This window comes from Muntiacus reevesi, chromosome 3 (assembly GCF_963930625.1).
Source record: "Muntiacus reevesi chromosome 3, mMunRee1.1, whole genome shotgun sequence".
NCBI classification, from domain to species: domain Eukaryota; kingdom Metazoa; phylum Chordata; class Mammalia; order Artiodactyla; family Cervidae; genus Muntiacus; species Muntiacus reevesi.
In genome coordinates this window covers 105,362,924-105,434,291 of record NC_089251.1, presented here as the reverse complement: position 1 = coordinate 105,434,291, position 71,368 = coordinate 105,362,924, and the positions used below count along the sequence as shown (strand labels likewise).

Below are 71,368 nucleotides of genomic sequence, written 5' to 3'. Positions count from 1 at the left end.
CAGGGAGTCCAGGTTCAATCCCTGGTCAGGGAACTAAGATCCCACATGTCATGCTGTGCAGCCTAAAGAAACCAAGAAAAGGATTAGATTCCTTGAGATATCTAGTTTTATGAACAGTAGCTGTTAATAGATAGTAGTAATAGTAATAAGTGATAGTATTAACTACCTGCTCTTTATCCTGGCTGCCTCCTTGCCTCTTTGGAGTTGTTTTCTCAAGGTTGCTTGAGATGATGCCTTGCGGGCTTGAAGTTCTAAGAATGTCCACTGAATAAAACATAACTCTCAACTTTCAGGTTGTGCTTTTCTTCCCCAGTTGACAGTTGTCACTGTGGCTTGGGGGACCAGGGCCCGCGTGTGGATGACATCAACGGGCACTCTCCCCCCTGTGACAGCAGGCTGACGCTGACACTGCTAACGTGGGTGTGACCCTAGGCAGGACACTTCTCTCTCTGTCTCTCAGTTTCCCACCCAGTAAAATGGGATGTTTGGAGACTGTATTGAATTATGGATCTGAAAACACTTTGAGAAGCATAAAATATTAAAAAGTCTGGCGTGCACAGGAAGACAAATGATATGTGATATCACTTACATTTTGAATCTAAAATACAGTACAAATGAGGTTATTAACAAAAGAGAAGCAGACTCATAGATATAGAAAGCAAACTTATCATCATCACAGGGGAGAGGGATAAATTAGGACTTTGGAATTAACAGATACATGCTATTAAATATAAAAAAGAACAAGGATGTTCTGTATAGCACAAGGAACTGTATTCAATCTCTTGTAATAATCTACATTGGAAAATAATAAAAAGTATATGTATGTATACGCGCACACGCATGCGCACACACACACACACACACACACACACACACACACCCAACTGAACCACTTTGTTGCACACCTGAAACTAACACAGCATTGTGAATCAACTACACTTCAATTTTTTAAAAGGTTCTGGAATGTTCTACATAGAAAGAGAGTCTGCACACTATTTACAGGGGCCAAGACATGGAAGCAACCTAAACGCCCACAGACAGAATAAATGGATAAATAAGAAGTGGTACATATACACAGTAGAACATTATTCAGCCATAAAAAAGAATGGAATAATGCCATTTGCAACAGCATGAATGAACCTAGAGATGATCATACTAAGTGAAGTAAGTCAGACAAAGACAAATATCATGTATCATTTATATGTGGAATCTTTAACAAATGATACAAATGAAATTATTTACAAAACAGAAATAGACTCATAAACATAGAAAAAAAATTATGGTTACCAAAGGGGAAAGGTGGGGAAGAGAGACAAATTAGGAGTTTAGAATGAGCATATAAACACTCCTGTATATAAAACAGGTCATCAACAAAGAACTACTGTACAGTACACGGAACTCGACTCAATAATCTGTAATGACCTATACGGGGGAAGAATCTGAAAAGGAATTAATATACGTATATGTAAACTGAGTTACTTCACATACTTGAAACTAATACAACATTTTAAATCAACTATATTTCATTATAGAATAAAAATGTTTTAAAGAAATTATAATTTAAAAAAAGAAAGGGAGTCTGCAGGCTGAAACATGTCAGAACTTTGGCTGTTCAGTGTGATAGTGCCACTGTCTCTAGATAAAGAGATACTTAGGGAAGATAATAACAGGTTCAAAGTTTACAACCAACGTGTTTGTTTGAAACCTGAGTAATTGCAGCGTCTGCCAGCTAGCTCACTTTAATTTGTAGGAAACCAATTATGCAACATTCCAGATGTATTAAATTGGCTGTTTAGAATGATGACTTGAAGAGTTTTAAACATGAGGACCAGACAATTTTCTGATTCTCTAAATCAGGGATTCTTAGAGCTGCTAAATGGACTGTTTGCCAGTTCCCATAATCTATAGTTTAGGAATTGATGAGTTTGAGATGTGACTTTTCTTTCTACAATATTCATCAGACTTTCTCCCAAGCTCCTTGCTGAAAGAGGAATCAGTTCAGTTCAGTCGCTCAGTCGTGTCCAACTCTTTGCGACCCCATGGACTGAACACACCACGCCTCCATGCCCATCACAAACTCCCGGAGTTTACTCAGACTCATTTCCATTGAGTCGGTGATGCCATCCAACCATCTCATCCTCTGTCATCCCCTTCTCCTCCTGCCTTCAATCTTTCCCAGCATCAGGGTCTTTTTCAGTGAGTTAGTTCTTCCCATGAGGTGGTCAAAGTATTGGAGTTTCAGCTTCAACATCAGTCCTTCCAATGAACATTAAGGATTGATTTCCTTTAGGGTGAACTGGTTGGATCTCCTTGCAGTCCAAGGGACTCTCAATAGTCTTCTCCAACACCACAGTTCAAAAGCATCAATTCTTCTGTGCTCAGCTTTTTTATAGTCCAACTCTCACATCCATACCTGACCACTGGAAAAACCATAGCGTTGACTAGACAGACCTTTGTAGGCAAACTAATGTCTCTGCTTTTTAATATGCTGTCTAGGTTGATCATAACTTTTCTTCCAAGGAGTAAGCATCTTTTTATTTCATAGCTGCAGTCACCATCTGCAGTGATTTTGGAGCCCAAGAAAATAAAGTCTGTCACTGTTTCTACTGTTTCTCCATCTATTTGCCATGAAGTGATGGGACCAGATGCCATGATCTTAGTTTCCTGAATGTGGAGCTTTAAGCCAACTTTTTCACTCTCCTCTTTCACTTTCATCAAGAGGCTCTTTAGTTCTTCTTCACCTTCTGCCATAAGGGTGGTGTCATCTGCATATCTGAGGTTATTGATATTTCTCCCCACAATCTTGATTCCAGTTTGTGCTTCATCCAGCCCAGCGTTTTCTCATGATTTACTCTGCATATAAGTTAATAACCAGGGTGACAACATACAGCTTGACTCACTCCTTTTCCTATTTGGAACCAGTCTGTTGTTCCATGTCCAGTTCTAACTGTTGCTTCCTGACCTGCATACAGATATCTCAAGAGGCAGGTCAGATAGCCTGGTATTCCCATCTCTTGAAGAATTTCCCACAGTTTATTGTGATCCACACAGTCAAAGGTTTTGGCATAGTCAATAAAGCAGAAATAGATGTTTTTCTGGAACTCTCTTGCTTTTTTGATGATCCAGTGGATGTTGGCAATTTGATCTCTGATTTCTCTGCCTTTTCTAAAGCCAGCTTGAACATCTGGAATTTCACAGTTCACATATTGCTGAAGCCTGGCTTGGAGAATTTTGAGCATCACTTTACTAGCGTGTGAGATGAGTGCAACTGTGTGGTACTGCATGAATGCAACTGCATTCTTTGGGATTGCCTGTCTTTGGGATTGGAATGAAAACTGACCTCTTCCAGTCCTGTGGTCATTGCTGAGTTTTCCAAATTTGCTGACATATTGAGTGCAGCAGTTTCACAGCATCACCTTTTAGGATTTGAAAGAGCTCATCTGGAATTCCATCACCTCCACTAGCTTTGTTTGCAGTGATGCTTCCTAAGGCCCATTTGACTTCACATTCCAGGATGTCTGGCTCTAGGTGAATGATCACACCATTATGAATATCTGGGTCATGAAGATCTTTTTTTGTATAGTTCTTCTGTGTATTTTTGCCACCTCTTCTTAATATCTTCTGCTTCTCTTAGGTCCATACCATTTTTGTCCTTTACTGAGCCCATTTTTGCATGAAATGTTCCCTTGGCATCTCTAATTTTCTTGAAGAGATCTCTAGTCTTTCCCATTCTATTGTTCTCCTCTTTGCACTGATCACTGAGGAAGGCTTTCTTATTTCTCCTTGCTATTCTTTGGAACTCTGCCTTCAAATGGGAATATCTTTCCTTTTCTCCTTTGCTTTTCACTTCTCTTGTTTTCACAGCTATTTGTAAGGCCTCCTCAGACAGCCATTTTGCCTTTTTGCATTTCTTTTACTTGGGGATGATCTTGTTCCCTGTCTCCTGTACATGTCATGACCCTCCATCCATAGTTCATCAGGCACTCTGTCTATCAGATCTAGTCACTTAAATCCATTTCTTACTTCCACTTTATAAGCATAAGGGATTTGATTTAGGTCATACCTCAATGGTCTAGTGACTTTCCATACTTTCTTCAATTTCAGTCTGAATTTGGCAATAAGGATGATCTGAGCCATAGTCAGCTCCAGGTCTTGCTTTTGCTGACTGTATAGAGCTTCTCCATCTTTGGCTGCAAAGAATATAATCAATCTGATTTTGGTGTTGATCGTCTGGTGGTGTCCATGTGTAGAGTGTTCCCTTTTGTTGTTGGAAGAGGGTGTTTGCTATGACCAGTGTATTGTCTTGGCAGAATTTTAATAGCCTTTGCCCTGCTCCATTCTGTACTCCAAGGCCAAATTTGCCTGTTACTCCAGGTGTTTCTTGACATCCTACTTTTGTATTCCAGTCCCTTATAATGAAAAGGACACCACCACAGAAAACTAACCAATCTAATCATATGGACCACAGCCTTGTCTAACTCAATGAAGCTATGAGCCATGCCCTGTAGGGCCATGGGTGGGTCATGGTGGAAAGTTCTGACAAAATGTGGTCCACTGGAGAAGGGAATGGCAAACCACTTCAGTATTCCTACCTTGAGAACCTCATGAACAGCATGAAAAGCCAAGAAGATAGGACATTGAAAGATGAACTCCTCAGGTTAGTAGGTGCCCAATATGCTACTGGAGATCAGTGGAAAAATAACTCCAGAAGGAATGAAGGGATGGAGCCAAAGCAAAAACAACAACCAGTTGTGGATGTGACTGGTGACAGATGCTGTAAAGAGCAATATTGCATAGGAACCTGGAATGTTAGGTCCATGCATCAAGGCAAATTGGAAGTGATCAAACAGGAGATGGCAAGAGTGAATGTCAACATTTTTGGAATCAGCGAACTAAAATGGACTGGAATGGGAGAATTTAACTCAGATGACCGTTATATCTACTGTAGGCAAGAATCCCTTAGAAGAAATGGAGTAGCCATCATAATCAACAAAAGAGTCCAAAATGCAGTATTTGGATGCAGTCTCAAAAACAACAGAATGATCTCTGTTTGTTTCCAAGGCAAACCATTCAGTATCAGGGTAATCCAAGTCTATCCCCCGACCAAGTCTATCCCCCTGCTGAAAGAGGAATAGGGCAGCTGAATATGGTGAGAAGGTCAGTGTGGAGGAATTCACACAATAACCAGGAACCTTCCAGAAAAGGATAAGGTCAAAGGATAACCAGAAGTGGACAGTAGTTAAAGCAGAAAAGGCAGGTTCTAACCAGAACCAATTGCAATAGTGTAAAGCAAGCCACCTATAGAACTGGACTCAGTTTAAAAGGTAGCATGGGCAAGTGGGGATTTATAGTCAGGGAGCAGGGTAGGTGTCTGTGTGGATGGATAACTACTAAAAATATCAGAATTAAAGTGGGGGATTGCTAAATGGACTCAACAAGATTCCTGCTGAAGGCAGACCAGGGTGATCAGATATCACCTGAAGAATGGTGGAGGATGAGGAATTTGATTAGATCTCAAGGGTGATCAGAAACTGAGGGGAGGGGTCCTGGCTAAACCTACTTGAGAGGATTTTTACTTTTGAGGATGAAGTCTAGTCAAAAAAAAGTTCTCAGGGGAGCTTGACTAAAGTTTGGTCATGGAAAAGCTTTGTCAATTCTCTGCCTTGTTCAAGGAAAGATGAGATGTTCTTTCCTCTGAAAAATACAAATCCATTTCTTTTTGGTTACCTTTAGCTCATTAAGGATCAGCTAAATCGTCTGTTGAAACTTGGTTGTAGAGGATATTTGCTGGATAGTATGAGCAGTTGGGCATTTAGTGGGAGAATTTCTATGAAAATAAAAGAAAAACAAAGATTACTAGGTGCAAACCCAGGTTCTGAGTCCAGAGGGGGAACCAGTCGAGAATACTTCTAGATGTTGGTTTGGAAGCCTCTTTAGATGATAGACTGAGGACAGAAGTGAAAATATAACAAATTTCTTGGTTTTCAGATTGGGTCTTTGGTGAGGCCCTCAGAGTTCCAGTGAGCTTTCTGAGTAGCCCACCCAGCAACAAGCAGGAAGGTTGCCCACACATAAACTGTTATGATTTCTCTGAAACATATCAAGTCTTCCAGCTTCAGATTGCAGGGCTTTGGGAAAACAGCAGCTTTATTCTCAGTGATGCCATATTGGGAAGGTGGGAGACTAGTTGGAAGCTTAAAGTTGGAAAACTGTAGCCGATATTGGTTCACAATGTGTACTATAGTTTTCCACTGAAATACAAAATTTCTCTCTACAACCATCCCCCTTTTCATCAAAGATCACCAAAGTGAGGTTATTCCTGTTTACAAAGTAGGTCCTGTCTCACTATATTTGGCATGATTGCTTACATAAGAGCAGCAAGAATGGTAACTGATCACACAGACTTTTTTGAACTTGTTTTGCTGGAATCTTTCATAAGACTTTTAGACATTTAAAGCCTCCCAAGGCCGGGAAGCCAAGCCAAGAACTGGACCACCAGATTTTTCTTGCAATACCGATAGATTTGAATAAACTTCTCTCCTCTCAATGTTCCCAAGATGCCCTAAGCTTCCTGGGCCAGCCAGGAGATGACCTTCCCTACCCATCTGTAAAGTTAGAAGTCCTGTAAGCCAAGTACCAGGACAGCTTTTCCGAGAAAATGCTGGAAGTATTGTTTCCATGAAGTGAACCTTAGGTCCTTAAAACTGTCCAGTCATACCTTGATTTTATACCTATCTTGCCAAATATGACATTCCAGCCAAAGTCTTGATAATATAACCAATGTTTCCAATAATTTCCTACTGCAAGAAGGATGGATTTTTACTGAACTTATGCAAATAATGTTGCCATGGAAATAAGAATACTCAATAAAATTTCTGAATTTTGGAGGGTTCAGATAAGAAGTAAATATCATGTGTACAAAAGAATCATCTACCAAAATGTTACAAATACAGATAACTTAAGAGACAAGGGGAAATGTTCCTTATGTCTGGAAAGTAGAACATTAAAGAACTAGCAATGTTCCAAACAAAAAACATAATCATCCTTCATCAGTTCATTCAGCCCCGTGTAATTGATAATTTTTGAACTGTGGTGTTAGAGAAGACTCTTGAGAGTACCTTGGACTGAAAGGAGATCCAACCAGTCCATCCCAAAGGAAATCAGTCCTGAATATTCATTGGAAGAACTGATGCTGAAGCTGAAACTCCAATACTTTGGCCACCTGATGTGAAGAACTGATTCATTAGAAAAGACCCTGATGCTGGGAAAGATTGAAGGCGAGAGGAGAAGGGGATGACAGAGAATGAGATGGTTGGACGGTATCACCGACTCAAAGGATCTGAGTTTGAGTAAGCTCCTGGAGTTGGTGACGGACAAGGAGGCTGGATGTGCTGCAGTCCATGGGGTTGAAAAGAATTGGACACAACTGAGTGACTGAACTGAACTGAACTGAATAAATCATTCTTCTGCTTGACCTTGAGTTGGCAGTTTTATGCGACCTAGTCCAGTTGCATGGACTCAGTTATTTAAATAATACCATCATGAAGAATTCAGGCTTGTGGCTGATTACAAATATTTTCAAAGAAGAATCAGAGTAAAACAAGAATGAAAAAAGGCTTCAAATGGCCATTGTTAAAGAGTTGATAAATTCACTTGACAAGGAAATTTTATTATTTCTGTGGCACCAAACATTTAAAATAACTAAAATTATGACCGATAACATTTAAACAGAGCATATCATGTACAGTCAGGACACTGACAAATTTCTAGGAATTTCATACAGCTTATGAAATAATGTTTTACCCATATAAATATAAACTCAGGAAGGTTAAGTATTCCTTCTTATTTGACAATCCTCCCCATGAAACTTAGCATAGTAAACAAACTAAATTATGTTCAACATTTCTATTTTTACAAGGTGACTGAGCAAATCATTTGAAAATTTTCAAGGGTCCTCTTGGAAATCTCAAGTTCAGATGGAGAAAAAGAAGATTTCATTTAGTATTTGGTTTTGAGAAGGCTAGAATGTCAACAATGTATAAAGCCTTAGCTCTTTTTCTTAAATGAGAAGCCTAATTCTCTTAAATAATCTAGGACTTAATAATAAAGTTAGCATAAACTGTAGGAAATTATTCTGATAAGACAAAATATTGGTTCCTAGGCAGATTACCTTTTGCAATCTCTTATTAAGAACAGATCATAGTGGCTGTACTAGTTTGCATTCCCACCAACAGTGTAAGAGGGTTCCCTTTTCTCCACACCCTCTCCAGCATTTATTGCTTGTAGACTTTTGGATAGCAGCCATCCTGACTGGCGTGTAATGGTATCTCATTGTGGTTTTGATTTGCATTTCTCTAATAATGAGTGACAGCCACTATGGAAAACAGTGTGGAGATTTCTTAAAAAACTGGAAATAGAACTGCCATATGACCCAGCAATACCACTTCTGGGCATACACACCGAGGAAACCAGATCTGAAAGAGACACGTGCACCCAAATGTTCATCGCAGCCAGCACTGTTTATAATAGCCAGGACATGGAAGCAGCCTAGATGCCCATCCGCAGATGAATGGATAAGGAAGCTGTGGTACATATACACCATGGAATATTACTCAGCCGTTAAAAAGAATTCATTTGAATCAGTTCTAATGAGATGGACGAAACTGGAGCCCATTATACAGAGTGAAGTAAGCCAGAAAGATAAAGAACATTATAGCATACTAACACATATATACGGAATTTAGAAAGATGGTGACGATAACCCTATATGCAAAACAGAAAAAGAAACACAGAAGTACAGAACAGACTTTTGAACTCCGTGGGAGAAGGTGAGGGTGGGATGTTTCAAAAGAACAGCATGTATATTATCTATGGTGAATCAGATCACTAGCCCAGGTGGGATGCATGAGACGAGTGCTTGGGCCTGGTGCACTGGGAGGACCCAGAGGAGTCGGGTGGAGAGGGAGGTGGGAGGGGGGATCGGGATGGGGAATACGTGTAACTCAATGGCTGATTCGTGTCAATGTATGACAAAACCCACTGAAATGTTGTGAAGTAATTGGCCTCCAACTAATAAAATAAAATTAAAAAAAAAAAAAAAAAAGAACAGATCATTCTTCCAAGAAATCTTTGTCATTTTTAACACAGAGAAAACCAAAGTCTAATTTTGTATCAGTGTACTTTTGATATCAAAGTTTAAAAAAACACTATAAATAAGTCAATTCAGTTTACCCACTTGACCATGTATAAAAATCTATGTTTTGCAAACCCACAAACTTCTATATCCCTTTAGGTTTTGTCCTTTTTTTTCTCTCTCTTTCTCATTCTGGAACAACCAGTCAACTTACTTTAAGACAAAACTATTCTATCTTTTTTTCTTAAGAAAAACACATTCTTCATACCTTCTATATTTTTCCTTATCAAAATATATCCTGATTCCTTGCATACATTGTTTCCCTTATTATTTCTAGTAGTTTAATTGTCATATTTTTATAACTTTGTTTATTTTTGGCCATACTAGGTCTTCATTGCTGAGTGAGCTTTATTCTAGCTGTGGCAAGCGGGGGCTTCTCTAGTTGCGATGCACGGGCATGCAGGTTTCCACAGCTGCAGCACGTGGGTTCAGTGGTTGTGGCCCCCGGGCTCTAGAGCGTGGGCTCAATAGCTGTGGCGCATGGGGTTAGTTGCTCCTTGGAAAGTGAAACCCTCCTGCATCAGGGACAGAACCTGTGTCTCCTGCACCAGCAGGCAGATTCTCCATCACTGAGCCACCAGGAAGCCCCTTATTGTCATATTTTTATTACAATTTTTAGCCACCTGTCTTTTACAGAGAAAACTACATAAAGTGGAGAATTGTGACCTGTCCTATACCAGCCTGGAGCAGCAGACCAGCCAGTTTTACAAACACATCACAATTTCTAGAGACATGCTTCTTTACCAGTGGCTCCCAACATACAATTGTCCAACTTATAATCTTTTTACTTCACAGGACTGCTAATGCCACATGCATTCAATGGAAACCATACTTTGATTTTTTCCTGGACTAACAACATATAAATAGTATGATGCTCTCTCGTGATGCTGGGCAGTGGCAGTCACTTCAGCTCCCTGTAAACACTCAATAAACTGTAAACAATCAATAAACTCACAACCAAATTCATAGAGCATGTAATTGGTAGGGGTTTGAAAAGGGAGTTTTCAGTCAACTGAGAAGCTCCTATGCTGTTAATATCAATGCCTGTAGACTAAAGAACCGAGACACCTAGGCTCCAGCCCAGCTTCCTTGTACCCGGAGCTCCAGTGAAGCTTCTGGAACTTACTCGGCACCTTAGGAACCAAAATTTGTCCTTACCGGGCTTCGGTGGACATGTTTCTGAAGCACTGGCTCAGGAGTCAGACTCATGATTGGATCCCCAATCAGTGAGTCAGGAGTGAAGACAAAGTCTTCAAAGATGCCCCCCATGGTCTGAGGTGAAAGGTCTTGCGGGGGCGGGGGGGTTCGTTGATGAATCTGATTCTATTTGAGTCTCAAGGATGTAACTGTTAAATAAAGCCAGAGCTGGATATCAGTCAAAGCAGGAAAAGCAGATTTTTAACCAAGAATGATTTCAGTGGAGGAAAAAAGAGAACATATATGGAACAGAATTGGAGTCAAGTCCAAATACAGCATGGACAAGTGCAGACTGATAGCCAAGGAGAGGACGGGGGTCAATGGATGGAGAATGACTGAGAGGTGACACCGTGGGTAAGGGGAGGCGTGGATTCTTGCTGAAGGCAGCCCAGAATGATCAGACCTCACCTGGGGGTGGAGGGGATGGGAAATCTCATCAGATTTCCAGGGCAGGGGATTCTCACTAAACTGGATTATGATTCTTGTTCTGGAAGACAAGGTCCAAGGACAGCATCCTGTCCATAAAGGATTTAGAGGAGCCTGATAAAGTTTGGTCAAAGAGAATCTCTGCCAGTAATGAAGTAACAAGTTTAAAAGGCAGAGAGGTGAGTAACACTTTTGAAGAGAATACCCTACCATAAAAGATGAAAACATTAATAAACTTTTAAATTAAGAGAGAGTTACAAGATATACACATTTTCAGGACACAAAGGCAGTGATACATAATTCTGTTCTCATTAGAACACATCTTTATGCCTGGGGGCCCTGTCGCAAATTTAGAAATGGATAAAATCAGGACCACAGCTTGTCCCAGCCTCTGTGGCTGACATCAGCTATTCTCATAGATAACATGTGAGTGTATCAAGGAAGAATTTGCTCAACGTTTATGACCTGTACAAACTCCTAGTGTCTCCACACCTGACCACTATATGCTTCACCCTGGAGCAGATTTATAAATACAGATTTCTGGTTCCCAGACCAGAAGTGCTGATTCAGCTTGGGGATTTGTGTTTTCAACCAGAGGTGATTCCGAGGCAGCCCTTCTACCTGTCAGCCCCTAGGGGAGCCTTAGAAGACATGGATCCACCTGTGCAGAGCTTTCTCCCACTAGGATGAAATGCTTCACCCTTCCTATCCCAAAGCAGTTGTGTGAAATTGGGGTCTCTGAGCCAGAGCCACAAGGCCCCCTCTATTGGCAGGTGGACTGAGTGACCTCATCGAGGTCTGGGTCCTTTGTGTCCAGGGTCTATACTCTTTGCTTGCCCTGGTGGAGACGGAGTAGAATCTGTGGGGAGGGGGCTGGCCTGAAGCCTTAGCCCACCACCTTCCTGCTTAGATGCGTCCTGGTTTAACTCCTTCATGGGGAGTGTTTGTCCACTTTATGTTTGTCTCTTTCCCTAGACCTAGTTTCTCGGGAAAGAGATTTATATGCTTTTGTTGTTGTTGTTGTATCTCTGTGTCCCCTGGGCCCAGCCACGCCCATCACAAACAGGAGCTTCATGAATATGTATTGAAAAACTAATGACCCATGTTTGAGAAGACAAATGACTGGTCCTCTATGGGGACCCAGAAGAGGAACGATGCCCTCTGCTGGGGAAGATGGGACAGCTGTCACCTGGAGGCAGCATTTGAGCTGGACCTTGGTGAATGGAAGGGCTTCCCTGGTGGTTCAGAAGGTAAAGAATCCGCCTGCAATGCAGAAGACCAGGGTTCGATCCCTGGGTTGGGGAGATCCCCTAGAGAAGGAGAAGGCAACTCACTCCAGCATTCTTGCCTGGAGAATCCCATGAGCAGAGGAGCCTGGTGGGCTACAGTCCTTGGGGTGCAGAGCTGGACATGACTGAGGGACTAACAGCTTCACTTTGGAGGGTGGGACGGGTGTGGGCGCAGGTGCTCCAGGCTCAGGGCACAGCCCAGTTAGAGGCTGGACGTGCAGGAACGCACAGCCCCTGGACGGGCCGCAGGGCCCGCTTGTTCAGGGCTCCACGTGGACGTTGCCTCTCCCACAGCTGCGGCTACTCCCTCCAGAGAGCTCGCTGGTGCTGCCCCAGATGGGACCACCACAGCCGCAGCATCACCGATCAACACATCCACTGTGGCAAGAGCTTCGCCGGGCAGCCTGGGAAGATGAGGAGAGGGCCACCTTCTGCCCTAGACACTGACCTCGGCCCCTAGGGCTTGTGTTTGGAGTCAAAACGTTTAGGCTTGGGTTTAATGGTCCTCTCCCATGCCACATGCCATTGATTGAGTGCCAGGCACTGCAGTAGGTGATTTATGTGCATCATATCCTCGAATATGATACCGAAACAACCTAGTGAGAAAGGTGTCATTAGCTATTTGACAGCTGAGAAAACCGAGGCTTAGAGAATGAAATTATAGCTCAGAAGGCACATGGCGAGGAAGTACACCAAGCTACTCTATGAGTCCCCGTCGAATTCCAAAGCCCTTATGCACTAGCTCCCCGTGAGTGGCTTGGATTTCTGTTTTCCAACCCCGTGCCACACCTGTGTCTATGTCCTCTTCCTTTGTTGAGTAGTTATTGAACATTTAGAGACGGATGCCATCACAGGCTTGGAGATCCACAGGCAAGAGCCCCTACTTATAGCACAGTGAACTCTGCTCAATGTTATGTGGCAGCCTGGACGGGAGGGAAGTTTGGGGGAGAGTGGATACCTGCATATGCAGCTGAGTCCCTTCACTATTCACCTGAAGCTATCACAGCGTTGTTAATTGGCTATACCTCAATACAAAATGAAAGTTTAGTATTAAAAAAAAGCCCGGTCCTGACCTAATATTTGAAGAGGTGAGGGAGTCAGGTATCCAGCCCCATGGGTGAAGCGTTTATGAGGTTTCATATAATTAAGGCTAAGACATGGAAGCCACTTAGATGTCTGCAGCTTCCGAGCCAGGCGGGCCCTGAGTGGTCACGTGAACAAGGGTTTCTCAGATGGTTTTGCTGGCAACTGGCACAATGTCATAAAGTTGACACCTAGACCCAGTCCGCCCACACATACACGCCCAGGATAGAGACACAGTGTGCTGGCGCAACTCTTTATGACTCGTGCTTTATCGACACAAGCATGCACACACACATGCATGCACACAAGTGCATGCACATATGCACAAGCCAGATGCAACCCTCTCAACTCATGTCAAGGTCCACTAATGGAGTGGGGCTCTGATTAAAATGATCTCTCAGACCTGCACTTGTGGGAAAGCTGAGATCAGGAAGCTCAAGAGGCCTGCCCAAGGGCACCCAGGATATATGCAAATTCAGACTAGAATCCGATGTCTAGTTGCCAAAGCTATGACTAACTTAGACAGCGTATTAAAAAGCAGAGACATCAGTTTGCCAACAAAGGTCAAACCCACAATAAAATTTTAAAAAAAACAAAACTCTATTTTTTTTAATGTTTTGCTCTGGGAAATCCCAGAACCTCAGTATTCCCAGGTCAGCATCAAGACAGTTTTGGGGTTCCCAATTTACATCATAAGAAACATTACAATTTCTTTAAAAAAAAAAAAAGACCAGAAATCAGAGAGATTGAGTAATGAGCCTGAAACCACACAGCTGGAGAAGCCAAGATGACATTCAAATGAGGTGTTATCTGGCCTGGAAGCCCACCATGGCACGATTGTCTGTCATCTTCTCAGAGGAAGAATGAGGTTCAGTGCTTGGCTCGAGAGGATCCCCGAGGTTTAATATGAGCCCCAAAGAAGGATTGGCACTCGTCCCAGGAAGCCTTCTAGTTACTAACCTGCACCTTCATCCTCCGAGAGAGCATGGTTAATGCTGAGTCTAGTGCCCCCAACAGCCAAGAAAGAGATGCAGGCAATCCCCCATGGCGGGGGAAATATCTATGGTTATTGTTAGTCTTGAAAAGGAATTTTATTTAATATCTCTGTAGCAGAATTATGGGAGTCACTTCTGATTCTGCTTGAGTAAAAATTCTCTGCAAGTTGGTAGTGACTGCGGAACTGAAAAGTTAACACGTCCTGGGAAAGCCACTCTCCTGGGGAAATAAGACTGATCTTCAGGGATGAGGAGACACACGGCCAACCTGGAGTCAGGGGTGAGCTTTCAGCCCCAGAGCAGGCATTCTTGCAAGTGGAGGCCAGGGACACTGACCTTCTTGATCCGGTGACATGAGTCACTTTCCTGGGACTCTCTGGTAGCCCCAGAGAGTGTGGGTGTGGGGCTCCTCCAAGCCCAGTGGGACCACCGAGACTCCAAACCTGGCACCTCCCTGGGAAGCCCAGCAGCATGGGTGAGCTCCATGCTGTAGTGAGGGGAGCAAGCTTCCTGGCCCAGGAGGAGCTCTCTGAGGGTGACTAGATGCAGAGAAAGTTGGGAAAGTATTGATAAAGAGGGTTGTAGCTCCTCAAGTTTCTTTTCAGGCAGTAGACGAATTTCTGGTCGCAGGCGCAGAGCTGTTGCTGGCAGCGGGACCCGTGTTCTGCAAACAGGATGCCAAATGCAGGATGAGAAAGGAAAGAGATGCTCTGAGACACGGACTCCAGGCTGGCCCTGGAGCGAGACTTCCTACTAGCCTGAGTGGACACCCCAGTCTCCTCCCTACTCTCAGCCTGAGGAGGGCACCCAGCTTCTACCCTGAGGGTGCATGATCGGATGGAAGGGGCACAGCCGCTAGCAGCCCAGGGTGAGGTTTGAGCCCAAGGAGACCCAGCTCCTGCCCTCAGAGTCTCCAGTCTGATGGAGACACAGATGCCCTCTAGAGTTCCCAGTGTGATGGTGGAGACAGCCCTGGCTCTGGAGAAACTCCAGTTCTCAGAGAGGAGATGCCATCCCCAGATTTAACTTTGAACTCAGATGCACCTGAGCTTGAATTCCAACTCTAGCTGTGTTCACTTGGCAATCCTTTGAGTCTGCTTCCTCACCTGTAAAATGGGGGACCCTAAACCCACCCACAGCAAGCAAAAGGAAATATGCAGAGCGCTTGACTCCTAGAGCATGTTGAGCCTAAGACCCTTGGACCTGTCCCTTGGAAGTCAGATACAGCTGTAATAATCCTGCCTCTCTTGCCCCCATCTCCGCCCGCCAAGATACAGACCAGCTGAGCTCTTGGGACAGCTGACCTCAGAGACAGCAGGAACCCAGGCTCTTCGGGTCACCCGAATGGAGGACCCAGCCTTACCGCAGATGACCAAGCCACGTGCGACCCTGTATCTGTAGGCCTGGGTCAAGACGTTGCAGTCTTGCGTCTCCAGCTGGGCGTAGCATTGGTCATGCTTCCAACAGCACCTGTCGATGCAAGAGCCTCAGATCCCGAGCAGGGGGCATCTGTCCCTTGAGCAGAAGCCACCATGGTGGTTAAGGTCTGATCAAGAAAGAACCTCATAGTGGCTAAGTCCTTCCAGTAGGGTTGCCCCACACTTGTACCAGTTCACAGGCTGGCTCTTTCCTCCTGGACCCATGGGGAGACTACATTTCCCAGCCTCCTTTGCAGGTATGTGTGGTCACATGACTAGATGGGGGGCCAGGGAAATGCACAGAACTTCTAGACCTACCCAAAGAAACCTCCCACTCTGTCATCCTCCACTCTCTCTCTCTCCATCTCAGCAGGAAGGAAATGTCCCAGCTAAGGGCCCTGAGGCCATAGGGAGAGTCACAAAACAGGAGAAACCTGGGTCCTGGAATTGATACGTGATTCACATAGTGAAGTGTGCAAAAACTAAACTTCAAGGATGATAGGCATGGACAACTGTATTTTTTTTTACATTTACAGAAAAATTGAGGCAATTGTACCAAATGCCCCCTTTTACCCCACACCTAGTTTCCCCTATTATCAACATCTTTCAGGAGTATAGTACATTTGCTACAGCTAACAAATAAATTTGCTGGTTGTTATTTAGTCACTAAGTCGTATCCAACTCTTTTGCAACCCCATGGACGGCAGCACTAGGCTCCTCTGTCTGAGGGATTTCTCAGGCAAGAACACTGGAGTGGGTTGCCCTTTCCTTATCCAGGGCATCTTCCCGACCCAGGAATCGAACCCACGTCCCCAGCATCAGCAGGTGGACTCTTTTCTACTGAGCCACCAGGGAAACCCAACAAACCAATATTGATACATGATTAAATAAGCATTTGTTAAATAATAACATATCATTGTTGATTCACTAATCCTTAAAGACCATAGTTTTTTCAGATTCCCTTAGTGTTTACCCAACGTCCTTTTGTATTCCAGTATCAGGTAAAGGACACCACATCACATGCAGCCGTCCTGTCTCTTTAGGCTCCTCTTGATCGTGGCATTTTGCCACACGTTCCTTCTTTTTGATGACCTTGCCAGTTCTGAGGAATGGTAGTCAAGACTTTTGTAGGATGCTCTCCTACTGGGATTTTGCTGATTTTTTCTCATAAGATGGGTTATGGGTTTATTTTGCTGCCTATGTCGCTCCAGTTTTGGCCATTGGGAGCTCTCTTGTTTGGATCCTATGCTCTTTGACATATTCATATCAATGTGGAGTTTGGTTTAGGTTTATTTTGTTCAAGTCCTTCGTTACTCTTGGGCACTACAAGAAGCTCTGGTTCATCTTGTATATTTGCTACCAATTCCTAGGGCAGTCATCCATCCAAGAAGCCTTGGTTCCTCTTATTGGAGAAAAGCATTGGAAACCAGGTCTGCGCACTACGTGTTGCTCCTTGCTTCTGGAGTATTGTTTCTTTTAGGGCCTTTCAGCTGACAGAGCAAAAACTATGTGTGTCTGTACTGACCCATGAATATATACGTATCTTTACATATTTCTACATGTAATCATCTGCGTCTACATTAAATTTTATGTTTAGTTGCTAAGTCATGTCCAACTCTTTCGAGACTCCATGGACTGTAGCCTGCCAGGCTTCTCTGTCCGTGGGATTTCCCAGGCAAGAATACTGGAGTAAGTTGCCATTTCCTCCTCCAGGGATCTTCCCAACCCAGGAGTTGAACCCACATCTCCTGCATTGCAGGTGAATTCTTTTACTGTTGAGCCACCAGGGAAGCTCCTATACTAAGCTAGCCAGGAGTTTTTACTGAAGTCTTCAACTCTAATCCATCGTCACATAGAACATTCTAGCTTCCTGTCACTGCTTGTGTGGTCTGTAAACTCCCACTCCATCTGCCCTCCACTTGTTGAAATATCCCATCTCTTTATACATGTTTAGCTGTATAAGAATTGTTAACCCTGCAGGTTGTATTTTGCAAAGAGCAATCTCTCCCATCTCACATGTTCTTCTCGAACACTGCCACTCCCCAGTCAAGAAGTGGAAACTAGGCCCCCTCTATCTTAGAGCCGTTGTAACTGTCTAGACCAAGAGAGAAACAGAAGTGATGCAACAGCATCTCAGAGGCTAAATCATAAAAATGCCATGCTGTCTTGTCATCCAGCTCCAGACCACTCCCCCTGGGAACCCAAGAGTCACCGGGCTGTGGGGAACCCCACACAGCCTTAGAGAGGCTTGAGGGAGAGGAACTGAGGCCCCCAGCCCACAATCTCAACTATGTTCCCAGCCAGGAGGCAGTGACAACTTACCAGCCTTAGGAGTGCGCCTTCTAGAAATCGGATCACCCAGCCTCAGAGGAGCTGCCCAAGCTGAAGCCAGGTGGAGCAGAGACAGGTCACTCCACCAAGCCCTGCGAGGTGGCAGAACCTTAGCCAAATAAATGGTTGTCAGAGTTTTAAGCTACTACATTTTGGGGTAGTTTTTTATGTAGTGGTGAGTCAACCGATCCATTAGCCACTGAGATTCTGGAAGTTACGGGATGCATCTTGGGCAAGTCAGTTAACCTCTTTAAGACCCAGTTTTCATATCTATAAAATGGTGCTTAAATGCTCATATTTCAGAATTGATACTGAATTAAACGAGATCATGTGGGAACGGAGCCTGGAGCCTAAAGTGCAGTTATGACAATTGGCTCACCAATCAGTCCCATCCAGGGGGGTGCCGTGACCCCCCCAGCCACAGTAGCAGCCGTAGAAGCCATAGTTCTCCAGGGCGGGCTTTGCAGTCACTTTCTCAATCATCGACTTCAGGTCCAGCAAGCTCCCTGGGACAGCAGGCACAGCTGAAAGACAGCCCGTGTCCCCGCATGAAACCCAGGCACGCCTGCTCCCACCTCCCCACATGCTCCCACACGTTCTTTCACCCTGGGGCTTGGAGGGACCAGGATGACCCTTTTTTATCCTCCCCTTCGTGGCGAGGAATGAGAAAGTTGAAGGCAAACAGTGGAGAGAAGGGGTTAGAAGTCTGGATGTAGAGAAGGAGCCACTGACTTCAGGTCCCGGCTCTATCACTAATGCGGGTATCACATCATCTCTCAGAGCCTCAGTTTCCTCATCTGCAAAATGGGGGAGCTTACAGTGAATGTCTACCTTGTGGAGACACCGTGAGGGTTGAAACAGGGTTAAGTATGTAGTTTTCAAGCACAGTGACAGACACATGGCAGGGGACCAAGGAATACTGGGGATAATGAACATGATGTCCACAGGCAGTAGGCGGACAGGCACCTCCTGTCTCTCCTGACGATCCACACTTCCCTCCCTGAAGCGAACACTGTTTGAACCAGGAGGCACAGAGTCCTAGAGCAGCGTGGGACCTGCAGAGACCACTAAAGCCAGCCCCTCATCCCACAGATGGGAGACGGCAGCTCAGAGGGGCGGGCGCCTTGCCCAGGGTTTGCACCAGGCCTCCCACTCCTCCTGCAGTCTTTAGCGATCCGGCAAAGCACCGACGGGACAGCCTGTCGGAGGCCGTGTGCTCGGTGATGGGGCTGTAGGAGAGGCCTAGAGCCCAGCTCCCCTATGCTGGGCTGTCGCCTCTAGGTGGGAGGTGGGAGCAGGTGGAGGGTGGAGAAAACCTGGACAGGCCTGAGCAGGGAATGTCCAGGATCGTGGAATAGAATATTTATGTAAGAGTCTTGTTTTCTGATAGCTTTATTTTTTTTTTAATTTGGCATCAAAGTGAAATATCTGCCTCCCACATCTACAAGCCCTGTATCCTTCACATAGCACCATCTATCCATATCTCCCCCTAGGATCCTGCCCCAGCCTGGCCCGTCGGCCGTTATCCTGTGTCACGGATGAGGAAACAGAGGCTCAGAGAAGTGAAGGCTGTCACTGAAATTGACACATTCAGGGCAGAGCCAAGATTCAGAATCAAGTCTCCAGGCCCTCCGTGACTGGTCTCCTTCCCACCACCCTATTGTCCACAAGCTCAGGGCTCTCAGAAAAAGCACTTACTACAAGCCAGGAACCAAGCCAGCATGAGGAGGCCCTTCATCTCCAGGGCTCTGGAAGAGAAAACACAGCCCATGACATGTCAATCAGCAGAGGTCCTCATGGCCTATTCGGACCCTGCTCCTGGCTAGGGAGGGCCGCTCCTTGGCCCACCAGGCCCCACCCTCTCATGCTGGGCAGTAAACAGGCAACTGAAACTTGAAAAGAGGAGGGAAAACCCTCGAGGATTTGACCCAGGAGATCTCTAGGAGGAGAGGGGCACCTGTGGGGTGTCGTCCCCATAGAGATGGGAGAGCATTTTCCCATCAGAAACGCCCCCAACCCAACTGTTCCTTCCTGAAAAGCGCTTTCCAATTATATCTTATGGCTGTGTTGGTGTAAAAACAAATGCAATCCAGGCTGGATTCATTCTTATACATTCATGATATTATATTTATTTTTTCTCCTGACTTTAAAATTAAAATATTTTTAGGACTTCCCTAGAAATCCAGTGTTGAAGACTCTTGAGTTTCCAATGCAAGGGGCATGGGTTTGGTCCCTGGTTAGGGAACTAAGATCCCACATGTCATGCAGTGCAGCCAAGAAAGTAAAAATAAATAAATAAGATGTTAAGAAGTCCTGCTTCTTTTTTAAAAAAATTAAAATAGTTTCATAGGCCCCAGGCACTGTGTCTACCTAAAAAATAAGTCAGCCCTGGTTGTGCACAACAGTTCTGAAGGGTAGGTATCATTGTTCTAAGGGAGAAAATTTGTACCCCTAAAAGTGTCTCTTTGGTGTAAGGATTAATTTAGGCTGGTTATTTTTAAGAAACAGAAGGTTTCTTTTTACTTCCCCCTTGGCTGCCTTAAGAATTTAGATAGTCTATTCCAGGCACAGAGCTATCACCAGAGATATCTGCAAGAAATACGGGAATAGGTGTGGTGGGGGAAGCTTGACAGGGCCTAGGGATCAGAGTCCGCCCTGTGTTCTACAGTCTCTGCAGGCCCAGCAAACATTTGGACACCAAACATTTGCCTTTCCAACTTTATGTCAATTGCCTTCTTCCCCTTTGAAGTCCCAAACCACTACCCACAACATCCTCTTTGGCCTTTTTCGCTGAAGATGGTTATTTAAGGTGAGGGTTTGGGCCATTTTGGTGAGTTCCTGTTTTCCTGGACCCCTCCCATGTATATGTGTTACAAAATTTTTGTTTCATTCTCCTCTGTTAGTCTGTCTGACCCTGACTTCATCCTTAGACCAACCAGAAGAACTTCTAAGTTGGGCAGAGGAAAATTTCTTCCTCCCCAACAGTTCCCATTTGGCCAGTAAAGAAATGGAGACTCAGGGACTTCCCTGGTGGCCCAGGGGTCGAGACTCCACCTTGCAAGGGAAGGGACTTGAGTTCCGTTCCCGGTTGGGGAGCTAAGACCCACACGTTGTGGAGCAGCTAAGGCCGAGCCCCACAACTAGAGAGGCCAAGTGACGCAGCATAAGAGCTCACGTGACCCAGCGAAGATGCACTAACCCTAACCCTAACCCTAACCCAGCGAAGATGCACGTCCCACAGCCAAGACGCAACACGGCCAAGTAAATAATGAACAAATGCTGAACAGAAGAAGAAAAAGAAACGGAGCCTCAGAGAGTTGAAACCACCCGCCAGGAGTCACACAGTCAGTAGAAAGTGGAGGCGGGGTTCAAACCCAGGCCTGGTGCACCCCTCACTGCCCCACATGTCTTCCCTCCCCAGAGGGGTGTGTTCTCCTTTGAGCTGAGAGGATCGGAGTCCTTCACAAGCTCTACCCCGTGGGCCTGGAGACCCCAGCTTCCCTCCCCAGCATCTCCCTTGGGCAAATACATGCATCCCTAAGCCAGAGTCCATAAAAGTCACACCAGAAGGCAAGGGAAATTCCTCCTGTCTTGGGCCGGTGATGGATTCTAACTTGGCCTCTTAGGAGTTTCTTACCGATGGCTGTCTGCTTCCCTTTCCTCTTTGGATCCCAAAACCCTTGTTCACCCAGAGCTGCTCAGCTGGCCTGGGGTCTGCTGGGATTCCGCTCTGACGCCCTGCCTTCTCTGATCTCTCGGTTCAACAGCCCCTCTGCTGGCCCTCTGCCCTGAGCCCCGGGCACCTCCCAAGGCCTGATTCCACACACACAACCTCCACCTCCCGAGGGCTCCCAGCTGCTGGGCTGGCCTGTCTGCGCCATCCTTAGTCCAGAAGCTCCTCTGAGTTCCAGAAACATTCCTGAGGGTTCTGTCCACCCACAGCCTCTGCTCTGACAGCTCTAAACAGCCAGTGAAGATGACTCTGGGCCCTACCTTCCAGGCCAATCTTCCTCACTGCTTCCTGGGGCTGTGATCGAAAGTGGACACCAGCTGCCGTGTACTGGGCAACAAAGACATTCCAGACACCGTTTGTGTCCCCTTAAACCTGCCAATAGTGGTACATATACACCATGGAATATTACTCAGCCGTTAAAAAGAATTCATTTGAATCAGTTCTAATGAGATGGATGAAACTGGAGCCCATTATACAGAGTGAAGTAAGCCAGAAAGATAAAGATCATTACAGTATACTAACACATATATACGGAATTTAGATAGATGGTGGCGATAACCCTATATGCAAAACAGAAAAAGAGACACAGAAGTACAGAACAGACTTTTGAACTCTGGGGGAGAACGTGAGGGTGGGATGTTTTGAAAGAACAGCATGTATATTATCTATGGTGAAACGGACCACCAGCCCAGGTGGGATACATGAGTCAGGTGCTCGGGCCTGGTGCACTGGGAGGACCCGGAGGAGTCGGGTGGGGAGGGAGGTGGGAGGGGGGATCGGGATGGGGAATACGTGTAACTATATGGCTGATTCATGTCAATGTATGACAAAACCCACTGAAATGTTGTAAAGTGATTGGCCTCCAACTAATAAAATAATATTTAAAAAAAAAAAAAAAAAAAAAAAAAAAAACCTGCCAATGGCTCTGAGTGGGTACTGTCAAACCTGCTGGCATGGGCTGCCCTTTAACAGTCATTTGTTGAATGAGAGAATAGCGCTATCGATTTTAGATGAAGAAAAGGACCCTCGGGAAGGGGAAGTGCGTTGCCCAAGGATTCAGCCTGGGGCCATGACTCTATCCTTTGACTGGCCCTCCTGCACCGTTTCCAAGCAGCCTCTGTGTATTAATCATCTTGTTCATTTTCTGTACTTCATGACACCTTGACATCTTGGGGACCTTGCTAGGCTCAGCCCCTGAAGACTAGCTGATTCCTAGATAAAGCAAAAGGTTCTCCTGTGAACAAGGCTTTGACATGCAAACCAACAGATCCTAAGCCCCCTTGTCCAACCACTTCCTCTATCTCACTCTCACGCTCTGAGCTAATAAATCCCCTGGCCCGAACCACCCCAGGGTGAGGAGCAGACCACCAGGGATCACCCCTGCAGCTTGAGGTCTGCCAGAAGCATGCCAGCTGGCCGGGCCTCACCTGCTCCCCCTGCCCTGTCTTGCCTTCTCCGCACCATCAGGCCAGGTTTTCCCTCGTTTCTTCTGCCTCCTGAGAAAATCCTGGTGCTTCCCTGTGTGGCCCTGCAAGGTGTAGGGTGTCCGCTTCTCTTGGAAACTGTAACAGACTATCTCTCAAATGCAATCATCTCCTGATCTGCTGGCTTCAACATACCTGAAGAAAGCCTGAATCACAGGTGGGCATCAGAACATCTTGGGACATGGCTTGTCGGCATTGGGAGAGCTGCACCAGGCCCCACACAAAGCGTCTGAACACTCACAAAAGGTGGGTCACAGAGAATGTAGCAAAGGCTGGAAAGGCGGACCATCCGTGAAGCCCAGGCTCCCGGAGGACGACGTGGGGTTGACTATTTTTATCAAGCAATCACGGAGGAGAATGAGCAAGGCCAAGAGATAATTGTGGAGTGGAGCAGAGGCTGCGGTAAGAGAAACAGGGAGAGAGGAGACAGCGTGACGGAAGCATGGAAACGTGGGGGCCGGGGGTGGCCAGGTCACCGAGGGGACAGGTTCTCCAAGTCCACGTGCAGCAGCCTCCCTGCTCCCAGGATCCCGCCCCAGCCCCGTTCCTGTCTGTCTTCTGAAAAGGATGGTTAGCACTAAGCCCCCGCTACACAGAAGGTGCCGCTGAGCCCTTCCGACGCCGGGAGACGCCACATCTCCTCTCACAGCCCCTCCCTCGGCGTGCCCTCCCCCAGCCCCCTCGGGCCAAGCAGCCCCCAGAAGGAGACTCCTCACCAGCGACTCCTTCTCTCTGTCCTCTGGCTGGAGCAGAGGCAGGAACTGGGCCCAGCTGGTTTTAAGGGCCTCCCTGCCCACTTCCACACCCTGCCGGGGTCAACTCCAGGCTTCCTATTAACACACAAAAAACCTTACTCCACCCCTCAAGACCCCTGGGGATTTTTTTTCCTCTCTGTGTAGAGAAGCAGCCATTTCCTGACCCAAGTCGGGGGCCGGGGTGGCATTCAGGACAGACACGGAGGCCACTCACGGTCAAGGTTCTTCCCCATCAATAGCCCATTTTCCCCTGACATCCCCCACCCCCCCACACACACACTTTTCTGAGAAGCTGTGAGCTCCTTCCTCCCTCTGCCTTTGACTTTTTCCTCTCTCTCTCTCCCACCATGAAGGCAGCATCAGAAAGAAAGCCCCTCTGAGGACCCTCATGAACCCTTCTCTTCCCAGGACCTAGACAAAACCAGCACCATGCCCTGGAACCCCACAAACTCATTTCAATATGGAAAGTATTTATTGAGTGTCTACTCCCTGCCAGGTTATTGCTGGAGACCCACTGCGAATAAGACAGACACCCGGCCCCCAGGAGCCTCCCTTCTGGTAGGGAATATAAATAAATATACAGTGTGTCCAAGGGCCTTACCTTCTGTGGGAAAAAGTCCCCTCTGTTCTTTCTCATTGTTTTTTCTCAACCTATTCCTCCCTCTGCCTACAGGTATACACAAGCCTCTTCATTCTAAACCAAATGAAAAGAAGCCCCCCCAAAAGAAAACATCCCTTGCTTCTGCCAACCTCTCTCCAGCTTTCTTCTTCTTCCAAAGGCCCAGATTCAGGACAGAGACACCTCTTCTTGCCCACCTCTTCACCCCCTCTCTTCTGAACCCCCTGCACCTGCATTCTGTTGCATCCCTAAGACAGCAGCCAGGGGTCCCTCAAAACCTGGTCTAGCCCAATCTTGGGCTTCTCCTAAACACTCCATCCCACTGACCACCTCCTCCCACTTAAAACTCATTCCCTCTGGTCTTTGAGAGGCCACAGTGTGCCCTCTGCCCTCCTGCGGCTCACCCCCGTCTCTCTTTGCAAAGGGCCTGCTCTCCCCTCTCTACCTCTCTCGCAGGGGGGGTTATCCCTGTCCAGGGATTCGGGTCATATTTGTACGCAGATGTATGAAGAAAGCTGAGCACAGAAGAACTGAGCTTTTGAGCTGTGGTGTTGGAGAAGACTCTTGAGAGTCCCTTGAACAGCAAGGAGATCCAACCAGTCCATCCTAAAGGAGATCAGTCCTGGGTGTTCATAGGAGGGACTGATGCTGAAGCTGAAACTCCAATACTCTGGCCACCTGATGCAAAGAACTGACTCATTGGAAAAGACGCTGATGCTGGGAAAGATTGAAGGCAGGAGGAAAAGGGGACGACAGAGGATGAGATGGTTGGAGGGAATCACTGACTCGATGGGCATGAGTTTGAGTAAACTCTGGGAGTTGGTGATGGGCAGGGAGACCTGGCGTGCTGCAGTCCATGGGGTCACAAAGAGTCGGACATGACTGAGCGACTGAACTGAACTGAACTAAAATGTCCCAAGAAATCCCTGACCGCGAAGCATCTGGCACTAACTCTCACACAACAGTAACCTTGAGTGGAGAACAAATTATTGAATTCACAGAGGAGAAAGTACAATATCAGGTCAAAGAGCCTGAGCTGCCCGTCAGACAGAGAGGGCTTGAAAACTGAATGTCAATTCTGACTACTCATGTCACCTGACCTCTTGAGGCCTCAGTTTTACCATCTGTAAAACAGGACAATAACAGGAGCAACTTCATTTCATAAGTGTGGTGATTCAATGAGATGAGGCAGGCAGAGGGATTCGGCACAGTGCCTGGCACCTAGGAGGTATTTACTGATCACAACTGCTATAAATATCATTGCTATTATGTCTTTCCACTAAACTGAGAGCCCCATGAAGATATGTTCTGGGTCGGCTTCATTTCTGCACCCCCAGCATCTGGCACATAGTAGGTGCGCAGGTAGCTTTGTTGAGTAAATGCATGACTCCTCTGGCTCTAGCTTCATTCTCATTGCACTCCCCCGGCTCACACTTTAAAATATAATTGTTAAATATATTTTTATAATTATATAAATAATATTATATTGATTTATATTTATATATAAATTATATTTATATAAAACAGTTTAATTATAATTTATATATAAAACAAAATATAATTATAATTTTATTTATATTTAAGTATATAATATATTACTTATATAAGTAGTTATATAATGTGTTACTTATATATATAATGTGTATATGTATAAATACACATAATGTATTTATAACTAATGACTGCATTTTAATTTATATAATTAAATATGCATTTAACATAAATAAACACAATGAAAATGCCAATACTTGCCCAATGATTTAGCTCAGTGTCCTCAATGTCCCAAAACTAAACTCACCGTGTCCCCCTTGACTCAGCCCCCGCTACCTCCCCTGTCTCTGGTAATGGAACCAATCATTCAGGCTTCAGCATTAAAACACTCAAAACGCTTCAAGTGTTTTGAATGTTTTAACTCTTGAGTGCAGGATTCTTCTCCAGTTAGTTTCTGACCCCAGCACTCAGAACAACACCTAAGCCATGGCGGGGTCCACAGGAAACGTTTGTGGAATGAATTAAAACCCCATAAGCATGCTGGGCCACTTGGCGTGTGTGTCTCATGAAGTCTTGTCCAGGGTCAAAGACCTGGGCAGCCGTTGACACCCAATACAGTCTTGCCCTGAGACCCTGGGTGGCTGAAACACCCCTAACCTCATCAAACTATTTGATGCCTCCCAGGAGCCTGGCACATAGAATAGGATTGCCCGGGACTCACTGCCAGAAAGTCTACATTGAGTCCTCCTCCTCCAGGAAGTTTCCCTTGATTGCTCCTTCTACAGGATACTTGCCAGTCTCTGCAAGGTAATAGAACTCATCACACACACCGTCCACTTTGGTAATTCCTGTTGGAAGGAATGACAAGGCCAACAGCTCAGGAAGGAAGAGACGAACTCAGTACCAGTGAGCTTTCATAGTGCCACAAGCAAAAGACAAGTTCGGTGTTCATGACCTTGAAAGTGAAAGTGAAAGTCACTCTGTCGTGTCCGACTCTTTGCAACCCCATGGACTATACAGTCCATGGAATTCTCCAAGCCAGAATACTATACTGGATAGCCTTTCCCTTCTCCAGGGGATCTTCCCAACCCAGGGATCAAACCCAGGTCTCCCGCATTGCAGGCGGATTCTTTACCAGCTGAGGCATCAGGGAAGTCCATTCATGACATTAATCCTCACAAAATCTTGTGGGGGTATTGTGATCCCATTCTGCCAGTAAGGAAACTGAGGGGCAGATGTTAGTTTGCCCAAGGTCACACCTAGTAAAAAGTGGAATCAGACTCTTAAGCCTGTCCTGTCACTCAAGTCCAAGAACTTTCCATTACACAAAGGGCTTGAAACCCAATAAAGACATAACGATTGGGATTTTCCCAGGAATCCTGCATAGTGTCACATGATTTCCTTAAAGACCAGATGGAGAAGTGAAAGCTGATTTCTAGTGAAACTTCACAATTACCAGGAATTGATGAATCGAATTGGATCTTTGGTTATAAACTTTCAACCCAGGGTAGTATGTAACCGTTGGAAATGCTTTGCTTATCTTACAGAGTTCCTTTTTAAAAATGGAGTCAATAGCTAATGTATAAACATTAGATCTCAGTCTGAAATCCAAATTTCCAGCTTCTGTTTAAAAGATCTGGCAGTCCTGGTTCTGGAGTTGAGAAGTGGCTGCACCCACAGGCTGAACATGTGTTTGGCTTTGCCGTGGTGGTCTTCCCCATTCCTCTGCCCCCTGACTCTCTGCTGCTGTCTGCCTAGTGGCCTCTCTAGGGGGTCTGCCATAGAACTCAGTCTTGAGTTCCATCCTCTCCACATGTTCATCAGCAATGGGACAGGGAGTGTCGTGAGAGCAGAAACCATCTCTTCCACAAACGTGTTTCAAGTGTCGCGCTCAGAGTCTAGTACTTAATAATTGCTCAGTAAATACTGTATAAGCCCCTTAAAGGAACTCATTCCAGGATGAAGAGGTTACTGAATGCTTTCTGAAAGAGGAGGTACCTTGGCTGAATCTTTAAGAGTGGGTTGGAGAGCTTGGAACTTTGTGCACTGCTGGTAGGAACGTAAAATGGTACAGTTGCTGTGGGAAACCGTATACAGCAGCTCCTTAAAAATTAAAAGTAGAGTTACTGTCAGTTCAGTTCAGTCACTCAGTCATGCCCGACTCTTTGTGACCCTATGGACTGCAGCACGTCAGACCTTCCTGTCCAACACCAACTCCTGGAGCCCACCCAAACTCATGTCCATTGAATCAGTGATGCCATTCAACCATCTCATCCTCTGTCGTCCCCTTCTCCTCCTGCCCTCAATCTTTCCCAGTATCAGAGTCTTTCCAAATGAGTCAGCTCTTCACATCAGGTGGCCAAAATATTGGAATTTCAGTTTCAACATCAGTCCTTCCAATGAATATTCAGGACTTACTTCCTTTAGGATGGACTGGTTGGATCTCCTTGCAGTCCAAGGGACTCTTAAGAGTCTTCTCTAACACCACAGTTCAAAAGCATCAATTCTTCTGTGCTCAGCTTTCTTTATAGTCCAACTCTCACATCCACACATGACCACCAGAAAAACCATAACCTTGGCTAGACGGACCTTTGTTGGCAAAGTAATGTCTCTGCTTTTTAATATGCTGTCTAGGTTGGTCATAACTTTCCTTCCAAGGAGTAAGCATCTTTTAATTTCATGGCTGCAATCACCATCTGCAGTGATTTTGCAGCCCCCCCAAAATAAATTCTCTCACTGTTTCCACCGTTTCCCCATCTATTTGTCATGAGGTGATGGGAATGTTGAGCTTTAAGCCAATTTTTTCACTTTCCTCTTTCACTTTCATCAAGAGGCTGTTTAGTTCTTCTTCACTTTCTGCCATAAGGGTGGTGTCATCTGCAAATCTGAGATAATTGATATTTCTCCCGGCAATCTTGATTCCAGCTTGTGCTTCCTCCAACCCAGAGTTTCTCATGATGTACACTGTATATAAGTTAAATAAGCAGGGTGACAATATACAGCCTTGACGTACTCCTGTTCCTATTTGGAACCAGTCCATAGTTCCATGTCCAGTTCTAGCTGTTGCTTCCTGACCTGCATACAGATCTCTCAGGAGGCAGGTCAGGTGGCCTGGTATTCCCATCTCTTTCAGAATTTTCTTGTTTATTGTTATCCACACAGTCAAAGACTTTGGCATAGTCAATAAAGCAGAAATAGATGTTTTTCTGGAACTCTCTTGTTTTTTTGATGATCCAGCGGATGTTCACAATTTGATCTCTGGTTCCTCTGTCTTCTCTAAAACCAACTTGAACATCTGGAAGTTCACAGTTCATGTATTGCTGAAGCCTGGCTTGGAGAATTTTGAGCATTGCTTTACTAGCTTGTAAGATGAGTGTAGTTGTGCAGTAGTTTGAGCATTCTTTGGCATTGCCTTTCTTTGGGGTTGGAATGAAAACTGACCTTTCCCAGGCCTGTAGCCACTGCTGAGTTTTCCAAATTTGCTGGCATATTGAGTGCAGCACTTTCACAGCATCATCTTTGAGGAGTTGAAATAGCTCAACTGGAATTCCATCACCTCCTCTAGCTTTGTTCATAGTGACGCTTACTAAGGCCCACTTGACTTCACATTCCAGGATGTCTGGCTCTAGATGAGTGATCACACCATCGTGATTAACTTGATCGTGAAGATCTTGTTTTTCCTTTTGGAGAAAAGGAAAGATATTCCCATTCGAATGCAGAGTTCCAAAGAATAGCAAGGAGAGATAAGAAAGCCTTTCTTAGCGATCAATGCAAAGAAATAGAGGAAAACAATAGAATGGGAAAGACTAGAGATCTCTTCAAGAAAATTAAAGATACCAAGGGAAATTTTCATGCAAAGATGGGCTCAATAAAGGACAGAAATGATACGGACCTGACAGAAGCAAAAGATATTAAGAAGAGGCGGCAAGAATACACAGAAGAACTGTACAAAAAAGATCTAGAAAACTCAGCAGTGGCCACAGAACTGTAAAAGGTCAGTTTTCATTCCAATCTCAAAGAAGAGTTACTATATGACCCAGAAATTTCACTTCTGGATGTGTGTCCCAAAAAATTGAAAGTAGAGTCTCAAAGAAATATTTGTACAACCAGGATGATAGCAGCATTCTTTACAATCGCTAAAACATGGGAACAATCCAAGTGCCCAGTGACGAGTCAATGAACAAATAAAATATGGTGTCTACACACCATGGAATCACACTCAGCCTTACACAGGAAGGAACTTCTGAAATAAGTCAGTCACAAAAAGACAGAGACTGTATGATTCCATTTATATGAGTCACTTAAGAGTAATCAACATCCTAGAGACAGAAAGTAGGTTGGTGACCGGGGTCTGGGGGAGGGAGAATGGGGAATTAATGTTTAAAGGGTGCCGAGTTTCAGTTTTACAAGATGAAAAGAGTTATGAAGATGGATAGTGGTGGTTGCACAACATTATACATGTACTTAATGCCACTGAACTATGTACTTTAAATGGTTAGGATTGTAAATTTTAGGTTCTGTGTATTTTATCACAATTTTTTAAATGAAAAAAAAAGAAAGTTAACTGGAGTTCACCAGGACAAGACTGTGAGGCAGGTCATTCAGGTAGAAGGAACAGCATGTACAGGAGTCATAGGTGTGAATTAGAATAGCTCATTCAGGGAACTGAAAACAGATGGGGTAGACAAGGGAGTCCAGTCAGTTCAGTTCAGTCGCTCAGTCGTACCCGGCTCTTTGCTCTTTGCAACCCCTTGGACTGCAGCACGCCAGGCTTCCCTGTCCATCACCAACTCCTGGAGTTTACCCAAACTCATGTCCATCGAGTCGGTGATGCCAAGGGAGTTAGGCAGTGATATTCTAGTAAATATTTAATAACTGGCTCTCCGGGGGGTAAAAAGTCCTGATTGCTAACGTTTGCCAATTTCTGTGGTGTAAATACCCCCAGCCTGGCCAATTTCACGCTACTCACATCATTCACCGAGTGCAGAGCCGGGAACGCACTGTGGACTGGGGCACGGATTGCTGTCGCTCAGTCGCTCAGTCGTGTCTGACTCTTTGCGACCCCATGGACTGCAGCACGCCAGTCCTCCACGCCAAGCATCGAAGACAAGGCTTCCTTGTCCTTCACTGTCTCCCAGAGCTTGCTCAAACTCATGTCCATCGATTTGGTGATGCCATCCAATCATCTTATCCTCTGTCGTCCCCTTCTCCTCCGGCCTTCAATCTTGCCCAGCCTCAGGGTCGTTTCCAATGAGTTGGCTCTTTGCATCAGGTGGCCAAAGTATTGGAGTTTCAGCTTTAGCATCAGTCCTTCCAATGAATATTCAGGGTTGATTTCCTTTGTGATTGACTGGTTTGTTCTTCTTGCTGCCCAAGGAAATCTCAAGAATTTTCTCCAGAACCACAGTTCAAAAGCATCAGTTCTTCAGCACTCAGACTTCTTTATGGTCCAATCTCACATCTGTACGTGACTATTGGAAAAACTATAGCTTTGACAATACAGACCTTTGTCGGCAAAGTGATGTGTCTGCTTTTTAATACACTGTCTAGGTTCATCATAGCTATTTTTTTCCAGGAAAGAGGGGTATGGCCCCTCTTGATTTCCCAGAAAAGGGAAGTTTCTATACGTGTATAATAAGAATTTAGGAAAGGTGGGAAAGGCTAGCTGAAAAGATGCACCTGAGTGGGTCACAAAGAACCTTGGGTGTCGGTCGGGCTAAGGAGTTTCACTCTGTTCCTGAGTGTCCCAGTATGACCTCCATCTATAGCAAGATGATGTGAATTCACTAAGAAGGGACGGAATAGGTCTTATCCCAAGATCCCTGAAACTGAAACATACAAGGACAGGGTGGGGTGACACAGCTCAGCAATCATCTGAGTGATCCCCACGCCCAGGACCAGTCAGATTACAGAGGCAGCAGCTGTCTCCACGGTGATAGCAAGGGTGGGTGCCCAGAATGAGATCCTAGCTGATCTCTCCTAGAGGGATGTGCCTGGTCCTAACTCCCAATTCCAGGAGGGCTTCTGGAAAACTGAGGATCTCTGAGTCACAGGACGCCTGTCAGATGGAAGGAATGGGGGCCACCTGGTATTTGGAAGTGGGCTTGTGGAACTCACCCTCTGTCTCCAAACTCCTGAAGGTTATTTGGGGATAAAAGGCAGCCAGGTTGTCTCACATGGCTGCATTGCAGAGCCAGCCCCAGAGCCAGCCCCAGGCCTGGGCGTGCCAAGGGGTCTGATTTGGGCTAGAGCCAAAAAGGTTTTTCTAGTAACTCAAATGTCTTAAAGAAATAATGAGCTGTCTTGAGAGTGGCAAGTTTCCTGTCCCCAGCGGCACTTCTTGTTTACTGCTTTTCGGAAACAGAAATGTAGTGTGTGGGGTGGGAGGGGTGACCAAGCGAGCAGGTCATGACCCCGCTGGACTTCACAGGAAAAGGAGCTGCCTTGAAATATCAGGAACACAAGAGATTCACCAGAAACATGCGATGTCTGTTGCGCCAGTTAGGAAGGTTAGGTTCCTAGGTTTGTAAAAGTATCTTTTAAATTACATTCTAGCAAGATTAAAAAAAAAAAAAACCAGCCAGAGACTTCCCTGGTGGTCCTGTGGTTAAGAATCCACCTGCCGATGCAGGGGACACGGGTTCGATCCCTGGTCTGGGAAGATCCCCCATGCCAGTGGAGCATCTAAGCCCATGCGGCACAGTTGCTGAAGCCTGCACGCCCCAGAGCCTGGACTCTGCAAGGAGAATTCTGTGCACCACAACTAGAGAGCCGCCCCTGTTGCTGCAAGTAAAGAAAGCTCTCGTGCAACAGCACAGAGGCTGTGTGCCAAAACAAGCCCTCAGCCCAGTCAAAAGCAAAAAAGAAAATTTAAAAAAAGATAACATTATTAAAAAGAAAAACAACAGAAAAATCAGGAGCCGTTCAGTTGCTCTGTAGCGTGAAGAGAGTTGTCAAATGCTCTGCGCGTCCACCTTCTGCTTCAGCAGGAAAAGAACCCACCTGCAGTGCAGGAGACAGGAGATGCGGGTTCCATCCCCGGGTCAGGAAGATCCCCTGGAGAAGCGAATGGCAACCCACTCCAGTATTCTTGCCTGGGAAATCCAATGAACAGGGGAGCCTGGCGGGCTACAGTCCATGGGGTTGCAAAGACACGATTGAGCAACTGCACCTTCTTGGGTCCCCCTCAGGCTCATTCATGCACCAGTCACATCCAGGGATGTTGTCAAGAGCAACATCTCTTAAGTGGGACATGGGCTGGATGAGCTCCAGGTCCGACATTCCGTGACAGCGGGTGCTCTCATATCAACCTGTTCATGAACATTCCAAGCTTTTCTCCAGAGAACTGCGGCACTTGCTGTCCCCCTACAATCCGAAGGGTTACAAAGAGTCAGACACGACTGAGCGACTAAGCATGCAGCAGCATGCCTAGAATACTAATACTTAGCAAGACTTGGTGCTCTTCATTCCTAATCCTCCAGGTCTCATTTTAAATGCCTCCTCTTCCAGGGGGCCCTCCCTGACCATCCACCCAAGGCAGCTCCTCCTTCTCTTCCATTAATTCCAAAAGGCTCTGTTTTTTTCCCTGCATGGCACTTATCATCATTGTCTTTTTTTTATTATGTTGTATGCAGTTTATTATTTGACCATTTTTTTCCTTTTGCAAAGCTATCGATGATTTATCTATTAACACTTAGGTACAAATAATGAAAATTTTGTGTACTTGAAATGATTTCATGTTCAGTGATGATAGTCCTCAAGATTAAACCAACAAATCATAGAAATATTCCAATGCAAAAAAAACTACTAAATTGGATTTTTTTCTTTTATAAACTTCCGCCAATTATCAACATTCAGCTAACTTTAACTTCTCCCATTAACTTGGCAAAACCTGAGTAATTTAGCAGTTCAGTAATTTCTATTTAGCAATTTCTCATGCCCATTTTACCTTCCTACAGCTCGGCAGCACTTCCCATTACCTCTGACTCTCTTTGATGTAATTTTTTTTAATTTGTTTAAGGTGTCTGTCTCCTACCTCTTCCACAAGAGAGCAGGAAGCTTCTCAGTCTTGCTCTTCATCGCAGTATCAGCTGCTAGCACAAAGCCTAACACTTGTTTGGTGGTCAACACTTATTTGAGGCGTGACGATGATTGGGTGGATGAATCACTTGAGTCTGGAGGAAGTAGCAGCTCCACTGAATTTCAGCCATGACATGAGTTGGCTACAACTAGAGGCACTAAAGAGCCCCTTCATGAGGGTGAAGGAAGGGAGTGAAAGAGCCAGCTTAAAACTAAATATTAAAAAAATGAAGATCATGGCATCCGGCACCATCACTTCATGGCAAATAGGTGGGGGAAATGTGGAAGTAGTGACATATTTCCTCTTCTTGGGCTCTAAAATCACTGCAGATGGTGCCTGCAGCCATGAAATCAGAAGACATTTGCTTCTTGGTAAAGTTAAGACAAACCTAGATAGTGTGTTGAAAAGCAGAGACGTCACTCTGCCGACAAAGGTCCGTATAGTCAAGGCTACAGTCTTCCCAGTGGATGTGAGTGCTGAATCATAAAGAAGGCAGAGCATCGAATAATTGATGCTTTCATACTGTGGTGCTGGAGAAGACTCTTTGAGAGTCCCTTGGACAGCAAGGAGAGCAAACCAGTCAATCTTAAGGGAAATCAACCCTGAATACTCACTGGAAGGACTGATGCTAAAGCTGAAACTCCATTATTTTGGTCATTTGATATGAACAGCTGACTCATTGGAAAAGTCCCTGGTGCTGGGAAAGATTGAGGGCAGAGGGAGAAGAGGATGTCAGAGAATGAGATGGCTGGAAGCCATCACTGATGCAGTGGACGTGAACTTGGGCAAACTTCAGGAGATATGAGAGACAGAGAGGCCTGCTTTGCTGCAGTCCATGAGGTCACAAGAGTCGGACACGACTGGCTGACTGAACAACAGCAACAGCGGTGAGCTGGCTGCTTGCTCTAAAGACGCACACAGCCAGCCCTGTCTTCAGCTGTTACACACGTAACACTCACCTTCAACTTTCACCAAAACTTCTGCTAAAAACGCAAATCCAAACACCTACTTGATAGCAAGGACGTGTTTTCCTTTATCTTTGAAAAATCAGTTCAACTATTTGCTGTTAAGAAACATTCCCTGAACTAGCCTTCCCCTCTGACTGTTTCTGTCATTCACCCCCCTGGCATGCTCTTCACCCTCCTTTTCACCTGGCAAAGCCTACTTGTTGCCCCATGCAGAAATGGCCCCTCTTTTTTGGAGGTAGAGGAAACTCTAGGACCTCCTGTGACTCTGAAGACCCAAGACCTAAGATCCAAGGTTCTAGGCTCATAATCCTGAGGTGCTCAGGATTCCAGGCCATTCCACTTGTTTTCAACCCCAACCCAACCCAGCAACCACTTCCCGGGCCATTCCTGTGGGCAGAGCTCCGGTGTGGTGGTAAGGAAGCAGACGCCAGAGCTCAACTGAGAGGTCGTGATGTGACCCCTCACTGTTAGGATGGGGTAGATGAGGAAGGTCTTTAGAATGCCTGTGGCTCCTAGAAGAACATCTGAACTCCTTCCCCGGGCTTACGAAGAGGGGCTGCCTCTTCCATATGCCTTCCCTGATACCTGCCTGGCAGAGCTCACGGCTTCCTCTTCTGCTCCTGGGTCAATCGTCCTAACCTCTGTGCTGCCAAAGTCAGAGGATCCGTCTCCCCGTCAGGCGCGCGGCCCCTCATGACCTGCTGCACGCCTTTCCAGGCTTGCCTTGGGTCCACCCAAAGCCCAGTGCGTTGCCAGGAAGAAGTCTGACGCACCTCCCCCCGCCCCCCGCAACCCCGACGATGGCCCTCTCTCCCTCCTCCCTTCCCCTCCCTCTCTCCTCCCCCTTTCCCCTCCTTCCCTTCCTTCTTGTTACCCCATCCACTTTCTTCTCTTCATCCACTCCTACTCCTCTTTCTAGACTTCACCCACTTATTCAGTCACTATTTTGTGAGCACTTGTGTGCTAAGCTCTGGTTCTGGGAAGAGCAATGGACTAAAACAGATGAGAACTAGAGCTATGAGAACTTGTGGCTCCCATAGACTTTGCATTCTGGTAGGAGCAGACAGAACTAGACAAGTCAACAAGAAAAACACAGAATTTGTTAGGTATTGATATGGAGACAAAACCAAGAAAGGAGGAATGGGAGCGGTGCGTGTGTGCGTGTGTGCGTGTGTGTGTGTGTGCGTGTGTGCGTGTGTGCGTGTGTGCGTGTGTGCGTGGGAGGGGGCCAGTGGTGGGAGTAACCAGTTTAATAGGGTGGCCAGGAAAGGACTGACTACAGAGGAGACGTGAAGGAGGGGAGGGAGGGAGCAGGCTGTAAGGACACCTGGGGGAGGAGTTTGCAGGTAAGAAAGTGCAGAGGTCCTGGAACAGAAGCCCGCCTGTAAGTTGGAGGAATAATAAGGAAATCAGGTCTACCTTTGCTAAAACAAAACCTTCTCTGAAGCCGTTGCCCTGCTCCAAGCTGGGTAAGTTTCCTGTCTCTGTGCCTTCCCAGCAACCTGCGACCTCCCTCGTCACGGCATCAGCCATGCTCCATCACGGGGTCTCCCCGCCAGACTCCGAGCCGCGTGGGCCCTTTCACTCTGACCTCCCAGCACCCAGCAAAGGGCAGTCCTCATGTCTGACTCTCTGCGACCCCATGGACTGTAGCCCGCCAGGCTCCTCTGTCCCTGGGGTTCTCGAGTACTGGAGTGGGTTGCCATTTCCTCCTCCAGGGGATCTCCCCAACCCAGAAATCAAACCCACGTCTCCTGTATCTCCTATTCTGCAGGTGAGTTCTTTACTCACTGGGCCATCAGGGAAGCCCTTAATACATGTTTATTGACTGCCTAACTGAATCAACCAATGAATGAACAAATTAGGCTATGTGAATACTTGAGGGTGTCTTGTTCACCTCTACCCCTGGCAGCATCTAGGAACCTAGAAAAAAATGTTTGCTGGATGACTAATAGAAATAGCTAATGCTTATTAAGCACGGTCACCATGCTAAGTTCTTTATGTGGCTTAGCTCATTTGTCCTTCAAGCGATCCTTTGAGCCAGGCACAACTGTCAGATGCAGTTTGCCAATTAGGACCATAAGGTTCAAAGGTCAAGATATGGCTCACCCAAATCAGACAGCTGGTAAGTGGCAAAGCTCTGCATTGAACCTTGTAAATTTGACACCCAAAGCCATGTCTACTTAACCCAAAGTTAAATTGCCTTCCAGAGATGGGGGCCTGGGATTCGAGGGAGAAAGGGCTAGGCTGAGACAGAACAAAGAAGAGGAAAAACCTCCCTACAAAAGCAAGGACTGGCATCTTCCCTATCTGTTTTTCTCCCCGTGAGTACCAAAGTTTCCGGCACACAGAGGATGTTCAGTAAAAGTTAAGGACAGTTAAATAGTTGTTGACGATTCCTTTTCCCAAAGAGGAAAGTTTTGTGTGGTTTGAGTTAAAAGAAATTCTGTTAATTCTGTCAGATAACATGAACACAAGTCCCAACTTGAACCCTATGGAGATAATCCTGCCCAGCTTTGCCCCTAATCTTAGGAATGAGCTTCTGGGTAACCTTCGTCTGCTTTTAGGTGAGGCCTTGTCTCCTTAAGAACCACATGGCTTGGGACTTCTGGCGGTCCAGTGGTTAAGGATCCACCTGCCAATGCAGGACACGTGGGTTTGATCCTGGTCTGGGAAGATCCCACCTGCTGAGGGATAACTAAGCCCGTGCCCCACAAGTACTGAAGCCTGTGTGCCCAGAGCCCACGCTCTGCAACAAGAGAGGCCACCACAATGAGAAGCCCCCGCACCGCAGCTAGAGAAAGCCTGCGTACAGCAACGAAGACCCAGCACAGCCAAAAGTAAATAAATAAAATTTAAAACACGAGCGACTGGGCCCACAAGGTTTGATGCACTCTGGGTAGAGGACGCCACAGCCCAAGGGATCTCCCCTCAGGGCCTGCGCCTGCCCAGCCCTCCCAGGGCCCCTCTCCGGCCCCTCAGACGCCACCTTCTCAGCCTGTCCCACTCCCGCTGGGTGGCCTGCGGTCCCCTGGCCCACCACTGACCTCTGTGGCCTGGCCTCAGCTCCTGTTCCCCTGAGCAGCCTCGCTGGGCCGAGTCTGCAGCCCCAGGCCCTGCTGGCTCCCCACTTCCAGACACAGCACTGGGGTCCACGGGCTGCAGATCCCAACGGGTTCCAGGCCTCCAGAATCCTAAAGCCGTGAATGAGAGGGCGCGGCGAAGGCAGCCCCGGAGGTGGGGAGGAGGAAATTCTGCCCAGACCCAGCCGGGCACCCCTCTGCTCAGCCCCCAGTTCTCCTGGCAGATGCAGGAAGTCCAGCAAGAGCCTGGAGCCTGGGACTGGCTCTCCTGCCAAAGGGGCCTGGGCAGTCACCCAAAGAATTCCAGCGGGGGTAGATGTGAGTCCTGAATTATTCAGGTCACGGCCTTATCCGGCTGCACAGACCTTGCTAATCCCCTGAGCCTGGAGGGATCGCGGCCACCTCGGCCCTGAGCTCGGAACTTTCTGCGGGATCTGACATTCTGCTAAGTAACCTGACTGTTTGCATCTCCTCAGTATGGGGGAGCCTGGACCCAGATCCTGGGGATGGGATGCCTAAGAAAACACGTGGGCAGGAAAGCGATCAGAAGGGAAAGTATTGAAGCAGTCAGGGAAGAAAATATACTTCTTTTTTTATTTTATTTCTTAACACCAAAAGCTTTTTGTATGGGGTGTAGCCAATGTGCCAGCCTGGATGGGAGGGGGCTTGAGGGAGAAGGATACAGGCGTGTGTGTGGCCGAGTCCCTCCCTGTTCACCCGAAACCCTCACAACACTGTCTGTCGCAAATGTACTTCTGGAAGCCAGCTCTGAGAAGGGGCATCAGTGGCCAGAAATTAAGTCGATGTCATTCATTTCTGAATTCCTACCAGCATTATGTCCCGAGTGCTTGCCCTGTGCCAGTCGCTGGGCTGAGAGGCGGGTACAGAGGCGAATAATGGAGGGGGTGGTAGTGGTGAGGGGAAGTCCTTGCTCAGGGAGCTTGGAGTTGAAGGATGGAGAGAGCTCAGGAATAAGCCCTCCACTGAAAATCCTGCAGAAGCGCCGGGAAAGAAAAGCAGGAGCGGGGAGACGGGGGCCCGCCCAGTGCTCGGTTATTAGCTAGTAACTCAGCTGCCACAATAGTAAGGGTGGAATTAACATTTGTGGGGTGCTTACTGAGCACCAGGCCCTGTGCTGAACAGAACACGTGATTTATTCCATCTAATACAGACATTAACTCCATGGGCGAAAGTGCTATTCAGACAGGGGTCCAGGAACTTGGCCAAGGTCGCACAGCTAACCGGAGCCTCCCAGGAGCTTAGAAGGACTCTTCATTCAGATTGGCAGCCCCTGGTTTGACTCGTATAGTGCCTGACACAATACAGATATTGTCTTCTTTTTTTTCCCTCACGATCAGAGAGGGAGATAAAAGTCATAAAATGCAGTCTAGAAATGTATAAAGGTAAAAGTGAACCATAATCCACCCAAGTTAATCATTTTTCAGAACGATTTCTATCCTTAAGTATAATATTTAAAATAACCACAGTTAAGAATAATTTTTATCTTTCTTTTAGATTTTGTCCATATTTGTTTCAGAATTTTATTTTAAAAGATTTAAAGCCTTAGGGAGTTTCCTGGCAGACCAGTGGGCAGGACTGTTCTCTTTTACAGAACTCCGTGGCCGGGGTTCAAAGCCTGGTTGGGGAACTGAGATCCCACAGCCACGTTGCAGGGCCAAAAACGCAACAACAAAATATTAAAAGCTTATAGGTTAAACTGGAATTCTTCCAGTTCCCCTCTCCTGCCCGATTTCCAGCCTTCCTTCTCTGCCCACATGTAATCAAATCCATGAAATTGATGTGTATCTACAAATAATATTTAACATTATTTCCTGGTTTTATTTCTACAGAAATGGAATAATAGTGAACTTAACATCTTGCAACTTGCTTTTTCCACTCTATCCATGGGCAGTCCTAGTGGTAAAGAACCCAGCTGCCAATGCAGGAGACATAAGAGATGTGGACTCGATCCCTGGGTCGGGAAGATGCCCTGGAGGAGGGCATGGCAGCCCACTTCAGTATTCTTGCCTGGAGAACCCCAGGGACAGAGGAGCCTGATGGGCTACAGTCCATGGGGTCGCAAAGAGTCAGACACGACTAAAGCAACTTAGCACACACACACGCATCGCTCCCTCTACAACCGCTTTCTTTTAAGGTATATATTGAAAAAGGCAACAATGCTGAGTCAAAGACTATTCACAGTGTTTTCCTGAAATTTTATTTTGAAAAATTTGAAATTGACAGAAAAGTTGCAATTATTAATTTTAGATATAAACTTGTTTTTTATTTCCTAAACAAATAATTTATGATGAAATTCCAACAATAATAAGAACTTTGTCTAATCATAAATATCAGTCATTTATAGATAAATAATATAGCAATATTTAAGAAAACACTGTATTATTTAGAAATTCCTACCCAGATTTCTTTTTAAAGGACCATAACCATATTTACTAAGTGAATGGGGGAAATGTGAAATAGAAGAGCAGTTAAATCAAAAGAAAAATATAATACCAATATTGTACACATGTATACAAAATTAAAAAAAAAACTTCCCTGGTGCATTAAAAAAAAAGTAATAGATCAACTGGGATGATTCAATAGGAGGTTAGCAGGAGGCAGGGGTGTACTGACTAATGCTTTACAACCAGTTCTGATGAAAAAAAAAAAAAAAAAACCCTTGATTTGTAGAGTTTGCAAATTTCTAACATGTAAGTATTTGCACTCTGACTCATTTCTAGCTACCAATATGACATCACTGAATGTGGAGGAAATGGGAAAGAACTGCTAAGTTGGATTACATTAAAGTAAAACATAAATAAATAAACTTCTGCTCTATGAAAGACACAAATCAGAGACTGGGACTTGTATCCAAAATATACAAAGAACACCTGAAACTCAACAATAAGAAAACAACTCATTACAAAGTGGGCAAAAGTTCTGAGCAGACAGCTCACTAAATGAGAAGATATACAAATGGCAAAGAAGCATGTGAAAAGGTGTTCCACATGACCTGTCCCTAGGGAATTACATAGTCAAACAACCAGAACACACCATTGCCAAGGCTCAGATCCAAAATACTTACAATGCCAAGTGTTGCTGAGGACGTGGTGCAACCGGAACACACACTGCTAGTGGGAAGGCAAAACGGTGCATGCAGCTGTTCTGGAAGATGGTTTGGCTGTTTCCTACAAAACTAAATGTAGTCTTCCCATGCCATCCAGAAATTGCACTCCAGGTATTTATTCAATCGAGTTGAAAGCTTATGCCCACATAAAAAACTTGTACACAAATGTTTATGGCATTTTTATTCATCATCACCACAAAACGGAAGCAACCAAGATGTCTCTGAGTAGGTAGATGGATAAACAAACTGTGGTTACAGCCATACCGAGGGATATCATTCAGTAACAAAAGACATGAGCTGTCAAATCACAAAATGACACGGGCGAAGCTTAAAGGTATCTTACGAAGTGAAAGAAACCAATCTGAAAAACCTACATGCTCTATGAATCCAACTATATGACGTTCTGGAATAGGTGAAACTATTGAGACAGTAAAGAGATCAGTGTTTGCCAAGAGTTTTGATGAAGAGAGCACATTAGTAGATGAAACCCAGGGGGATACTTAGGGCGGTGAAACCATTCTGTAAAATGCAGTGCTGACCGATACTTGGCATTACACGTTTGTCAAAACCCAGAGAATAAACAACACAAAGACTCAACCTTAATGCAAACTGTAGACATTAGTTAATAATAATGCATAAATATTGGTTTATTCATTTTAACAGATGTACCACACTAACGCAAGATGTTAACAGCAGTGGAAACTATGTCTGTGGCCAGGCTGGGAGGAGGTGCATGGGAATTCTGTGCAATTCTTCTGTAAATATAAAACGGTTCCAAAATACAAAATCAACGTTTATTAACTTAAAAAGAACTATTGTTGCAATATGTGCTTTTACTTGATTACATACTTTCTTTCTTAAAAAGCTGAAATATAGTTGGTGTACAATTATGCTAATTTCAGATGTATTATGTAGAGATTTGACATTTGCATACTTTATGAAATGACCACCATAATAGGTCTAATAACTATCTGCCTCCATACAAAGTTATTATGATATTATTGACCATATTTCTTATGTTGTATATTATATCCCTGAGGCTTATTTATTTTATAACTGGAGGCTTATACTTCTTAATTCCTTTTATCTATTTCATCCAACCCCTAACCCCTCCCCTCTGGCAACTACTTATTCGTTCTCTGTATCTGTGAGTTTGTTTTCATTTTGTCTTCTTTGTTTTTGTTTTTTTACTTTCCCCATATAAGTGAGATCGTAGAGCATTTGTATTTTTCTGCCTGATTTATTTCACTTAGCATAATACACTCTAGATCCATCAGCGTCTTCACAAGTGGCAAGATTTCATTTTCTGTGGCTTAGTAACATTTCCTTGTATATGTGTGTGTATATATACACATTTCTATGCCCCACTTGTTCATCCATTCATCTGCGGATGGTCTCTTAGGTTCTTTCCATATCGTTAACCATGCTATTGTTAACCATGCTGCTATGAGCATCAGGGTGCATATATCATGTTTTTGGTTTCTTCTACTAAGTACCCAGGAGGGAAATTGCTCTATCTTATAGTAGTTCTATTTTTAATTTTCTAAGGAACTTCCACACCGCCTGACTATACCAGTTTACATTCCTACCCACAATGCAGGAGAGTTCCCTTTTCTCCACATCCCTGACAACACTGGTTGTTTGCTATCTTTTTGATGACAGCTATTCTGAAAATGTGAGGTGATGCCTCGTTACGGTTTTGATCTGAATTCCCCTGATGATTCACGGTGACTACACATTCTTGATTACGATGCAAATACAGTCAAAATTTTATTTTCTTTCTCTGTTCGGAACCTTTTTGCGTCTGCCTGGCTCTCACACTCTTGGGCAGTGCTTCCTAAGCTTTATTGTGCCTATGAAACACCTGGGAATCTTTTTAAGATACAGATTCTGATCTTTGGGTCTTGGGTGAGGCTGGGAATTCTTACACACAAGCTCCCTGGTGGTCCCCAAACTGCGGGCATACTTCCTCATCTGTAAACTGAGGCAATGGCGCTCCATTCTAGTTAAGGGTCCTTCCAACTCTGCATATATTATTTTCATTCTAAGTACATTCATTCCAAGTAAGGACCTGGCTCTTCCTTCTCCAGGGCAAAAGTTTGAAGTTCCCACTTGCATCCAGCTCCCCCTGCGCCACCTCCCTCTCCTTCTCCATCCCTGCTCATCCTACCTTTAATCCATTGAGCAGGAGTCAGATGAGGCTCTAGCCTTTCAAATGCCTGACCTCAAGTCTCAAAACCAAGGGAAATCCAGTTCCAGGACAGATGGCCTCTCTGGGACAGACCCCAGGATGCTGAGGACAGAACACCTCCAACCACAGTTTCCTCCAACATCAGACAGCCTCGGAGACATCTGGTTGAAGAAGTTCCTGGCTCCATCCTGGAGCCAGAGAAGATTTTGCTACAATTGAATCGATTCAGAGAGTCATCTAAGGAAATGACAGGCTGGGCAGCCAGCACAAACCAGACCACTCATCTGCTGTGGGAAAATCAGGCTCTTGTTTTAAACCAAACAGGAACTCTTCAAGAAGCCACGAGTGGGTGTTTCCCCGACCCTTCCTTGGATCATCTCAGCTGCAGGCCCTGGGCCTCTAGAAATTTCAGACCATAGTTCCATCCAGTTGTGAGTCAACTGTGACCCAGAAAAGCAACCTATCAGGCAGCTCAGAGCCTCCCTCAGGGGGAGCCTAGAGTTAATCTCGCTACCTTACTGCTTGGGGTCTGTGCGCGCACATGCACTGTTTCAGGCAGGAAGGAGAAGCCCACAATCATAATTGTGCTCAGAGATTTGTAAGGGCAGCAAGCAAGTCACGGTGAAGGGAATATGAAATGGCCATTCTAAGCATCAACATTTTAAAGTGGAAAACCGAATGAAGTATGTTCTCCGGAAAAGATGAAGAGGTGGTTTTATCTGTGTGCCTGGATCTAATTTCAGAGAGAGGTTTGCGCAATGGAAATTTGCAGCCAACCCAGAAGGGAGGTAAGGAATCACCAACTGCATGGCCCATGAAGGGTCATTAAGTCCATTCCATGCTACAGTGAAAGATTTGCTTTATCCAGCTCCTAGCCTCCTTCTAAAGGTCATTCCAACGCTAATCTCTGGCTGCTTCTGGGTCTTAAAACCATTTCCAAAATGAGAGTCCTTTCACATGTAGCTTAAACCTGCCATTATATTGTATCTCTCTCTCTCTCTCTCTCTCAAAAATACTGAATTGATTGAAGATAAAAGCAGATCAATAATTCCATCTTTTAAAAATAATTCCAGCTTTTACAACATCGCTTCAAAGTGCCATAGGTTGAGCCAATTTAAGACCAGAAAGCCTGCAGCAACCTGGCCCTTTCTGACCTCTCCACTTTGATTTTACTCTATGTACTTTGTCCAACTGGCCTTTTCTCCCATCCTCCAACAACACACTTCCTCCTGTATACAGTCATAGTCCTTACAGCTTCCGCTGCCTAGACTGGGCCCAACAAACTACCCCTAGAGCTCCACTTAGGACTGGAGACCTCATTTATTTAGAAGATAACTATTTGCAGAAGGGCAGTGCATCGTACACAATCACTGGGAGTGGGGGTCCTGGAAAAGCAGACCGAGCTTTCAGAAAATACTCCCAGAGTCACATCACGGAGCTCCTCGGCCAAGGGAGATGCTGCTTCTGCTCATTAAATGATAAAGCCGTTGTCACAGCTTCCATCACCAGAATCACAAAACACTACAACACTCAACCAGCAAACTGATGCCTCCCACCTGCGCCTTTGCCCATTCAACTCAGGTCTTATTTCAAATTTCAAACAAATATATCTGATAAGGCAGACTATTAAAACATACGGCATCTTACTTGCAACGGAGTCTAACATAAGTTTTCCAGCCTCTGCAGTGCAGGAAGGTGCACTAGAAGGAACTGAAATAGAAGTTGAACAAGCCAGTCCATTGAAAGTTTCCAGAGCCTTTTTGTTCATTCAAGTGCTATAAACACCCTCTTTCCATATTTGTACCTCACTCCAACTGGACCCCCTTTGAGCCTATTGTTCCAGTGCCATAAAGACCCCAAATGGCCATGTGGTAATTCCATATGCAGTTAACTTTCACTTTCAGTTCAGTTCAGTTCAGTCGCTCAGTCGTGTCTGACTCGCTGCGACCCCAAGAACCATAGCAGGCCTCCCTGTCCATCACCAACTCCCGGAGTCCACCCAAACCCATGTCCATTGAGCTGGTGATGCCATCCAACCATCTCATCCTCTGTCATCCCCTCCTCCTCCTGCCCTCAATCTTTCCCAGCATCAGGGTCTTTTCTAATGAATCAGCTCTTCGTATCAGGTGGCCAAAGTATTGGAGTTTCAGCTTCAACATCAGTCCTTCCAATGAACCCACCAGACTGATCTCCTTTAGGATGGACTGATTGGATCTCCTTGCAGTCCAAGAGACTCTCAAGAGTCTTCTCCAACACCGCAGTTCAAAAGTATCAATTCTTCAGCACTCAGCTTTCTTTATAGTCCAACTCTCACATCCATATATGACCACTGGAAAACCATAGCCTTGACTAGACGGACCTGTGTTGGCAAAGTAATGTCTCTGCTTTTTAATATGCTGTTTAGGCTGGTCATGACTTTCCTTCCAAGGAGTAAGCGTCTTTTAATTTCATGGCTGCAATCACCATCTGCAGTGATTTTTAGTTTCAGTTTAATTGAACCAATTTTGCATACCCTAGGGAAGGTGTTATAGAATTCCAGCTGAGTTATTTCAAATCTGAAAAGATGACACTATTAAAGTGCTACACTCAATATGCCAGGAAATTTGGAAAACTCAGCAGTGGCCACAGGACTGGAAAAGGTCAGTTTTCATTCCAATCCCAAAGAAAGGCAATGCCGAAGAATGTTCAAACTACCACACAATCCCATCGAAAAAGCAAGAGAGTTCCAGAAAAACATCTATTTCTGCTTCATTGACTAGGCCAAAGCCTTTGACTGTGTGGATCACAATAAACTGTGGGAAATTCTGAAAGAGATGGGAATGCCAGGCCACCTCACTTGCCTCCTGAGAAACCTGTATGCAGGTCAACAAGCAACATTTAGAACTGGACATGGAACAACAGACCTGTTCCAAACTGGGAAAGAAGGACAAATCTGTATATTGTCACCCTGCTTATTTAACTTATATGCAGAGTACATCATGCAAAATTCTGGGCTGAATGAAGCATAAGCTGGAATCAAGATTTCCAGGAGAAATATCAATAACCTCAGATAAATGCAGATGACACCATCCTTATGGCAGAAAGGGAAAAGGAGCCTCTTGATGAAGGTGAAAGAAGAGAGTGAAAATTTGGCTTAAAACTCAACGTTCATAAAACTAAGATCATGGCATCTGGTCCCATCACTTCATGGCAAATAGATGGGGAAACAATGGAAACAGTGACAGATTTTACTATCGTGGGTCCGAAATCACTGCAGATGGTGATGCAGCCATGAAATTAAAAGACGCTTGCTCCTTGGAAGAAAAGCTATGACAAACCTAGACAGCATATTAAAAAGCAGAGATGTTACGTTGCCAACAAAGGTCTGTCTAGTCAAAGCTATGGTTTTTCCAGTAGTCATGTATGGATGCTACAGTTGGACCATAAAGAAGGCTGAGTGCCAAAGAATTGATGTTTTCAAACCATGGTGTTGGAGAAGACTCTTGAGAGTAACTTGGACAGCACGGAGATCAAACCAGTCAATCCTGAAGGAAATCAACCCTAAATATTCATTGGAAAGACTAATGCTGTAGCAGAAGCTCCAATACTTTGACCACCTGATGCAAGGACCCGACTCACTGGAAGACCCTGATGCTGGGAAAAAAATTGAGTGAAGAGGGTGATAGAGGATGAGATGGTTGGATGGCAACATTGATTCAATGGGCCAGATAGCAAATTACAGGGAAGCCTGGAATGCTGCAGTCTGTGGGGTTGCAAAGAGTCAGACACAACTGAGTGACTGAACAACAAGGGAAGGTGCTCCTTACCTGGACACTAAGATCTTTAATCTCCCAAATGAGCCAACCTGTGGCCCTGGACACAATCAGGAAACTGACTTGTCAGATTGAGAAGCTGCTGCAGGAGCCTCTATCTCCTGAATCTCAACGCCCCTGCTACAAGTTGCACCAGGAACATGGATGCCTCAGACCCCGGCTCTTTTTCCCATTAAATCAGCTCTGAATTCAAGACTCATGTGACTGTAACTTATTTGCAGAGTTTACATCTAATTCAGAAACCAAGCTTCCAAAGAAACCAGGACTTTTGCCTACAAGAAACCCCCTTTAAATATAAAGACACACATAGCTTAAACGTAAAGAGATGGAGAAAGATATGCCATGCTAACACTCATAAAAAGAAGGCAGGAGCAACTATCTTAGTTTCAGGCAAAGCATACTTCAGAGCAAGGAAAATCACCAGGAATAAAGTGGAGCATTTTCATAACAATAAAGAGGTTGGTTTTCCAGGAAGATATAACAATCCTTATTGTGTATGTCCCTATCAACAGAACATCAAAACTGAGCAGGACCATCAATCAACTAAAAGACTAATAGAGTACTTCCGTTAACAACAGCAGAGTAATGGAGTACTTCAGTCAATAATAGCAGAGTACACATTCTTCCCAAGCTCTTGTGAAACATTCACTAAGATAGACCGCATTCTGGGTGATAAAACACACCTTAAATTTAAAAGAAGAGAAATCATGCAATGTGTGCTCTCAGACCACATTAAAATTAAACTAGAAATGAACAATAGAAAGATAGCTGAAAAATCTTAAAATACTTATCAATTAAAGAGCACAGTTCTAAATAACACATGAATTGAAGAAGAAGTCTCAGGATTAATTAAAAGATATTTTGTGCTAAATGAAAATGAAAACACAACTCATCAAAATTTGTAGGTTACACCAAAAGCAGTGTTTGGGGAGAATTTACAGCATTGAATGCATATATTATAAAAGGGGATCTAAAATCAATAGTCTAAGCTTCCACCTTTGGAAATAGAAAAAGAAAAGCAAATAAAACTCAAACTAAGTGGGAGAAAAGAAAACAAAAGTGAGAGAAATCAGTGGAACTAAAAGCAGGAAATCAGCAGAAAAAAACAACGAAACCCAAAGCTGTTTTTTTGAAAAGATTAATAAAATCAGTAACCTCCAGTGAGGCATCTAAAAAGAGAGAGAATAAACAAACACTAATTTTAAATGAAAAAGGGGTCACCACTATTGATCCCATAGATATCAAGAGGATATCCCATCTATCCCGTGGATATAAAGAAATATTATGAGCAACTCTATGCTGACAAAGTTGATAGCTTAGGAGGAATGGGACAATTCCTCAAAAAAACACAATGTATGAAAACTCATAAAGAAGAAACAGATCCCTCAAATAGGCTGATATTTATTAAAGAAATTGAGTTGATAACTAATAACCTTCCAAAACAAAAACCACCTGGTCCAGATGATTTCAGTGGTGAATTCTATCAAATATTTAAGGAAGAAATTGCACCACTTTTCTACAATCTCTTCCAGAAAATTCTTACAGAAACTCCCTAACTCATTCTACAAGGCCAACATTATTCTGATACCAAAACCAGGCACAAACATTACAAGGAAAGAAAGCTATAGACCAACATCTCTTATAAGTATAGGTGCAGACATTCTCAAAGAAATTAGCAAATCAAATCTAGTAATATATTAAAGAAAAAAAACTGTACCTGACAGTCAAGTGGGATTTATCCCAGATATGCAAGGTTGGTTTGATATTTGAAAATCAATTAATGTGCTGTATCACCTCAGCAGGTTAAAGAAGAAAAGCCACCTAATCATAACAACAGACACAAGGCTTTTGACAAAATCCAACACTCACTCTTTTCTTCCCCCAACACTCAGTCATGATAAAAACTCTCGGAAATCAGGACTAGAAAGGAACTTCGTCAGCTTGCTAAAAAACATCTAGAAAAAAATCTACAATTAAAATAATACTTAATTATGAAAAACTAGATGCTTCTTTACTAATATCCGGAACAAGACAAGAATGTCCCATCTTACCATTCTTATTCAGCATGATACTAGAAGTTCTAGCTAATACAAAAAGGAACAGAAGTATACTGATTGGGAAGAACGCAATAAAACTATCTTTTTTCACAGATGATATGATTGTCTATGTAGAAAATCAAAGAAAAACAAAGAGTCAACAGCAATAGCAAAAAAAAGAAACAACAGTGGAACTGATAAGCGATTCTAGCAAGATTACAGGATACAAGGTCAATACACAAAAGCCATTGCTTTTCCAAGAAATTACAGTCATTATCTTGTAACTTTTAATGGAGTATACTCTGTAGAAATATTGTATCACTATGCTATACATCTGAAATTAATATAATGTAGTATCACATATACTTCAATAAAAAAGTCAATTACTTCCCTATACATTAGCAATGAACAATTAGAAATTGAAATTTTAAACAATATTATTAAATTAGCACTTAAAATGAAATAGTTAGATATAACTCTTACAAAATATGTACAAGAGTTATATAAGGAAAATATGAAACTCTTACGGAAGATATCAAACAATGAAATGAATAAAGAGATATTCCATGTTCATTGACAGAAAGTCTCAGTATTGCTAAGATGTCAGTTCTCCCCAACTTGATCTATAGATTCAAAGCAATCCCAATAAAAATCCTAGCTGGTTATTTTGAGGTTATTGACAAGCTGATTCTAAAGTTCATGTGAAGAGATTTTAAAAAAAAATCCGGAATAGTCAACACAATATTGAAGCAAAAGAACAAAGTTGGAGGACTGATACTACCTCACTTCAAGACTTACTAGGAAGCTACAGTAATCAAGACAGTGTATGATTGTCAAAAGGACAGACATACAGATCAATGGAACAGAATCAAGAGCTCAGAAATAGATGCACACAAATAAAATCAACTGATCTTTGACAAAGGAGAAAGGCAACTTGATGGAGAAAGGACAGTCTTTTCAACAAATGGTGCTGGAACAACAACTTCCACAATTAAAAAAGAGGGAGAATCTAGACACAGACCTTACAATTAACTCAAAATGGACCATAGACCTAAATACAAAACACAAAACTACAAAACTTCTAGAAGGCAACACAGGAGAAACTCTAGATGATCCTGGGTTTGGTGATGTCTTTTTAAATACATTGCATTTCATTAAACTAAAAATTTCCATACCTCAAAAGACACAGTCAAGAGAGTAGGAAGACACAGACTGGGAGGTGCCATTTAAATACCTGGACAATATTTCCCCCACACACAGGGGCATTGGTTTGCAATTCTGAAACTATTTGATTTCCCCTAGAGTTGGACGAATGAGTAAATACACTGAATAATGAAGCTCCTGTTAGAGAAAGACGTTCTAAATAGGGAAAGGGGGTGGAAGGAAGATTCCAGATAGAGGGGACATATGTATACTTACGGCTGATTCACATTATGGCAGAAACCAACACAACTTTGTAAAGCAATTATCCTCCAATTAAAAATAAATTTTAAATAAATAGGGAAAGGGAATCCTCTGGTGTTGGATTGGAATTGGAGGCATCCAGTAAACTCATTGTGTGACAGTATGTGAGTGTGTGTGTGTGTGTGTGAGAGAGAGAGAGAGAGAGAGAGAGAGAGAGAATGTTTTACTTCCCAACTTTGACTGCTGAAAAGGCCCAGAAGCAGTGACATCCCAGTAGCAATGAGCACCCCTGGCTCCCAGATCTTTGTTTCTAAATAACATTATCAAAGGGGAGAAAAACAAGAAAGAGAGAAGGAAGGAAGAAAGGAACCAGGACTTCTTGGAGAAATGGCTGATTCCAGGGCTTGGAAATGTTAAATAAAGGATAAGCTTGAAACATCTTGTGGGGACAGGAAGGATGTGCTAAGAAAAAAAAATATTATGAGGGTGTGCCAAAAGGACATACCTGTCAACTTGAAGGTGCTCTCCACAACCGAGATGGAATATTTTGACCAAGAAAACAAATAATGGTTGTACTGAATTATAACCCATAGATGAAAATAATGAGCACATACTGATGTTATTGTTCAGTCACTAACTCTTGAGTCATTGTGACCCCATGAATTGCCATACGCCAGGCTCCTCTGTCCTCCACTATCTCCCAGAGTTTGCTCAAATTCATGTTCATTAAGTTGATGATGCTATCTAACCGTCTCATCCTCTGCTGCCCTCTTCTCCTTTTGCCTTCCATCTTTCCCAGCATCAGGGTCTTTTCCAATGAGTCAGCTCTTCGCATCAGGTGGCCAAAGTATTGGAGTTCCAGCTTCAGCATCAGTCCTTCCAATGAATATTCAGGGTTGATTTCCTTTAGGATTGACTGGTTTAATCTCCTTGTTGTCCAAGGGACTCTCAAGAATCTTCTCTAGAACTGCATAATGATATAAATAATTGAATACATTAATGTAAAGAAGCTCTCACCTAGAGTGGAATTCAAATTCTTAATGTTGAAGGAATGAGGGTATCAAAAGACGCCAATTATTAAACTGTTGTAAGGACAAAACATGGATTCAAGCTAAAATTAGTTAGTGGAAGTACGAGCAGAAATGATCTCCCAGCAACTCCCTCTGCCCAAGATACTTACTAATTACAAAAGGAAAAATAGTAACTGTTCAGTGGAGAAACTGGGCAGACACCACCGTAACCAAGTGACCAAGATGAGCACCAATACACTAACACGCGTAACTAGATGCCCAGTGGGAACTTGCTGTGCGACTCCAGTTCAGTTCCGTCGCTCGGTCGTGTCCGACTCTCTGCGACCCCATGGACTGCAGCGCGCCAGGCCTCCCTGTCCATCACCAGCTCCCAGAGCTTTTGCTCAAACTCATGTCCATCGAGTCGGTGATGCCATCCAACCATCTCATCCTCTGTCGTCCTCTTCTCCTCCTGCCCTCAATCTTTCCCAGCATCAGGGTCTTTTCCAATGAGTCAGTCCTTTTCATCAGGTGGCCAAAGTACTGGAGTTTCAGCTTCAGCATCAGTCCTTCCAATGAATATTCAGAACTGATTTCCTTCAGGATTGACAGGTTGGATCTCCTTGCAGCCCAAGGGACTCTCAAGAGTCTTCTCAAACACCACAGTTCAAAAGCATTAATTCTTTGGTGCTCAGCTTTATAGTCCAACTCTTGCATCAATACATGACCACTGGAAAAACCATAGCTGTGACTAGACAGAACTTTGTTGGCAAAGTAATATCTCTGCTTTTTAGTATGCTGTCTAGATTGGTCAAAGCTTTTCTTCCAAGGAGCAAGTGTCTTTTAATTCCATGGCTGTGATCACCATCTGCAGTGATATTGGAGCCCAAAAAATTAAGTCTGTCACAGTTTCCATTGTTTCCCCATCCATTTGCTATGAAGTGATGGGACCAGATGCCATGATCTTAGTTTTCTGAACATTGAGTTTTAAGTCAGCTTTTTCACTCTCCTCTCTCACTTTCATCAAGAGGTTCTTTAGTTCCTCTTTGCTTTCTGCCATAAGGGTGGTGTCATCTGTGTATCTGAGGTTATTGATATTTCTACTGACAATCTTGATTCCAGCTTGTGCTTCATTCAGACTGGCATTTCACATGATGCATTTATATGCATCATGCATATTATGCATATTTATATATGCATTTCTGCATATAAGTTAAATAAGCAGGGTGACAATATACAGCCTTGACATACTCCTTTCATGATTTGAAAGAAGTCTGTGTTCCATGTCCACTTCTAACTGTTGCTTCTTGACCTGTCTACAGATTTCTCGGAAGGAAGATCAGGTGGTCTGGTATTCCCATCTCTTTCAGAATTTTCCACAGTTTGTTGTGATCCACACAGTCAAAGGCTTTTGCATAGTCAATGAAGCAAAAGTAGATGTTTTTCAGGAACTCTCTTGCTTTTTTGATGATCCAACTGATGTTGGCAATCTGATCTCTGGTTCCTCTGTCTTTTCTAAATTCAGCCTGAACATCTGGAATTTCATGGTTCACATGCTGTTGAAGTCTCTCTTGGAGAATTTTGAGCATGACCTGGCTAGCATGTGAAGTGAAGTGAAGTGAAGTCGCTCAGTTGTTTCTGACTCTTTGCGACCCCATGAACTGTAGCCTACCAGGCTCCTCTGTCCATGGGATTTTCTAGGTTAGCATATGAGATGAGAGCTATTGTGTGGTGGTTTAAACATTCTTTGGCATTGCCTTTCTTTGGGATTCATGACTCACGGAACTCAAACGGGGGCTCTCTGATAACCTAGAGGAGTTGGGCTGGGCGGGAGGTGGGAGGGAGGTTCAGGAGGGAGGGGACACATGCACACCTATGGTTAATTCATGTTGATGTATGACAGAAATCAAACCAATATAGTAAAGCTATCGTTAATCAATTAAAAATAAATAAATGTTTTTTAAAATGTTAATGAGAGCTCTCAATATCACGTACCATAGATTTGATCTCCTGAGAAGGGTACAATATCATTTCTGTGATATTCTTGCCAAAAAATGCATAACTTCATTCTGATCATGAGACAATATCAGACAAACCCAAATTGAGGAGCATTCTAAAATGCCTAAGCGGTGCTCTCCAGAAATCTCGAGGTCACAAAAAGCAAAGAAAGACAAAGGCGCTGTCACGGATCAAAAAAGACATAGGTGCCCTAAAAATTACAAGTGATAGGAGATCCTTGATGGAAATCTGGATTAGAAAAAAATAGATATTAATAGGAAAACAGGTGACATTCAAATCAGTTCTGTAGATTAGCGAATAATGCCCATTTTCTGATTTCCATAATTGTACTATGGCTATATGCGGAATGTTAACATTCGGGGGATGAGGGGGATATAGGAATTCTACATTGCAACTGTTGACCTAAAACAAATACCTGGACTGTCAGATATTTTTCCAGGAGTGATGGGTTTATTTGGGATCCCCGCAGAGAATAACTCGGGGTCTGCAACCTTGATGCGCCACATGCAAGTCCCTCCACAGCAAGAAAAGGAGAACTCTTCTATAGAGGAAAAAGGGAAGTTGGGAAGGGTTATAGGAAACAAAGAGTCCATGGCTTTTCCTTGGCTGGGCCCTTACCAGGAAGGAAGAGGAGCGTTTCCTTCTTCCTATCTGGCACCACTTTCCTCTAGAAAGCTTTCCTTTCTAGCAACTAGAAAGCTCCCCCTCTAGTTGCCCAACTCCATTTCATTGAGGTTTCTATTTATTCATTTCTTACAGAACTTTCCTGTAAATGTATTTCCAAATTATTATTTAAAAAAAAAAAAGATTAATGAGTAACTTTTCCTCATAAAGGAAAGATTAGGAAGCAGAGAGTACAGGAAAAGTCCAGCCATAAATAATCCTGATATTGGAAGCAACCTCTGATGAAAGGCTGACTCTTCTATTTATTAATAACACAAGAAAACTTTCCTGAGTACTGACTGTCCAATTTGAGCACATCCATCCCATGTAAAGTAGCAGCTGTCTTCACACTCCTGCTTCCTCTCATCCGTCTCTTTCCTCTTGCTCATCACCAACTAAATTTCTACAGCTGACTCTTGAACAACAAAGATTTGAATTCTGCAGGTCCAGTTACACATGGATTATTTTTCCATAAAAATATGTAAATTTAGTAAATGCACTATGGTCATACATAATCTGAGGTTGATTGAACCTGTATATATGGGGAATATAAGATACTAAAATTTATGCACAGTATCTATAAAGTTATGCCCAGCTTTCTGACTGTGCAGAGGTCAGCACGCCTAATCCCTGCGCTGTTCAAGGATCAGCTGCTCATCATTGTCTATTGTGTCTCCTGCTTTATTGTCGGTCTCTCTCCTCTAAAGTGTAAGCGCCAAGAGAGTAGAGAATTTTTGCTTCTTCACGGATGTATTCCAAGTGCTTAAATTAATCCTTGGGGGCTGTCCCTGGTGGTCCAGTGGCTAAGACTCCACCCTCCGAATGCAGGGGCCCGGGTTCAGTCCCTGGTCAGGGAACTAGATCCCACATGCCTCAGGTAAGAGTTCATGTGCTACAAATAAAAAGATTGCCCATGCCACCACGAAGATCTCGCATACCTCAACTAAGACCTGGCACTGCCGAATAAATAAATAAAAACAAGTATTTTTAAAATGTATCTTTAAAAGATATCCTTTTAAATAAACATAAATAAGTATACTAGCCCCTGGATGAAGGTGGCTGGGTGCGTAGTCACGTCCAGCCCTTTGCCACTGCATAGACTTTAGCCCCCCCCGAGCCCCTCTGCCCTTGGAAATCTCCAGGCAAGAATACCAGAATGGGTAGCCATTCCCTTCTCCAGGGGATCTTCTCAACTCAAGGATCGAACCCAGATCTCCTACACTGCAGGCAGATTCTTTACCGTCTGCAGCCACTTGGATGAAGGGGACTAGACAAGAAGCCACATCATGGACTTTGAGTTCTTCAGGGAGATCTTGAAAAGGTGAGGAAAGGAGAGGCAGTGTGTGACATCTCCAGGGTCTTTGGGGCCTGGGGGCCTGGGCACGATACCAGGAGCCGCCAGGATATATGGAGGGGACCAGACTGCCTGCCGTGAACGACAATATTCTGAACTGAGGTGCCTAACAGAAGGCCACAGTCTAGCCCATCACCTCTGAACCGTCATTTAGGCCGAAAACAAATGGCCAGGAGGGTAAAAATCCATTGACTAAAAAAACAAAAAGGCAGAACCTAAACCTTGAGAACTGTTTTACTTGGGGCATTACTGAGGGCTTCAGCCCGGATGCACCCTCTCAGATAGCTCTGAGGATGGTACTGAGAGGTGAGGGAGGAGCCAGGATATATAGAGGCTTTTGAAAACACACACACACACACACACACACCCCCCAAGCAGGTAGTAGAACATCAAAAAATTACTGTTAATTGAAGAAAAACCAGACATCTCAAGCTAGTGAATTTAGTGTTTTCTCTGCATGGGCAGACACAAGAGTCTGGCCTTGGTCTTCTCTGGGTCATCGGTTACAATCCACCCGCCAGTGCAGGGGATGCAGGTTCAATCCCTGGTCCGGGGAGATCCCACGTGCCTGGGAGCAACTACGCCTGAGCACAGCCGCAACTACTGATCAGCCCCTCGAGAGGCCGTGAGCCACAGCTCCAGAGCCCACTTGCCTAGAGCCTGCGCGCTGCAACCAGAGAAGGCACCGTGCTGAGAAGCCCGTGCACCGCAGCGAGGAGCAGCCTCCACTCACCACGATTAGGAAAGCCCGCACCCAGCAAAGACCACCCAACACAGCCAGTAAATTAACTAATTAACTTAAAAAGAGTCTGGGTTTAATGAAATCACTCTTGTGGTATGCACCCTACCTAACCTAGAGTCAGTATCCTCTTTTTGTCCCTATCCTGAGTCCCCTCTGGATGTTCTGTCACGGGTGGCTGATGGCTTGACAGCCACCCCATCCTTTGTTTACTGAGATGGCAGGGGGCATTCTTTGTCCACAGACCCCAGGTTGCCAAGACCCACAGAGATCCCCAGATGTTATATTAATTTGCGAGGACTTTGTACCAGGTACCATGACCTGAGTAGCTTGAACAACAGAGATTTCTGCTCTCTCAGTTCTGGAGCCCAGAAGTCTAAGATCAGGGCACCAGTGAGGTTGGTTCCTTCTGAGGTCTGTAGGGGAGGGTCTGTTCCCTCATCTCCCCAGGCTCTGGTGGTGACCTGGCCATCTTTGGGGTTCCTTGGTGTATAGAAACATCCCCACCTCGTTCTCTGCCTTCACCTTCACATGGAATTCTCCCAGTGAAGACGTCTGTGTGTCTCTCTGTCCAAACTTCCCCTCCTTCTAAAGACACCAGTCATCCTGCATTAGGTCCACCCTAATAGCCTTATCCTAACTCATCACCGCCACAAAGACCCTCTTTCCAAATAGAGGCACATCCTGAGGTCTTATTGGAGGTCTGAATTCAACGTAGGAATTTGGCGGGGACACAAGTCAACCCTTAATACAGGTCTAGCTCTTCAAGGAAATTGTATCTTCAAGATGAAAGCGGCCTGGGATGGCTGTTGGTCGGTATAGATGGGTTATTGCACTGTAAACCCTGACAGTTGTTTGGGGTGTCTGTTTGGGTTTTTGTAAAGTAAGTTTCTGATAACCTTCAATTCACGCCTGATAACCTCGGATTGCCAGGCATCCACGTCCAAGACGGTTATCTAGAATAAACTCCTTGCCAGGCACACCTTTGTTTTAGAGATTTTAGTTAATTCGACTATTCAGGCCACCTGTATTTTTGTGTATTTTTTTTTTCTCTTCCTGAACTTTCCATTATGGTTCAGGTATTTTAAATCCACCAATAAAAAGTGAACACAAAAAAGCCTAGGCCCCCACCCTTGGCCCCAATAAAAGCGGAACCCCAGACCCAAGATCTCACTCTCTCTACCCTCAACGGTGCAGTGGGGCTCCAGGCGTGCTGTGTTCTTCCGGGTCCTGTAAGTAATAACCTTTATTCTTTCAAAGATCTCTGATGACTATTGTTAAAGGGCACCTTGCAATCATAAAAAACCATGCCGGCTGAGCCAGCCACAACACTGGTTAGAGATAGGCTGATAGCACCATGCAACAGGTTTGCTACTCACTGATCTCAAAGACCAGTGGTGTAAGAAACCAAAGTGTATTTCTCACTCAAGCAAAGATTGTTGCATGTCTGCAGGATTCTTCCGAATAAGTGACCTCCATGCTGGAACTCAGGGATCCAAGCTGCCTTCATCTTCTGTTTGCACACGAGAGGCGCAGAAAGACTGGGGCATTGTAGGTGGTCTTTACCTCGCTTTAGCCCGGCAGTGGCTCTCAGCACTGATGCACACATTTTGCTGGCAAGATTCAGTCTCCTGAGCCTAACCTGGAGGGGGGCTGGAGAATGTGGGGAGCAAGCGAAATGATGATGGGCAACATCGCCTCTGCACGCTGGCTTTTGGGGATGGGTGCTGGGATTATTAACTGAAGGCCACGGGAGCTGAATTCTTAGCAGTGGTGAAGGGCATGAAGTAGGCGTCTATTTTGGAAACAGAGTCACAGACTCCCTGAGGCTGAAGAAGAAACATTCAAGGAGCATCAGTCAGCTCCATCTCCAAACAGGGGAGGGCTGGGAATGAAGTGTCAGCGGTACACGCTTGGAGTCAGGGTAGGGGGAAGCTAGGATACCCTCTAGCTTTTTCTAGAAGGAACAAAGGAAGAACAGAAGAAGATAGAGGAAGGAAAAGGGCCAGTGGAGATGCTGGCCCATGTCAGTGGGAAGATCATCTGCCCCACAGCAGTTCCATCGCTGCGGAGGTCCCGGGGCCACTGGGGGCAGGGAAAATCCCCAGCACCCCCTGAGAGCCTCACCTGGGTTCTGGTACTTTGCGGAGGCTTAATATGTACTTCCCGTGGATGACTGATTGATTGAATAAATAGCACTAAATACCCTATTTCTTATTCCCAAATGCGTATTTAGCAGAAGGAACCGGTCAACAGCAGGTGGACCCTGCCCTCTCCTGAAAGTGGGTTCAGGGGAGTAACTAGTGGTCACACCCAGACCTGATTATCAGAGTTTATTCACTCAGGAGAAAGAGATTACAAAATCATCTAAAATTTGGCATCAGCTAACGGCACATAGGTGTTTCCATCCTCAGCTCTGCCCTGCTAGTTGATTGATGAGAGGCAAAAAGAGGGGAGATTGCCTAGGGGAGAGGCATGCCAAACTCTGAGTCCAGCAACTGGCCATAAGGCCACCCCGTCCCCTAACCCACCAACCCCCAAGCTCCCAGAGGGATCAGCCATCTAACTGGAGTTCGGAATAAACAAGGCGATCTCTTGGAGATGTTGGCTCCTTGGGATCCTCTGAGAAGTAAAGAGCCAGAAATGAATACCCAGTCCCTGATCACTGGCTGCCTTCAAGTGGCTATAGTGTTCATGTGTGTACATGTGTGTGCATGCACATGCAGGCAGCCATGAGCACAAGTCTGCGTGTGCCTGATTTGGTAAGAAAAGAAGGCATGGTGTGCACAAGTGTGTTGTGTGCATACGTGAATATATTGTGATAAAGGAGGTCCACCGCAGTAGGTGAGCACAAGAGTGTGTGTTTTATGCATTCACTTGTGTGTGAGTTGGAGAAGGATGTGTGAGTAGGTGTGTGTGTGTGTACAAGTGTAAGGGTTCAAAGAGAGGGTGCTGCTTTAGTTCTCAAGAAAAACACAGCAGATTGGACTCCATGGGCAGAATTCCCAAGCCTTGACTCCAGTATGGAGGGTGAATCAGAAACATCTAATGGGGGACACAGCCTAGGACCTCAGGGATCGCCCAGTTTTGTGCGGTGATCTGGTCACCACCTTCCAGGGACTCTCGGGTGGGTGAGGAGCGTGGAGGTCTCATTGGTGTACACTGGGGAGCGGTGGTCTTGACCAGTGGAAAGTTCGACAAAGCGGGGATGCACCCCTCCACGTGTCCTGTGTGCCTGGTGAAGGCGGTCACGCTGGACCCCGCCTGTGGCTGAGGAGCGTGTCTGCGAGTTCTTTTAAAGGCTCTCTTCGTCAGAACTGCTGAATGCTAGCAGGAAAGCAGAGCCCAAGGCAGAATCACCCGGGAGAGGGGTCTAGGCCGTTCTCTCTGTATTTCTCCCCCAACAGAACCCTCAACATGAAGACCCTCCTGCTGCTGGCAGTGATCATGGCCTTTGGTAAGCGTTCATCCTACCTCTCACCCTGGCGACTCAGAGGGTGAAGCATCTGCTTACAATGCCGGAGACCCGGGATAGATCCCTGGGTTGGGAAGATCCCCGGGAGGAGGGCAAGGCAAGCCACTCCAGTATTCTTGGCTGGAAAATCCCTTGGACAGAGGAGCCTGGTGGGCTTCAGTCCACGGGGCCGCAAAGGGTCGGACACGACTGAGCGACTTCACTTTCACTGTCACTCACCAGAAGGGCCACAGCCCAGGGAAGGAGGCTCCTTCATTCCCAAGGCTCCCTTCCCCCGTGTCTGTCCTCCTCCCCATGGGAGGAAGACAAGGACTTTTGTGGGAGGGGGAGCGGCAGAGAGAGGCGGAGGCGGACATGCGGTCCCAGGCCCCATCTCCAGGCAGTTTCCTTCCAGCCCCCCTGCAGGTCCGTGGAGCGTTGTGGAATTTCGCGGCAATGATCAGGCACACGACGGGAAAGTCAGCCGGGCTCAGTTACGGAGCCTACGGCTGCTACTGCGGACTGGGTGGCCGAGGGGCCCCCAAGGATGCAACAGACTGGTGAGCCCACGTGTGGCCCAGCTGGGGGCGGGGGGCAAAGGCTCACGCGGGTGTGCCCACGTCCGAGACCAGCAGCGAGGCGCAGCTGGAAAGGCAGGCGTCCTGGCGGCATCTGCGCTCTGAGCTAGTCGCTCGGCCCTGGCTCTCTGCTCGGGGTCAGGGTGGGGGACCACGGGGCACCGGGCTCCCCGGAGCGCTGGGCGGCCGTCCCCACGGCTCAGCCTTGTGACAGGTGCTGCTGGGCCCATGACTGCTGCTACAAACAGCTCAAGCATCACGGGTGCGGCACCAAGTTCCTGAACTACGACGTGTCCATCCGCCGCGGTCAAGTCACCTGCGGTGAGAACGAGCCCTGCCCGCTGCACCAGCCTCCTCTGCGCTTTCTCCTGGGGCCGCTGCGCTGGGCACCAGGGCCAGATACAGGGGACAGGGCTCTGCCTCAGGGGGCTCACGGGTGAGCGGGAAGTGAGGAAAAGGGAAAACAACACGGTAGACTCCGATATGCAGTAAGGAGAAGGCGGGGCTCTGAACACAGCCTGGGGGCCAAGGGAGGCTCCTCAGAGCGGTGACCTGCAAGCTGCATCCTCGAGGCGGAGAGGAGTCAAGGGGAAGCGGGTTGGGGCGTCCCCACAGGAGGACCCGGCAGGCCCGGGGGCCAGAGGGAGCTGTAGCAGTTCTGTGCTGCGGAAGGGAAGCGTGAGGAGGAGACAGAGCGGTGAGTGAGAATGCTGGAGAGGAGGAAAGTGTGTGTTCTGTTTACGCTTTGCCCTAAAGAATTAGCGCGCTCCTGGGGAAGGAGTGGCACGACCAGACTGGCATTTCAGAGGACGTGCTCTGGCTGAGGCTGGGTGGAGACCGATGGAAGGGGCTGTGTGGTCATGATGCAGACAAGAGACGGGCAGCCCTTTCCCTCTAGCCGTGGTGGTCAGCCGGGGCAGCTTCTCAGCTGTGTTGCCGAGGATCCAGTCCTTTCCCAGCCTTCTGCTCCGCCCTGCTGTCAATGTGATTCCAGGGCACGCTTAGAGCTCCAAGCGTTGCGGCTTCACCCTACAAAGGAGGTTTTCCTTTACAAGCCTCTTTGCAGAGAGAGGAAATTCATCCTTCCCGGAAGCCCCCAGCAGACCTTCCCTGTGGTTCATTAGTCAGGGCAAGATCACGTGCTTCCCCTACACGAATTCCTACAAAGGAAACAGGGATGACCACGACCTCTCAAGAACCATTCCCCGGCTCCGGGGGCCAGGGACTTTGCACCTGAACACATCTAAGAAAGAGACAGGGGCTAAGAGAAAGGCTTTTCACAGAACCCCAGTGCTCAGCCGCTGGTGTTCTCATGACACTGGGTGTGGGCTTCCTGAGGGCAGAATTCTGTCTCCTCATCAGCCAGTAATATCTGAAGGTCAGTGCTTGTCCCAGACTAGAAGCCCTGGGAGCACAGGGGCTGTGTCTCGTCCCTCGGAATTCCCAGAAGGAACCATAGAATATTAACAAATCCCCACCCTGTTTTTATGTTCTTGTGGTTTCAGAGGATCGAGGTGTGTGTAGACGCATCGTCTGTGAATGTGATAAAAAAGCGGCCATCTGTTTTGCAAAAAACCAGAACACCTACAATAAAAAGCTCCAATACTACAGCAACCTTTTCTGCACGGGGCGTGCCCCCCAGTGCTAGAGGCCCCCGACCCCGGACCCCTTACCACCCAGGGCTGAGTCCCCACTCTGGCACCCTATTCCCTGCCCTAGCCATGTTCCCTCGCAAATGAAGGAGACCCCCTCTTCCAGCCTAGAGTCAGCCAGGAGCCCTTCTCTCCCCCAACATACGCCTTCTATCTAGAAAGACAAGCGCAGATCTGGGTGTATATGCCAAGCTCCTTGCCCCTGCTTCCTTGGACAGCCAGAGATTTTGTTCCTGGCATTGCCACTCTTCTTCAAGTCCAAAGTCATGTTTAGCTGTGGCAGCTACACTCCGGGTGGGCGCTTCTGAATAAAACAATTTATTTGGCAAACTGTATGTGAGTGTGTTTCTCTGTGTGTGTGTGTGTGTGTGTGTGTGTGAAACTCACAGGTACTTCTAGTGTGAGAAAAAACTACTACAAGGGAACAGCATGCAAGGGGGTAAAAACATGGGCCTCCCTGGTGGCTCAGTCGGTAAAGAATCTGCCTGCCATGCAGAAGGCCCGAGTTCGATGCCTGCTTGGGGAAGATCCCCTGGAGAAGGAAATGGCAAACCACTCCCGTATCCTTGCCTGGAAAATCCCATGGACAGAGGAGCCTGGCAGGCTCCATGGGGTCCATGGGGTCCCAAAACATTGGGCAGGACTGAGGGGCTGACACTTCACTCAGTGGCAGACTGGCTGAGTTGAATCCCCACCACCACTTCCCTAAGCCTCAGTGCCCTCATCTCAATGGAGATCAATTTGTCCCAAGTGCCCTGGCTTACTGGGGAAGTTAAATGGATAATGGACATAGACCACCGGCTCTGACATGTCTGCCTCGGTCCTTATGGTTATAAGAAAAACCCAGCCTTTCACCTCTCCTACCCTGGGCAAGAGAAACTCCCGCTGGCCTGTTGAGGAAAAACAGAAGTGTGGTTCCTGATGTTTGGGGGGGATCTATAATCCAGGTCTTCTGTGAGACACAGTCTTCTATGTTGTCGGCCCAGAGGAGGGTCAGTGTAATGCTGGCCACCGATGGGACTCTCAGGGCATTTATCCCCTCACCCAGGGCTGGCTTCCTGGGCTTGTGACCCAGGCAGAGTCCCAGTGGGCACTTCACCTAGATTACTGCTCTGTCCCAGCCATCGCAAAATTGTTAATGACGTGGAATCCTGCATTTTGTTCTGCACGGGGGCCCACAAAGTAGCTGATTCATCCCTTACCTGGATGCTACATCCCCTCTTGTCATCCAAGGCTCCTCTGAGATGGTCCCACCTGGACCAGAATTCTTCAGTAGTCTCCACCAGAGCTGCTGGCTGTGTACAGTGGGGAAGGGCTCTAGGAAACAGAGTCTGTGGTTTTCATGGGCTAAGTCCTTACCAGGAAGGAAGAGGACTCTTGCCTTCTTCCCACTGGGCCCTGCTAACCTTCCAGGACATGAGACCTCTCCCTTCTGAACCTTTATTGTATTTCATTGAGGTTTCTGTTTATTCGTTTCTTACGTAACTTTCTTATAAATGTATTTCCACATTAGAAGTTGTTTTTTTTTTTTTAAAGAGTATTAAATAATATTTCCTGACAAAGGAAGATTAGGAAAGAGTACAGAAAAAGTTCAGCCACAATTCTGATTTTGGAAACAATCACTTATATGAAGCTATCTCTTCTAATTATTGATAAATGAAAACATTTCTGAGTGTTGACTATCCTGTTTGAGCACGTCCATCCCATGGAAAGTAACAGGACCTCCCCCGGGATGCTCCCGCTGCCCCTCATCCGTCTCTGTTGCCTCTTCCCTCTTGCTTCATCACCACCTAACACTCCACAGGTGACTCTTGAACAACAAGGATTTGAATTGCTCAGGCCCATTTATACATGGATTTTTTTTCAATAAACAGACATATACACTACAGTACTACAAAAAGATGACTTAAAACTCAACATTCAAAAAACTAAGACCATGGCGTCCAGTCCCATCACTTCATGGCAAATAGATGGGGAAACAGTGACAGACTTTATTTTCTGGGCTCCAAAATCACTGCAGATGGTGACTGCAGCCATGAAATGAAAAGACACTTGTTCCTTAGAAGAAAAGCTATGACAAACCTAGACAGCATATTAAAAAGCAGAGACAATACTTCCCTGACAAAGGTCCATCTAGTCAAAGTTATGGTTTTTCCAGTAGTCATGTATGGATGTGAGAGTTGGGACATAAAGAAGACTGAGCGCCAAAGAATGGATGCTTTTGAACAGTGGTGTTGGAGAAGACTCTTGAGAGTCCCTTGGACTGCAAGGAGATCCAACCAGTCCATCCTAAAGGAGATCAGTCCTGGACATTCATTGGAAGGACTGATGCTGAAGCGGAAGCTCCAATACTTTGGGCCACCTGATGCGAAGAACTGATTCATTAGAAAAGATCCTAATGTTGGGAAAGACTGAAGGCAGGATGAGAAGGGAATAACAGAGAACGAGATGACTGGATGGCATCACCAACTCAATGAACATGAGTTTGAGCAAACTCCAGGAGATGGTGAAGGACAGGGAAGCCTGGCGTGCTGCAGTCCTGGGGTCTCAAAGAGTCAGACACAACTGAGTGAGTGACAAGAAGAGTACCACATAGTCTGAGGCTGGCTGGAGCCGTGTACACGGGGCGTCACAGATACTGAGGCCCACTGTGAAGTTACAGGCAGGTATCTGACTGTGCAGAGGGTCAGTGCTCCTAACCCTCATGCCGTTCAAAGATCACCTGTGTATCATTCACCTGTTGTATCTTTTGTTTTATAACCTGTCTCTCTCCACTAAAATGTAGGCCCCATGAGAGTACTTTTGTTTTTTTATTAATGTACTCCAAGTGCTTAAATTAGTGCTTGGTGAAGGTGGCTGTCAAGAAGCCAGACCACTGATTTTGAATTGGTGGGAAAAATCCTGGGAAGATGAGAAAAGGCAAGACAGTGTGTGACATCACCAGAGTCCTTGAGTGCTGGAGCCTGGACATGATACCAGGGTCCACCAGGATATACGGGGTGGGGCATGTTGCCTGCCATAGAAACAACAGTATTCCAAAGCTGAGGTGCTCAACAGAAGGCCAAAGTCTAGCGCATCACCTCTGTACTTGCATCTCCGCCTAAGGCAAACGGATGTGAGAGCAGAAATCTGTTGATGGAAAAAAATACAGAACCTAAACATTGAGAATTATGCTTTACTGGGGGCTTTATGGAGGACTTCAGCCCAGATACATACTGTTGGCTAGGTCTGAGGACTGTCCTCAGGGGTAAGAGAGGAGCCGGGATAGGTTGGAGTTTTTACAAAAATAGGCAAACAAAAAAGCCCAGGTAGTTAAACACCAAAAGATACCTGCCAGCTAAAGGAAAACCAGATATCCCAACGTAATGAATTTGGTGCCTTTCTATGCATTAAAAGATGCCAGGGTCTGGAGTGGATGCGGTCATTCCTGTGATACGCACCCACCCACCTGGGGCTGGCACCCTGTTTCCCTCCGTTCTGAGTCCCCTCGGGGGGCGCTGTCAAGGGCGGCTGTTGGCTTAATGGCCACAACATGTTTGCTTACTGAGATGGCAGGGGGCATTCTTTGTCCACAAATCCCTTATTGCCAAGACCCACAGGGATCTTCCGAGGCGGTGTCATTTGCTAGAACTTTGTACCAGGTACCATGACCTGAGTAGCTTAAACAACAGAAATTTCTGGTCTCTCAGTTCCGGAGCCCAGAAGTCTAAGACCAGGGTGCCAGTGAGGTTGGTTCCTTCTGAGGTCTGTGGGGGAGGGTCTGTTCCCTCATCTCCCCAGGCTCTGGTGGTGACCTGGCCATCTTTAGGGTTCCTTGGTGTACAGAAGCATCCCCACCTCGTTCTCTGCCTTTACCTTCACGTGGAATTCTCCCAGTGAAGACGTCTGTGTGTCTCTCTGTCCAAACTTTCCCTCCTTCTAAAGACACCAGTCACCCTGCCTTAGGTCCACCCTAATAGCCTTATCCTAACTCATCACCGCCACAAAGACCCTCTTTTTCAAATAGTCACATCCTGAGGTCTTACTGGAGGTCAGGATTCAATGTAGGAATTTGACGGCAACACGAGTCAGCCCTTAATGCAGGTCTAGCTCTTCAAGGAAACTATATTCAAGATGAAAGCGGCCTGAGATGGCTGCTAATAGATAGGTTACTGTAGTGTAAAGCCTGACAGGTGTGTTGGTTTTTTGTAAGATATTTTCCTGATAACCTTGGATTGGTGCCTGATAACCTCTGGTTGCTAGGCATCCATGTCAAAGATAGCTATCTAGAATCAACATCTTGCCAACCACACCTTTATTTTCTAGATTTTGGTTAATTTGACTATTTGGGCCACCTATTTTGTTTTGCTTTGCTTTTTTTCTCTCCTCCTGTGCTTTACATTACTGTTCACGTATTTTAAATCCACCAATTAAGAGTGAACCAACAAAAGCCTAGGCCCCCACCCTCAACCCAAATAAAAGCAGAACCCCAGACCCAAGATCGCAGGCTCTCTCTACCCTCGAACTCGCTGCGGGGCTCCAGCTGCGCTGTGTAACTTCCAGGTCCTATAAAAAATAAAGCTTTATTCAAGGATTTCTGATAATTATCATGAAAGGGTGTCATGCAATCGTAACAACCATGAGGTCTAATCCAGCACAGTCATAGTTATTGATAGTCTGAGACCACCGTGCTTGCTGCTCACTGATCTCAATGATCAGTAGTTTAAGAAACCAAAGTGTATTTCTCACTCATGCAAAGACCACTAATGTCTGAGGATTCTCCCAGTCAAGGGTCCTCCGTGCGATGACTCAGGGACCCAAGCTGCCTCCATCTTCTGATTCCACCATTCGGGGCACAGGAACTGGGGCCCAGGACGTGGTCTTTACCTCACTTCAGCCTGGCGGTGACCCTCAGCACTGACGCACACGTTTTGCTGGCAAGATTCAACCTCCTGAGCTTAACCTGGAGGGGGGCCTGGAGAAGGTGGGGAGCAGGCATTACGGGGATGGGCACCGTAGCCTCTGGTCTCTGGCTTTTGGAGGGTGGGTGTTGGGGACTATTAACTGAAGGTCACGCAAGCTAAAGTCTTAGCAGTGGTGAAGGGCTTGAAAAAGGCATCAATTTTGGAAACAGAATCACTGTCTGTCTGAGGCTGAAGAAGAAAGAGCAACGGATCCCAGGAGCATCAGTCAGCTCCATCTCCAGACAGGTGAGGCCTGGGGATGGGTGGGCGGCAGTACATGCCTGGGGTGAGCGTACCGGGACCCCTGGACAGTCTCTTGCTTTTTCTAGAAGGGGAGGAGGAGGAAGAGAGGAAAGAGGAGCCAGAAGAGTAGGTGCAGATGCTGTTCCAAGTCAGGCGAGTAGGTGTCATCTGCCCCACTGCAGTCCTTTCCCTTCCGGGGTCCCCGGGGTTCCTGGGGGAGGGACAAGTTCTCATCACCTCCTGAGAGGTTCATGGGGGCCCTGGCATTTTTGTGGAGGCTTAGTATGTACTTCTTGAATGACTGGTTTATGGAATGAATGAATAACCCCAACTGCCCTGATTCTTATTCCCAAGTGGTGTCTTTAGCAGCAGAAAGGAAAAAGCCTTGGTCAGCGGCTGATGGCCCTTGCCCTCTCCTGGAAGTGGGTTCAGGAGAGTCACACCCAGACCTGGTTATGGGAATTTATTGACTCAGAGAGAGACCCACAGGAAAGATGACAAAATAACCTACAATTTGGCATCAGCTAATGGAACATAGGATGGAAAAACCTCAGTTCTGTACTGCTGATGAGAAGGGAAAAAAGGAGGATTGCCTAGGGGGAGTGGCATTCCAAACTACAAGTCCACCAACTAAGGGGGTGTCCCCACCCCACTCCCACCCCACCAATCTCCAAGCTCCCAGAGGGATCAGCTATTTAACTGGAGTTCAGAATAAACAAGGTGGTCACTTGGAGACACCAACTCAGGATCCTCTGAAAAGTAAATAGCCAGAAATGAATATCCAGTCTCTGATCACTGGCTGCCTTCAATGGTGTCTATAGTGTGTGTGTGTGTGTGTGTGTGTGTGTGTGTGTGTGTGTATACATGTGTGTGTGTGTGTACCTGCATACATCCATGAGCACAAACTTGCACTTGCCTAATTTGGTATGACAAGAGGGTATGTGTGCACAAGGGTATGTGTGCATACGTGAATATATTGTGTAAAAGGATGTCCACATTAGTAGATGAGTGTAGAGTGTGTGTGTGTACATATGTGTGTGTGAGTAGCTGTGTATTTGTGCATGTACAAGTGAAAGTGAAAGTGCGTTGCTTGGTTGTGTCCGACTCTTGGTGACCCCACGGACTATACAGTCCACGGAATTCTCCAGGCCAGAATACTGGAGTGGGTAGCCTTTCCCTTCTCCAGGGGCTCTTCCCAACCCAGGGATCGAACCCAGGTCTCCCACACTGCAGGCGGATTCTTTACCAGCTGAGCCACAAGGGAAGTATGTACACATGTAAAGGTTGAAAGAGAGGGTGCTGCTTTAGTTTTGGAGAAAAACACTGCGGATCACTGCAGAAAAACCCTGATCTCCATGGGCAGAATTTGCAAGCCTTGACTCCAGTGTGTGGGGGGGAGTAAGATACACCTGCTGCAGGACACATGCACAGTCTACGACCTCTGGGATCTCCCGGTTTGGTGGGATGACCTGGTCACAACCTTCCGGGAACTCTTAGGTGGGTGAGGAGCATGGAGGTCTCAGCAGCGTTCAATGGGGGGATGGGGTTCCTGACCAGTGAAACTCAACAAAGCTGGGAAGCGCCCCCTCCACGTGTACTGTGTGCCTGAGGAAGGCAGTCACGCTGGACCCGCCTGGAGCTGAGGAGCGTGTCTGCGAGTTCTCTTAAAGACGTCTTCATCAGGATCATTGAATGCGAGCAGGACAGTGGGGGCTGGGGCAGATGCTGGCAGCACCTGGGAGGGTCTGTATGTAACTCTCCCAACATGAAGACCCTCCTGCTGCTGGCGTTGATCATGCCTGTTGGTAAGAGTTCACAGCGACCTCTCACCAGCAGGGGAACAGCCCATGGAGGGAGGCACCTTCACCCCCAGCTTCCGTCCCCACTGCATCTGGCCCTCTCTCAGTGGGAGGAAGAGAGGTGGTTGTCTTGTGGGGAGGGGGAGAGACAGGGAGGACACAGCGTCCCAGGCCCCATCACCAGGCAGCGCCCTTCCAGCCCTGCTGCAGGTCCGTGGAAACTTGGCAGATTTCAGAAAAAGATCAAGTACATGACAGGAGGAGAACCTGTGACCACTGATGGCTTCTAGAGCTGCTCCTGTGGGTGGTGGCGGGGGATCCCCCAAGGACGCAACGGATCGGTGAGGCCACCCCCTGCCCTCCCGTCTCTGCCCACTTGTGGCCCCGGTTGGGGTGGGAGTCGAAGTTTCGTGTTGGTATTCCATGATCAAAGAACCCCAGGAAGTCCCCGCTCAAAAAGCAGCCAGCCTGCTAGAAACTCTGCTCTAGACTATTCGAATGTGCCTGGGTCTCTGCCCAGGGTCAGTGGGATGTGACCTGGGGCCCTGCGCTCCCTGGAGATTGGGGAAGGCGGGGGGCGGCCCCAGTAGCGCAAGCTCGTTGCCGGTGCTGCGCAGAGCATAATTGCTGCTGCAAAAAGCTGAAGAATCGTAGGTGTGGTACCGTGTGCCTGAAATAGAACTTTACTCTCCGCTGGGGCCTAATCGTCTGGGGTAAGAAAGAGTTCCACGCCTCCGCCCAGCCTCCAGTGTCCATCTCCCTGAGCGTGCTCTGTGCTGGGCACCAGGGCTAGATAGTCATTCAAAGGGACAGTGTCCCTGCCTCAAGGAGCTCACGGAGGGCCGGGGAGTAACAAAAATGAAAATACAGCCTGGTAGATTCTGGTAGGAAGTGAGGCAAAGGACTCTGAACACCAAGAATGGTGACCTCCAAGCTGAGTCTTCCAGGCTGTGAGGGGTTGGGGGAGCGAGGGTGGGGGACATCCTTACAAGAGGCCACGGCGGGGTCCAAGGGGCCAGAGGGAGCTATAGTCGTTCTGCGCTGGTGAAAGGGAATGTGAGGATGAGACGGAGTGGTGAGTGATGATGCTGGAGAGAAAGAAAGGGGCTAGGTCAAGTCTCCAAGACGATATTGTATTTAGATTTTGTCTGAAAGAATTAGGGGGTTTTCAAGAAAAGAAGTGACATATTCAGGTTTAACTTGCAGAGGACTGACTCTGGTTGAGTGTGGATGGAGACAGATGATAGGGGGGCCATCGTCAAGACGCAGACAAGAGACAGAAAGCTGTTGACCTTTAGCAATGGTGGGTCAGGATGCAAGGGGTGGAGAGTGCCACAAATAGGCCCTGAAACAGGGTCACCTGAGCTTGGTAGTTGGCTGGGAGCTGTTGGATGGCTATAGCACTGTGTGGGTGGAGGAGAGGGCAGGAACAAGTTGAGTTTGCGATCTTCCCACACCTAGGGAGATGAGCAGTAGGCGGCTGGATAAAGGAACACACAGATGAAGGGAAGGTCTGAACACAGATTCAGGTGGCCACAGAGAGCCAGGAGTTGGATGGACCCACCGATTTGATGTTTAAAGGCCCACAAAGGAGAAAAGCAAAGAGGTCAAGGAGTTGGGCCAGGAGGAGAGGATTAACAGCAGCCGGGGTTAACAGAGGGGTCCTCCAGGATAAGGGCTGACCGGGCTCCTTGGATTTAGAGGCAAAAAGACCACTGAGGACTTAGTGGGAGTTGTTCTCATGAATCTGTGAAGGCAAGGCCAGATTAGAGTGGGTTGGAAGGTGGGTGGGAGGAAGAGAGGTTGCAAAGTGTAGACAACCTTCTGGAGCAAGTTTGGCCGTGAAGGGGAGGAGAGGTGGGTAGTGGCTGGAAGGGATTGCCTAATGCCCCAGACAGCTGACTCAAGAGTGGGATTTTGAGAAACCAGGGACTTTTCCTCAACAGCCTGAGGTCTCTGAGATCAGAAATTATGTCTTCCCATCATGACCTTTCCATAAAGTGATGTATCTAGTAGGCTCTGTGTCAGTTCAGTTCAGTCACTCAGTCGAGTCCGACTCCATGGACCGCAGCACACCAGGCCTCCCTGTCCATCACCAACTCCCCCAGTTTACTCAAACATGTCCATTGAGTCAGTGATGCCATCCAACCATCTCATCCTCGAAGGCAGCGCCAGGGTGGGGCAGCTTCTCAGCCGTGT

The 71,368-nt window shown here is 46.0% G+C and overlaps 2 protein-coding genes across 3 annotated transcripts; one reads left to right on the top strand and one right to left on the bottom strand.

Moving 5' to 3' along the window:
- Positions 1 to 13,792: 13,792 nt before the first annotated feature.
- PLA2G5 (phospholipase A2 group V) lies at positions 13,793 to 38,348 on the bottom strand. 2 transcript variants are annotated; one of them, XM_065927498.1, is made up of 5 exons: positions 38,110 to 38,348; positions 19,631 to 19,680; positions 18,312 to 18,456; positions 15,547 to 15,653; positions 13,793 to 14,847 (listed from the first exon to the last, which is right to left on the bottom strand). In XM_065927498.1, exons 2-5 carry the CDS (start codon positions 19,668 to 19,670, stop codon positions 14,723 to 14,725), a joined length of 417 nt encoding a protein of 138 aa, XP_065783570.1. In that variant the 5' UTR covers positions 19,671 to 19,680; positions 38,110 to 38,348; the 3' UTR covers positions 13,793 to 14,722. The 2 variants fall into 2 exon arrangements, with proteins under 2 accessions (XP_065783570.1, XP_065783569.1); XM_065927497.1 differs by lacking the exon at positions 38,110 to 38,348 and adding an exon at positions 23,866 to 23,963 and having other exon boundaries at positions 13,794 to 14,847.
- Positions 38,349 to 59,917: 21,569 nt separating this feature from the next.
- Positions 59,918 to 62,180, top strand: LOC136163066 (phospholipase A2, membrane associated-like). Its single transcript, XM_065927496.1, has 4 exons — positions 59,918 to 59,957; positions 60,370 to 60,514; positions 60,747 to 60,853; positions 62,038 to 62,180. Exons 1-4 carry the CDS (start codon positions 59,918 to 59,920, stop codon positions 62,178 to 62,180), a joined length of 435 nt encoding a protein of 144 aa, XP_065783568.1.
- Positions 62,181 to 71,368: the final 9,188 nt, after the last annotated feature.

Coding starts and splice junctions, on each gene's coding strand:
- PLA2G5 (XM_065927498.1), bottom strand. CDS start 19,670: ATGAAGGGCCTCCTCATGCTGGCTTGGTTCCTGGCTTGTA. Junction 18,457..19,630: donor GGCTTGGTTCCTGGCTTGTA/GTAAGTGCTTTT, acceptor GCTGTCTTTCAG/CTGTGCCTGCTGTCCCAGGG. Junction 15,654..18,311: donor CCCCTGGATGGGACTGATTG/GTGAGCCAATTG, acceptor TTGCATCGACAG/GTGCTGTTGGAAGCATGACC.
- LOC136163066 (XM_065927496.1), top strand. CDS start 59,918: ATGAAGACCCTCCTGCTGCTGGCAGTGATCATGGCCTTTG. Junction 60,515..60,746: donor CCCAAGGATGCAACAGACTG/GTGAGCCCACGT, acceptor GCCTTGTGACAG/GTGCTGCTGGGCCCATGACT. Junction 60,854..62,037: donor CCGCGGTCAAGTCACCTGCG/GTGAGAACGAGC, acceptor TTGTGGTTTCAG/AGGATCGAGGTGTGTGTAGA.